The sequence below is a fragment of the Bufo bufo genome, chromosome 4, assembly GCF_905171765.1.
Source record: "Bufo bufo chromosome 4, aBufBuf1.1, whole genome shotgun sequence".
Lineage (NCBI taxonomy): Eukaryota > Metazoa > Chordata > Amphibia > Anura > Bufonidae > Bufo > Bufo bufo.
In genome coordinates, this window is record NC_053392.1 from 550,766,611 (window position 1) to 550,838,699 (window position 72,089).

The window sequence follows — 72,089 nt, forward strand, 5'->3', positions numbered from 1 at the left end:
CAGTCCCGGCATATGTGCAGTGATCGCTTGAAGCCGAAGAGTATAAACATTTGCTTACTGCAGATGTCAGGATTGTGGAAGCGCAAGGAAATATTCTGCTCCAAGGGTCTTGGGTCTTAGCCAAGGGGTAAGACTTAACATTCTTTGTCTCCTATTGCAAACAGAGCAGAATGGGGGTTTTTCATCCAGCCAGTTGTCTTCCATCCAGACATAAGATTTTGAAAAGCAGAAGGGAGAAATAGCTGATCTCTATAAACATATTTTTTAGGTGGACCTGCTGACATGCTGACATTTTTTATGTTTTTGTGAATTTTCGATTTAATATTGCTTCACGTTGAGAGTTATCATTAGTAAAAGGTAAATCTGACATTTGATACTGGAAATTATCTGGCTACCCTTAGGATCAGGATGAAGATTTCATCCCGCAAAGCATACTTGGCTTTAAACACCAAATGGGTTTTGTTTTGCTTATTTTTGGGCTAAACAACTAAATCTGAGAATGAGTAGTATTTTATTTCTAATTATATAACTTTTAATAATCCGTGCTTAATATTCAGATGCACAAATACTACACATGTCTGCTTTAATTGCACAAATATCTTTATGGAAAATAAAATGGAACATAAAGTTTGCAAAAATAAAGTTAATATAAATGTGCTAACACTGCTCATAATTTGTCTTTTCAACACTCAGAGATGTGTGAATTCTTTACTAGTGTTTCACATACCAACTGCAAATAGCAAAACCAGAAATGTTAGCCTCAAGGATATTAAGTTGTCACTAAAAGCTGTTCTCTTTACCACTGCACCATTAATAAGGAATCATTGGTATTTGGAGGTGCAGGATATGGGCTATCTATTTTTCAGAGGCAATAGTCCATGCGCTATTAACATACTTGTCGTCAGCAATCATACATGAAAAAGCGATAGCATATTTAAAGACGCTTGGCACTGTGGGTTCAAGCTAAGAAATTAGCTGTGCAAATTATCTCCCAAGACTTCATGACCAAAAGCTCAACTTTTGTCTACAAACAGTAAATCTCTAATTAAAACCCTAGCAATGAGGGTGAGCTATGGGTTTGGAATAAAAGCAGTGCCTAGATACTGTCTACTCTCAGCTAGCTTCTCAGATTTATGTCTAAGAGATGAGTGAGAATATCCCAGAAGAAATAAATTAAAAACACACACAGAAATAAATCTTCTAAGTAATTTAAAATGGCAGCTAATGTTTCCAGGTATAAACAAAAAAGGAAAAAAAAGATTGAGGAGTCATATTAACTTTGCCCTATTAATTATGATTCACTGAATGTTTTTTGGTGGAACAGATTTGACTTGTTTTAAATTAAGAGCACCTAAAAGATGGACAGATCATGCTGGTGCTTTAAAGATGTTTGTACATGCAAATTTGTGGAAAAGAAATGGATCTACAGACTGGGAAAGAAACAACAGACGGATTCACATCTGCTAGTCTAAAAAGGTTTCTAGCTGACTGACTTGCTGCCTACAGAACATTTTGTACTTGGTTTTGTTAATATTGTGTTAATATTAGTATTACACTTTCTTTGGTGTTAGAGTTTCATCGGTAAAGCATGTATTTTAATTCAGCATTTTGAATAAATCAAAAAGATACTTCATTAAAGCCTTTTTTTAAGTGAATAGTTATTATTTCTCTGTTACAGAACATGTCTGCGTTGTAAGGCTAGTGACCTTTTGGATCTAATATTTTGATCTAACATTATGTGAAGATAAAATTCTTAAAGGAACACTAAACAAAAAAATTCAGAATTTTTTTTGATTTTGATTTTTTTTTTTATACATATTGGATCTTTACAGGGGTTATCTGAAGCCAGGACCCCTTTTCATATGGTCGGGCAGATTGAGTGGTTAAACAAAAAAACTCAACTTTTCTCGGTGCTACAGTTTCCAGCTCTGAGCTCCCTTTTCCTCCCCTTCCTATACTTGCTGGATTGGAAGAGTGATATGCCATCTACACATGCATCATGGATGCTGGTCTATTAATGACCTCAGCAGTTGAAGTAGTCATATCTGCATACATTACCACTCAGGACATTGGTTGGTTGGCAGTGGTGACATGTGTGTAAACAGCATGTAACATTTTTGGACCAGAGGGGATAGGAGTGGAGGAAAAGGGAGATTGGTGCTGGAACTGAAGTGCAGGTGGCAAGTCAGTCTTTTTTAACCTCTGCAGTGTATCTAACCTTATGAAAAAGGGTTGGTCCTAAAGATTCCCTTTAAATAGCCTCCATAAATATGAAGTCAAAATAAATATAGATAAAATTCTACTGGATGCAGCTGCTAATAATGCTGGATTCCTTCATGTAGCATTAATATAAATTGTAGCCATGCTACAAGAAAAAACAAGGAAAAAGGCAGTTCAGGTCAGCACCTTCATATTTGTATCCCGATCACTAGCTGATTCCCAAGGAGATACGTACGGTTAAAATCCATTTTGGCCCCAGTTACAAAAATACAATATAAAAATGAATCCAACATAATTCTCCATAAAGCGTCTTCTTTATTATTCCATATTAAAAGTAATTGTCATGGTGCAAAAAAGTTATAAACTTAACAATTTTGCTCTATGATGATGTCTTGTTAAACATAGGGAATAATAAAGAAGAAGGAGTTTTATGGAGAAGTGTGCTGGATTAATTAATTTTTTTATTGTAACAATACAAGAAGTAGTTAAAATCATTAGGCTACTGATCAAGCCCATTGTATAGCATACTCTTACATAACAATAAATTATGAATGGAAACCTTAATAAATATAATCCTGTTGATTTTCAAGTTAGTTTGTCAATTCTTCAATTGTTCTGTATAAAACAATATATTTCAAAATGTATGAAGGAGCCCTTCATTTATTCTTTTACAAACAATTTTTTAGTTATACATTTAAAATGTTATTTAGTTTAGGGTTTTTGATTCCAAATTGGAGACACAATTTTGTTTTGCATGTTCAGTGCATCCTCAAAAGTGCATTAAAAAGTGAACTAGAGAAGAATATGTAGAAAGTATAGATATTACTGTATGTATCTATACAACCCACTTAAAAAACAGTGGCTACATAAATTGGCAGCCATAAACTTCCTTAGATTAACATGTTTCATTAATACTGTAATTTTTCTTATATACCATTGATCATGTTAAACTGATGTTTTCTTATAAAAGCAAGAAATCTACTGTTATGTTTTATATTTTGGGCCTTCCGTCTCTACCTTATGTTATATTGAATCAATTTTGAATGATTTATAATTCAGAGTTAACATTTTTCTACTTTATGATTTATTTCCAAGAACAATTTTATTATAGGTGTCCAAAAATACCAAATGTATTACACACACCAACATATAGTTTCCTACTTCTGGTTTTAAACTGCCCTATTAGATAATTCCAGAGCATTCAAATAGTGAACCAATGAACACATCTATTTGATTTGGTTAGAAATGATCCCATCTGTTTCCAGACAAGCAAATTCACAAAACATGACTTTTAAGGGGAAACCGAGGACACGGTTGAGAACTCCTGCCCTAAATTAGCCTTGAAAAACAATTTACGTCTGTAGAGAAGAGAGAATAAAACTATTAGACTATTATCTAGACCAGGGATCAGCAACCTTCGGCACTCCAGCTGCCGTAAAACTACAACTCCCAGCATGCAAACATGCTCGGCTGTTCTTCTAACTCCTATTATGGTGAATGGAGCATTCTCGGAGTTGTAGTTTCAGAACACCTGGAGTGCCGGAAGCTGCTGATCCCTAATTTAGACAATAAAGTTAATTTTTTATCTGTAAATTCACAAAATATAAGAATCTTTGCTTTCAAACCAATAGGTCCTTTGCAGTCAAAATAGTTGTATAAAGTAATTACAGGCCAGCTCTTGCAATCTTCACTCTGCAATGACCAAAAGAGTCAGAACTATGATGGAAGGCATGCCCCATTGAATTTTCCTTTCAGTTGTATGTTTGTGTAATATGAAGGATGTCCGAAATGTTTTCAATTCAATTGCAGACATGAATTTTAATATTTTTTAGCCAAACTTGAACTATTTCATCTGGTCTAAGTTCATTGAGTAAAAAGATTAGCCACTTAGCAATATTCATTGTAATTGAATGGCTCTACAGGGATTGTGGGGGAGCAGAAGTTTTCCCACATGACCGCCCATGAAAGGTGGCTGTGATTAGCAGTACTCTTCACCCTGCTACAATGGCCCAGATAACCCCTTCTATCTCTTGAAATATCACAATTGTGATTTTGGCATCACATGGCAGAAGAGCTTGCTTTAGTAAGTTAGTAACTCATTCTCAGACCCAGTGATAGCAGTTAATGGGTTTGGCCAACTTTCATATAAGGTATAGGGGTACATTAAAATAGCAATGTTATAGTTTTGTGAAAACAGCATCGCACAATTTTTTAGGGGACAAATCTTATTTATTTTTACATGGCCTTCAGTATAAATAAACTTCACATATGACTATTACAATACAACAACCCCCAAGAAATAAAAACGTACTAAAATGCAGGTAATGAACAAATAACAAGTGTAACATGAAGGCAGTTTGTTCTTATATACAGTTGGCAATTATAATTTAAGGTGACAATAGCCTTCTAATGTTTTCTAAATTAAATTATAGATTGCAACAAGATAAGAACTTCCAAATATTTCCAAAAGTAAAACAAATTTGTGTTAGAGTGAAACATATGGAAACCCAGTTTATTTTAGTCTCAGGTTTCTTAGGATAAATTCTGAGATAAGATTTGGAAAATCCTAACCAGATTCACCAAGCGTTAGCATTAGAATTAGTTCTGATGTGATTGCACACAGGTGTCAGAAACTGTAATTATCTTTCTCCAACTGTTTTATACTGATTGACAACATGACAATGATAAATAACAAAGAGCATTTCTCCATTTAATTAAATCAAAGTTTTAAAAACAGAAAATTCAAATAATCTTAAGTGACTTGTGATATGTTTTTGCATTATAACTTAGACAATTGTACAGCTGTGCACAGTGGTTGTATAGCTCCTTTTTTACAAGACTGGCCTCAGAGTTTCCTTGTGCAACCAAACAAGCTCCAATGCTTCTTGGGGAGAATGCATTCATACATGTGGACTCCTAAAGAGCATTTTAATTTTTTTCATGCCAAATTAGATGAATGAAGAAACCTCTGTATTGTCTGCATATGAAAGCTGAGGCATAATGAAGTACAGTACACTTGTGGCCATGTGCATTATTTTTGAATAAGGACTCATATGGAGATATAACATGACCAACGCCATGTGCATGATTCTTTAATAAGGGTTTTAATGAACGTTACTTTCTTCAATAACAGATTTCCAGCAGACTATGTCAAGCCAATTAACAAAAAATAGGTTTGCACTTCAAAGCAATCTGCTATGTAAAACATTTTTTACATTGAACATGAGATTTTTAGCAAACATTTTGATCAAACAGCTTAATCCCACTTGTACTTTGTAGGGTTTTCATTCACATGAGCAAGGCATATCAAGAGTACCCCTACCATTAGACTAAAGGTGTATCAACACTGCACAATTCCTTGGCTGATCAGGAAAAAAGTTAGTTCCCGATAATCTGTCTGTGAAAAGGTCCCAACAATCACCTGATGAATTAGCAAAATGCTTGTTTATCTGGTGAATTCATCCTTTAAGTGGACACCTAAATCATAATTTCTGGGCAGCGGATTGTGCTTTTTAACAGTACTCTACTGCCCAGAATCAATGAATTTGTATGAGGATGAGCAAGCCATCTCTCCGTCCCCCTACAGTGGAGGCGATTTCTGCATGTATGGTACATTAAATGCAGATCTTTACCTCCACTGAAGAGCAGGCAGTTATTGGGAAGAAATGGTCCCTTCCCATTAATTGTCAGCTTGGTTGGCGTGTGTAAAAGCTTCTATGGCACTGATCCTCACCAACCAAGATCTCCACAAAGACAGTAAACATCAAAATAAATAGATGTGAAAGCTAACTACCTCTGTGGCCTCAGTCTCCACACTGATAGCAGCATGTCCACACTAATGTTTTTTGATGAAGGATATTTCTCTGAAAACAACCAATCATGGCAGATCAGTTGACTCTGGGTAGGTGTTACAGTCATTCTGGATAGTGATGAGCGGCAGGGCATTATTAGAATTTGTGATATTTCACAAATATTGTGTAGAATATTCGTCATATATTCGTGAATTTGCGAATTTTAGATTATATTCTTGATTGCGAAAATTGGCAATGTATTATTCGTGTAATGCCCGCAAAATACCGGTGTGGGGTAGGCAACTTTTCAATTGGTTGCTAGGGATGTTGCTAAGCTGTGACAAAGCCTTCTCTTTGGCCCACAAGCTAGAAGAAGGGACGGATGATCACCTGATATGTACTGTGATAAATAAAAAACGAATATTTGTCATTACGAATATATAGCACTATATTCTAAATATTCTGAAAATAAATTTGCTTTTTGAATATTCACGCTCAACACTAATCCTGGACCCCAAGTCTGAAATAAATCTATGGCTAAAAAAAACAACTTTGAACCCGACCTTTCATAAGACCTTTCATTTTTTAATATTTTGTACAGTAAATTGGAAGCGTGAACAAAAATGCATGTCCATGGATTATTAAAAGCATTTCCTATTTTATCACATCTCCTTACATAAAATTGAGCTACATGTTGTGATAAATATAGTTTTCAATGTTTTTTGAACCAACTTTTAAATGGGTTATGGAAATACAGAAGTATTCAAAATTCTTTAAAGTTCTTTTGGGATGTAGCCAGATAGTTAATATTGTATTACATTTTATAGTTGTCACTTAATCAAGCTATTTAATATTATAGTACATTTTAAACCTGTCACTTAATCACATTTTCTTGACCCTTTTATGTGAATTAAAGATCACTGAAGATAAAAAATGGCACGCTTGAGTTTAAGTAGATTCAGTATGTCCAGTCTGACAGTTGCTTCTGAGACATTAAAAGAATATTGTGTGATTAATGTGACCCCCACAAGTAAAATGGTGTAATGTTCCATTTCTCCAGCCATTAGAGGAAACAGTTTGAGAAAGAGATGAGAAAGTTACCTACCGCATTTGATGTTCTTGCATATGTCTAAGGACAGGGCATGTTGTGTCACAGAAAGTAAAAAAAGAATATGTTTAAGTTAGTGGCCGTCTTTCAAATGTGTCTAAATTATACAGCATATATATATCGGAAAAACGAGCGGCACTCCGTAGGATATAGAAAAGTGAACCTTTAATCACCCAGAGGTGCAACGTTTCGGCTCTGCTCTTGAGCCTTTTTCAAGCATAAATACAACTCCAAATCTCAGCAATATATACAGGTGAATCAATTAACATGTGAGTCATGTGATCACATCCCTCCCAGTGGGTGTGAACAAACTGTGACTGAATTACACTAAAGCAATGTAAATACATACTGTTGACATATAATGATAAAGTGCAAATAAAAATACAATCGGAAGAGACATGAGTCATCCATGCCATACATATTATAATTCCAGTGAATGAAAAATTATCGATCGAAAACATAAGAATCAATCGATCTGTGTGTTTAAACATGTCATAACTAGCAGAGGGGGAAGCAAGAAGGAGGGGTGATACAACAAACATACCGAAAGCACAGGAAAAATCGTGTCCCGCCGTATGCCCGGCGTTGTTTACTGTCCATTGCGCAGGCATATATATATATAAATACCGGAAAAATATATATATATAACAATGACAAAAATTACACAGCCTCACTCATTTATATAAAAAAAAGAGAAGTTTTTTGTATGTGTTACATTTGTACAATATAGTTTTTTTTAGTCGCTTGAGGGGTTCTCTGGTCCATAAAATAAATAAAACATGCTCAACTCTTTGTGTTTTTTTTTTTTTTTTACAAACCTATAAACAATAACTTTTTGTTCAAAGCATTCCTGGAAATAAAGTTGCTAAACCGGGTGTTTTGATGTTGGAACAGATAATGATACACTTTCAATGAAATGTAACATAAGAAAATAATCCATTGTTTAGATTCCGTTTTTATGTTAAACTTATTTTTTACAACCTTTTTGGTGGTGTTTAGATATAAGAAAATCAATTCTAAACAAATCAGATTTGTTATGGATTTCATAACAATTTGTCTGCCAAACAAATCCAAAGTTTTTTTAAATTAATTTCAGACAAATTGTGTAAAAACGGCACCCAGCACCATGTTATTGTAAAAATTGGAAAAGGAAGGATGAAGAAGATGAAGGATCACATGACACTGGGAATAAGAGGGGAGGAGGGCTTGCTTTGATTAGCTCATAGGCTGACAGCCTGATCAGTCAATTCTGGAGCAGTATTCAGCCAGGTCCTTCTGCTGAGAATGAGTCAGATGCCATTCTGTATTCATTTGTGGGTGTGATAGGATGTGTTTGGGCTGTGTCTGTCAAAAACAATTGCAGAATACAAGCCAATTACTAGGGGTACTATATGGATACTATATGGGCACTATAGGGAGAAAATATAGAGATATAATTGAGTAGATTTTAAAGTTTTATCAGGGACAGCTTAAAGGGGTTCTGTAGCTTTTTCTTACTAATAAACAGCCGATCAGCTGTTTAAGAAGGCAACGGTGCTGGTAGTAGTGTCGTGGCCTTCTCACTGTTTACCGTTGGCCCAGTGACATCATTACTAGCATCACTGGCCTGGGCGCGGCTATGACCTGTTCACTTTTATGGGGCTTAGCCTCGCCCAGACCAGTGACACTAGCAGTGATGTCACTGGGCCTGCAGGAAACAGTTAGAAGGTCACGGTGCTACTGCCAGCAGTGCTGCCTTCTCAAACAGCTGATTGTCGAGGGTCCCGGGTGTTGGACCCCTGCCGATCAGATGCTGATGATCTATCCAGAGGATAGATCATCAGTAAGAAAAGGCTACAGAACCTCTTTAACATAGAGAGTGAAGGACTGTTCCCTGTCCCAGTTGTTTCATACAGCTTGCTGGCAAGTTCTGCATTATAAAATCCTGCCAAATCTGTATGAACAACCAGACAGATTATTATTATTTTTTTAAAGTTTCTACAGTTCATAGGCTTTATTGATTGTAATTGTGCATTTCAGTGCCTTTTACCTGTATTATTGACATTGTATATATAACTACAAGATACTGTACAGTGTTATAGCAAAAGCATTTTCTTGCAATAATTTCCTTAGTTTACCCCTGTTAATGAGTGAGTTGTATAATATTACTGCAAGATATCATTCAGTTTTATAGCAAAAGCAATACTGCAAAAATGCCATTATTATACCCATGTTATTGAATGCATTATAAATTACTGCAAGATATCATACAATGTTACAGGAAATATTAATAATATTTATTTATATAGTATCACCATATTCTGCAGTGCTTTACAAATTCATAAGGTTCATGTGCAAAACAAAAGTAACTGGCTAATATACAACTGAAACACTAGGTGTCAGGGCCCGGCTTGAAAGAGCTTACAATCTATGAGGAATTGTAAATTGATGCATTATTGTTTTCTATACCACTGAGGAAGGAACTGTGCAGTTCCAAAACGCGTCTGGTTGGCAGACACACTGAATGGGCAGTGTAGATAGAGACATACCAGTACCAAGACAAAGAAAAGACTTCAACTAACTGTTGGCGTCCGAACCGGTCAAGTACGCATGCACTAGGAGATGCGCAACAAGAAACAGCATAACTGATGTAACATCTGAGGAGACAAGCCGCAGAGAAAGCGCAAAGACTGGTCGTGACCGTGAGTAACATGTTGGGGAAATGTATGACTAACAAAGTACGTGTACACGTAGCATCAACTAACCGCAGACTGTTGTAGCGATTTGTCTATGAATTTTAATACATTCTAATAAGCTAAAGAAAGTGTGTCATAAGCATACTATTGATTAAGATCATTGAAAAACATAGACAACAGAATATAAAATCAATGGTACTATAAACCCCAGAACAAAGAAACTATAAGGAAGCTGCTATTTTGTATTTTTGATTTTACATGCGAGAGCTCCGCATTTAAAGAGACCGTATATAAAATTAACTTTTACTTATAGGTATTTTTATGTCAATGTGAAGTGTTTGTATTTGATTTTATAATTTGTTTTAGTAAAAATAAATGCAAATTACTGTGAGCCAGCCATTTTTTTTTATATTTGGGTCTATATTTGCACTGAAGGGTGGGCAGTGGGCTGGATTCCAGAACAACTGGTGAGCATCCCCTAATTTGTAGAATTGTATGACATTTCCCTTATTATGCCTGTGTTAACTGGCAGGGATAGATATGCAAATATTATGGTCATCTCAGGAACTGTTAATTCTGCTGATACTGTGGATGGAGGATCGAAATGTGCCAGATCTAGGTCAAGGTTGGCTGCTGCTAGCTCTGTGTATTTCCCATATGGAGGGAAAGCCGTGGGCTTTTAAACACAAACATAGGTACCGGGGCTCTGTAGCAGCAAATGAGTATCACTGGATCCTGTGGGAAAATAGAACTTTAGGGATGAGCAAACCTGAACTTCACTTCACTGAACTTCACTGAACTTCACTGAACTTCACTGAACTTCACTGAACTTCACTGAACTTCACTGAACTTCACTGAACTTCACTGAACTTCACTGAACTTCGAGTTCGTGTTAGGCTGGGTTAGTGAAACAGAATATAACGGAATTCATAGATGGAATGCAAAACGAAAGCCTTTAAGAGGCATTCCGTTTTGATAGAAGTCTATGGCCAAGCATAACGGATCCACTTGGTTTCCGTTATGCAGGACTTTCTTTTCCGCCCTGCATAACAGAAACCAGACGGATCCGTAGCCATAGACTTCTATTATGACGGATTAAAACAGAATGCTTCTTAAAGGCTTTCGTTTTGCATTCCGTCTACGAATTCCATTATATTATGTTTTCCTAACCTATCAGAACACCAAACTCGGTGAAGTTCGGGTTCGTACATCCCTACTTGCCAACATTCCCAATCAGAACAAATCACCTCCTTCTTCCATTGTTCTTTGTGGCAGCCAGGCCACATCCACAAGCAGAAAACTCTTCTTGTCATTGTCCTCATCAATTACCTGTTCTCACTCTCAGACTACTACTCTTCTGCTGTCATCAATAATGGAATTTTTCTCTAAAATATAATTCTTCTATATACTATCAGCCACAGTTTTTGCCATGTCCCATCAGATGGATTTTTGGCCAGATATCTGTAGTGCAGGGGTAGGCAACCTCCGGCACTCCAGGTGTTTTGAAACTACAACTCCTAGCATGCACACTTGCTCTGCTCTTCTCATAACTCCCATAGAAAAAAATGGAGCATGCTGGAAATTGTAGTTTCACAACAGCTAAAGTGCCGAAGGTTGCTGACCCCTGCTGTAGTTTCACACCCTCACCAAAAATATATTCTTTTAAAAAATTTAATCTGCTGCAGTTTTTGCCATATCCCATCTGTCAGACTTTTGGGCAGGAGTCCATAGTGGCTCAAAATTAGTCACAAATCATAACTCCATCAACAATTATGTTTAAATAATAATCAATTTTATTAGTACTTATGGAGTTACAAAAAATTCTGGCCTTACATAATTAAGAACATTTAAAAATCCTTATCAGACTTCAGGTGTATGGCATTTACAATTCATACATATAAAGTGCAAGTGCAGAAATACATATGAGGTAGTATAATCAGTGCATGCTATCCTGTCCACAGTATATGGTCACAGAGTCAGACTTCCGACCCTGGCTTTCCACGGACATTATAAAGCACACTGCCATACATAAATATCATATAGTTGGCAAAAAACCTAGCATACTGACACAAGTATCTGCCACAGCACCGTCAGACTGTGGGGCACACTGATTATACTACCTCATATGTATTTCTGCACTTGCACTTTATATGTATGAATTGTAAATGCCATACACCTGAAGTCTGATAAGGATTTTAAAATGTTCTTAATTATGTGAGGCCAGAATTTTTTGTAACTCCATAAGTACTAATAAAATTGATGATTATTTAAACATAATTGTTGATGGAGTTATGATTTGTGACAAATTTTGATCTATATATCAAAGTATTGGTTTCGCTAATGGTGATATTGTATCACTGACATAGTAAGTTAAAGGGAAACAATTGTTGGTTGTCCATAGTGGCTCAGTTCCGCTCCCTCATCAAAATATAATATTTTTCAAAAATTGTATTATTCTGGACCTTTGCCATGGAAGATGTTTGCAAAAAATGTCTCATCATTATGAAAATGTGGTGCAGTTCTGCACCTCCACCAAAACTTTAATTCTGCTGTGTTACGACACCCTCCCCTTCCAGAGCTACAGGCACAGCTACTTACAGAACACCAAACTCCCAAACTGGAAACCATATGAATGCTGCATACAGCCGAATAGGAAACATATGAAAGGTTTACACTCCTAGCAGTCGAACTGGCAGCATACAATAAATCCCCCCCAAGAACGAAACCAAGCTCTGTGTTGAAGGTAAAGCAGTGGACAGCCAGAGCTGTGTGTTTATTGTTCTTATATACACATTCTTACACATTAGTACCACCCACAGGGTTTTGTAAAACAACCAGTAAACATGTACAATACACTCAGACACTCCCACACAAAATCCTCCCCTCTGCCTGTGTGTCACAGTCATTACCGCTGGCTGTGACCTTCTGTCTATGCTCTTGCTGCAGCTCCGTTCCTCTGTATTATTTGTGGTTCTGTATGGGTTAACTCCCCTGTATTCCTATTAGGAGTTAATCCTCTGTCTGCTCCATGGGTGTGGTCTCTCTGCTGCATCCATGGAACCTGTATATAAGCTTGAGGTTTCCTCAGTTCTGGGTCAGCTCTCCTGGTGTGTGTTGTCTTGTCCTGCTCTGCTCCTGGTTTGTACTCTTTCTCCCATGCTGCTGACCCATGGGATCCGTGTCTGTCTGTGCTCTGTGGGTTTCCCTACTTGTTCATTTGCGTCCTCTTTCCCATCCATTTTGATGTCTTCCTTCCTGTCTTTCTGTTATCTGTTCTGTCAGTTATGTTTTAGTTACTTTGTGTTTATTCTGATGTCTGTGTTCAGCAAGCCTTTGCAGCAGAGTGGCATGACAAGGCCATGCAGTTTACTACTGGTGGAGCAAGTCCTTCTCTGCTCATTGCCACTCCTGCTCCCTTGCGTGAACTCCTGCTTGTATTATTATTTGCCCTGTTTTGTATTTGCCTGTATGTTATGTTTGCCTATGTGCCGTCGGTACCTTCTGGTACCTGTTGTCCATTCGCTCCTGCTGTCACTGTCTTGTTCACACTCCAGAGTGGACCCTGGCAACTTCCTGCTGCAAAGTCTAACTCTACCATCTAGGGCTCTAGTGAATACCAGGAGTTGCTTAGTCACGCCCCTCTGGAGTATTACTAGACAGTGGCGCAGTGGGGGTTTTCTCCCACTTTGCTGATGGTACATAGAGCTCTTGTTTTGTCTGTGCTGCCTTCCCTGTTTCTGTTTGTGCAATAAACTCTTATGTGTCTGTACCTGATTTCCGTTTATTGCTTGACGACGCGGTGGTCTCTCCTGGGACCACCAACTCGTGACACTGTGATACAATTACCTTACACAATGGGTTAATGTAATTATCACAGGCAGGACAATACACAGTTTTACACAATGTCTTCTGTCCTAGAGACAATTGGGAAGTAATTTATATCCAAGGGCAGAGGCAAAACTTCATTAGCCACATGGTAGCAAAAGACAATAAAAGACAAAAGAATATTTAACTGTGCAGCTATTGCATAAAACATAGACATTTAACATATCCAAAAATGGCACGAATTAGACCAGGGGTTCAAAAGTTAGTAAAAGTCCTTTGTGACCAAAGGAAGCATGGCTTTTCTGCCCAAAACCAGTTTTTACAGAGTTAGGCCTCTTTCACACGACAGTATGTCTTTTTCAGTGTTTTCCGTTGTTCCGTTTTTTGTTTCCGTTGTGTTTCCGTTTCCGTTCCGTTTTTCCGTTCCATTTTTCCGTATGGCAAATACAGTATACAGTAATTTCATAGAAAAAAATGGGCTGGGCATAACATTTTCAATAGATGGATCCGCAAAAAACGGAATGGATACGGAAGACATACGGATGCACTTCCGTATGCATTCCGTTTTTTTGCGGACCCATAGACTTTAATGGAGCCACGGAACGTGATTTGCGGCCAAATATAGGACATGTTCTATGTTAAAACGGAACGGAAAAACGGAAATACGGAAACGGAATGCATACGGAGTACATTCCGTTTTTTTTGCGGAACCATTGAAATCAATGGTTCCGTATACGGACCGCAAAAAACGGCCCGCAAAACAAAAAAAAAAAACGGCCGTGTGAAAGAGGCCTTAGGCTGTGTGAGATAATTGGCTTAACTGGGTGTGGTAAGCCAACTAGGTACAGAAAATACCTCTATTCAGAACAACAGCAAAACTACACAAAAATACATAACTCCTATCAAACTGAACAGAACCCCCACATTCAACTTATCCCCAGATGGCTTGGATCTGAGCGCTCAATATATCCGAACAGCACTCAGATGCCACAAACACAGTCAAATCACCGTGGGGTTTAAGTTTAGCATGGGCTGATGAGAGGGCCCATAATCCTGGGGCAAGAGGCTGGCAACCAGGCTTCTCCAGCACCCAGTGGCGAGGTTGGTTTCGCCACATGCTGTATGTAATTCATACTTCTTCCAGCTGTACTTAAAAAAAAAAAAAAAAAAACATTTTATTGTTTTCTAAATGACTGTGAACTTTTCCCAGCATATACTCTGTTCTCTGACCTCATGGTGAAAGTCCTATGGAGGAGGAAGTGGAGGATGAGGAGCTACCACTGGAAGAGGACAAAAAGTAGTAAAAGTCATTTGTACAGGAGGACGAGGCTGATGATGATGATGACCACAACATTGTCTATGATGAGCAGTTATCTCATTGGTGGAACGCCAGAAAGAACTGGATTCTCAGGTATACTGGCGGGCTGTCTGCTTGCGTGCTCATGTACTGACAGTCGTATGATTTGCATGAAGAAATCTGATTACTGGATACCCATGCTTTTAGACACTAGCTATCAAACCATAATTTGGAAATGTTTTCCTGTTGCTAAAATGGAGGCCAAATTGCTTTATTAACAGGAAAAACTGTGTACGCAGCTTGCCAGAGCTTTCAGCGAGCAGACACCAGCTGTCCATGTATATGACCTATAGGCCCCTCTCCACACACCTCTGAATCACCCACCTCCCACTGTCTCTGATATCACAAGCAGAAGAAGCTTCAGCAGCAGCCAGCTCAGTATCATCAACATGTTGGAGCAGTTTTTCCATGTGCCACGCCAGGGTGATGCAAATTATCAAACGGAGATGTACAGTACTACCTGAACAAATAGGCTTAGTCATATCTGGACTGTGGCATTTCTCCTATGCATACCTTGTTCCCTTATCCCATGGACTTCTGGACAGGTAGATTAGAACAGTGGTCAGAACTGACCCAGTTTGCAGTCTCTGTACTGTCATTTCCAGCCTCCAGTGTCATCTAAGAGAAGGTTTTCAGTGTGGCAGGTTGCGTTATCACATCCAAACTGACAAAGGTGTCCTATCCCAGTATTCAAAACATCACTTTTGTCAAAATAAATAAGGCATGCATCTGTAAGGGTTTTTACTCACCTCCGGGCTGAGGCTGATGACCATATCTGTCATTGCTGTCAGTGCCCCATCATGCCAATGCCACTGCCTTATAGTGTTGAGCACGAATATTCGAAAAGCAAATTTTTATCTCGAATATCGCCACTTCGAGACTTTGTGAATATTTTGAATATAGTGCTATATATTCATTATATCGAATATTCGTCATTTTTTCAATCTGAACACATGATTCCTCCTTGCTTCTTGCTTGTGGGCCAATGAGTCATTGGCCCACAAGCAACTTAAGCAGGGAGGAATCATGAGTTCAGATGGAAAAAAATTGCGAATATTCTAAAAAACTAATATATAGCACTATATTCAATATAGTGCTATATATTCGTATTTTAGACAAGTCGTCATTTTTTTCCATCTGAAGTCAACACTGAAAACTGTTCACTTCAGATGGAAAAAAATGACGACTATTCTAAAATACGAATATATAGCACTATATTGAATAGTTTTTTAGAATATGCATAATTTTTTTCCATCTGAAGTTATGATTCCTCCCTGCTTAAGTTTTTAACATACTCCTGTATTGATCGCGTAATATTTGCATATTACGCAATCATTACCTTACCGATTTTCGAGTAAAAAAAAGAATGTAGAATATAACAAATATTGGAATTCGCAAATATTCGATAAATATTCTACAAAATATTCACAAAATATCACAAATTCAAATATGACCCCTGCCGCTCATCACTACTGCCTTAGTGCCCCTTTCACAGTTATTATGCCCCCTTAATGTCCCTTTACAGTAGTTCTCCCCCTTAGTGCCCCCTTACATTTGTTAAATTTTGTGTACTGTAGTATTAAAGGGAATGTCTCATCAGAAAAAGGCCTATTGATTAAATCACATTTTTAGGTTTAACATTTTTAGACAATTTTTGATGATGCTTTTTTATTTTTCATGTCAATATCTAAATTTAAACAAAAAAAAAATCCTGCGATTTCCTTACTGGTCACTGAGCCTCATAATAGGCTTCTTGCTCTGTACAGATCAGTTTATTGCAGTTTTCTGCTTATCGCCATTCCAATCCTGCCTGTAATAATATCACCTCTGTGTATTGATAAAACAGGATCCATCATTCACAGTAGGCGATTATCAAAGCTTATATATTCTTTCCTTGTACAATGACCTCTGCACAGCATGCCTAGAAAACTCTCCCATAGAAGTCAATAGGGTCCCCTCCAGTCCATGGCCCATGTGGCTGTTGTAAAGCAATTTTCTTAATGCTTTATAAATGCTGTTAAGAACAGCTTAGGCGAGATGGCCTCCAACATAATCATGTTCAGGAAACAAAATAAATTAATAAATCTGTAACCAGAAAATAAATACAGATTAGAAAAAAATGTGCTACTATCTGAATTTAACTGGAAGCTAAAACCTTTGATGACACATATCTAGAGATGAGCGAACCCGAACTGTATAGTTCGGGTTCGTACCGAATTTTGGGGTGTTCGTGACACGGACCCGAACCCGAACATTTTCGTAAAAGTCCGGGTTCGGTGTTCGTCGCTTTCTTGGCGCTTTTTGGAAGGCTGCAAAGCAGCCAATCAACAAGCGTCATACTACTTGCCCCAAGAGGACATCACAGCCATGCCTACTATTGGCATGGCTGTGATTGGCCAGTGCAGCATGTGACCCAGCCTCTATTTAAGCTGGAGTCACATAGCGCCGCACGTCACTCTGCTCTGATCAGTGTAGGGAGAGGATGCAGCTGCTGCTGTTAGGGCGAGATTAGGCAGGGATTTACTTACTGAAGTGATCGATGTACAGCTGTGTATCATACAACCTCTGCAATTCAATTGCTCACTGTTTTAAGGCTGCCCAGAGCGTTTTTCAGTCACTTTTTTCTGGGGTGATCGGCGGCCATTTTGTGTCTTGTGATGCGCCAGCACAAGCTGCCACCAAGTCCATTTTTAACCATCAATAGTGTTTGTTTTTTTTTGCTATATCCTACAGCAGGGGCTTGGCTGTGCTTGCTATTTTATTGAGGGGTAAAATACAATTGCCAAAATAGCAGTACCCTAAATCTGGTGTTTCAGCTGTGGCTAGCCAATTGTAATACTGTCTGCTGTCTGCCAAAGCACAGTTTTTGTTCTGGGTTGAATACAATTCCCAACTTAGCAATTCCCTAAATAATTGTTTTCTGCTGTATCAGGCCAAGTTTAAATCTATCCATAAAAGGGTATATTAGATTGAAGGTGCGGATAGGGTCATTCTCAATAACTTCAAATGCTTCCATGCATCACCAAGTCTAATTCTGTCCGTAAACGTATACCTGTCATCCAGCGCCTAAATACTAGGCCTACAATTTATATTCAGCTAAATCTGTGGTTACTGCTGTGGCTGGTCAATTCATTTAGTGTCTGCCAAAGAACAGTTTTTGTTCTGGGTTGAATACAATTCCCAACTTAGCAATTCCCTAAATAATTGTTTTCTGCTGTATCAGGCCAACTTTAAATCTATCCATAAAGGGGTATATTAGATTGAAGGTGCGGATAGGGTCATTCTCAATAACTTCCAACGCTAGCGTGCATCACCAAGTCTAATTCTGTCCGTAACTTATACCTGTCATCCACCGCCAAAATACTAGGCCTCCAATTTATACTCAGCTAAATCTGTGGTTACTGCTCTGCCTGGCAAATTTATTTAGTGTCTGCCAAAGCACAGTTTTTGTTCTGGGTTGAATACAATTCCCAACTTAGCAATTCCATAAATATTTATTTTCTGCTGTATCAGGCCAAGTTTAAATCTATCCATAAAAGGGTATATTAGATTGAAGGTGTGGTTAGGGTCATTCTCAATAGCTTCAAACGCTACCGTGCATCTCCAAGTCTAATTATGTCCGTAAACGTATACCTGTCATCCACCGCCTAAATAATAGGCCTACAATTCATATTCAGCTAAATCTGTGGTTACTGCTGTGCCTGGCAAAGTTATTTAGTGTCTGCCAAAGCACAGTTTTTGTTCTGGGTTGAATGCAATTCCCAACTTAGCAATTCCCTAAATAATTGTTTTCTGCTGTATCAGGCCAAGTTTAAATCTAGAATTTACAGCGATATTTGGTGGGGCCCAATGCCGTTCTAAGGATGGTAAGGCCTGAGCAGGTACAGGCATTAGTCAATTGGGTGGCTGACAGTGGATCCAGCACGTTCACATTATCCCCCACCCAGTCTTCTGCAGAAAGCGCACAGATGGCGTCTGAAAACCAAGCCCATCAGTCTGTCACATCACCCCCATGCATATCAGGGAAACTGTCTGAGCCTCAACTTATGCAGCAGTCTCTTATGCTGTTTGAAACCTCTGCTGGCAGGGTTTCCCAAGGGCATCCACCTAGCCCTTCCCCAGCGGTGGAAGACATAGAATGCACTAACGCACAACCACTTATGTTTCCTGATGATGAGGACATGGGAATACCACCTCAGCACATCTCTGATGACGAAACACAGGTGCCAACTGCTGCGTCTTTCTGCAGTGTGCAGACTAAACAGGAGGTCAGGGAGGAAGACTGGGTGGAAGACGATGCAGGGGACGATGAGGTACTAGACCCCACATGGAATGAAGGTCGTGCCACTGACTTTCAGAGTTCGGACGAAGAGGCATTGGTGAGACCGAGCCAACAGCGTAGCAAAAGAGGGAGCAGTGGGCAAAAGCAGAACACCCGCCGCCAAGGGAGTCCGCCTGCTACTGGCCACCGCCATCTGGGACCGAGCACCCCAAAGGCAGCTTCAAGGAGTTCCCTGGCGTGGCAGTTCTTTAAACAATGTGCTGACGACAAGACCCGAGTGGTTTGCACGCTGTGCCATCAGAGCCTGAAGCGAGGCATTAACGTTCTGAACCTTAGCACAACCTGCATGACCAGGCACCTGCATGCAAAGCATGAACTGCAGTGGAGTAAACACCTTAAAAATAAGGAACTCATTCAGGCTCCCCGTGCTACCTCTTCTGCTGCTGCCGCCTCGGCCTCTTCCTCCGCCTCTGGAGGAACGTTGGCACCTGCCGCAAAGCAAACAGAGGATGTACCACCAACACCACCACCTCCGTCACCAAGCATCTCAACCATGCCACACGGCAGCGTTCAGCTCTCCATCTCACAAACATTTGAGAGAAAGCGTAAATTCCCACCTAGCCACCCTCGATCCCTGGCCCTGAATGCCAGCATTTCTAAACTACTGGCCTATGAAATGCTGTCATTCAGGCTGGTGGACACAGACAGCTTCAAACAGCTCATGTCGCTTGCTGTCCCACAGTATGTTGTTCCCAGCCAGCACTACTTCTCCAAGAGAGCCGTGCCTTCCCTGCACAACCAAGTATCCGATAAAATCAAGTGTGCACTGCGCAACGCCATCTGTGGCAAGGTCCACCTAACCACAGATACGTGGACCAGTAAGCACGGCCAGGGACGCTATATCTCCCTAACTGCACACTGGGTAATTGTAGTGGCGGCTGGGCCTCAGGCGGAGAGCTGTTTAGCGCACGTCCTTCCGCCGCCAAGGATCGCAGGGCAACATTCTTTGCCTCCTGTTGCCTCCTCCTCCTACTCAGCTTCCTCCTCCTCTTCTTCCACCTGCTCATCCAGTCAGCCACACACCTTCACCACCAACTTCAGCACAGCCCGGGGTAAACGTCAGCAGGCCATTCTGAAACTCATATGTTTGAGGGACAGGCCCCACACCGCACAGGAGTTGTGGCGGGGTATAGAACAACAGACCGACGAGTGGTTGCTGCCGGTGAGCCTCAAGCCCGGCCTGGTGGTGTGCGATAATGGGCGAAATCTCGTTGCAGCTCTGGGACTAGCCGGTTTGACGCACATCCCTTGCCTGGCGCATGTGCTGAATTTGGTGGTGCAGAAGTTCATTCACAACTACCCCTACATGTCAGAGCTGCTGCATAAAGTGCGGGCCGTCTGTGCGCGCTTCCGGCGTTCACATCCTGCCGCTGCTCGCCTGTCTGCGCTACAGCGTAACTTCGGCCTTCCCGCTCACCACCTCATATGCGACGTGCCCACGAGGTGGAACTCCACCTTGCACATGCTGGACAGACTGTGCAAGCAGCAGCAGGCCATAGTGGAGTTTCAGCTGCAGCACGCACGGGTCAGTCGCACTGCGGAACAGCACCACTTCACCACCAATGACTGGGCCTCCATGCGAGACCTGTGTGCCCTGTTGCGCTGTTTCGAGTACTCCACCAACATGGCCAGTGGCGATGACGCCGTTATCAGCGTTACAATACCACTTCTATGTCTCCTTGAGAAAACACTTAGTGCGATGATGGAAGAGGAGGTGGCCCAGGAGGAGGAGGAGGAGGAGGAAGAGGGGTCATTTTTAGCACTTTCAGGCCAGTCTCTTCGAAGTGACTCAGAGGGAGGTTTTTTGCAACAACAGAGGCCAGGTACAAATGTGGCCAGCCAGGGCCCACTACTGGAGGACGAGGAGGACGAGGATGAGGAGGAGGTGGAGGAGGATGAGGATGAAGCATGTTCACAGCGGGGTGGCACCCAACGCAGCTCGGGCCCATCACTGGTGCGTGGCTGGGGGGAAACGCAGGACGATGACGATACGCCTCCCACAGAGGACAGCTTGTCCTTACCTCTGGGCAGCCTGGCACACATGAGCGACTACATGCTGCAGTGCCTGCGCAACGACAGCAGAGTTGCCCACATTTTAACGTGTGCGGACTACTGGGTTGCCACCCTGCTGGATCCCCGATACAAAGACAATGTGCCCACCTTACTTCCTGCACTGGAGCGTGATAGGAAGATGCGCGAGTACAAGTGCACATTGGTAGACGCGCTACTGAGAGCATTCTCAAATATCACAGGGCAACAAGTGGAAGCCCAAGGCGAAGGCAGAAGAGGGGCAAGAGGTCGCCAACGCAGCTGTGTCACGGCCAGCTCCTCTGAGGGCAGGGTTAGCATGGCAGAGATGTGGAAAAGTTTTGTCACCACGCCACAGCTAACTGCACCACCACCTGATACGGAACGTGTTAGCAGGAGGCAACATTTCACTAACATGGTGGAACAGTACCTGTGCACACCCCTCCACGCACTGACTGATGGTTCGGCCCCATTCAACTTCTGGGTCTCCAAATTGTCCACGTGGCCAGAGCTAGCCTTTTATGCCTTGGAGGTGCTGGCCTGCCCAGCGGCCAGCGTTTTGTCTGAACATGTATTCAGCACGGCAGGGGGCGTCATTACAGACAAACGCAGCCGCCTGTCTACAGCCAATGTGGACAAGCTGACGTTCATAAAAATGAACCAAGCATGGATCCCACAGGACCTGTCCATCCCTTGTGCAGATTAGAAATTTATAACTACCTCCCCTTAACCATATATTATTGTACTCCAGGGCACTTCCTCATTCAATCCTTTTTTTATTTTCATTTTACCATTATATTGCGGGGCAACCCAAAGTTGAATGAACCTCTCCTCTGTCTGGGTGCCGGGGCCTAAAAATATCTGACAATGGCCTGTTCCAGTGTTGGGTAGCATGAAGCCTGATTCTCTGCTATGACATGAAGACTGAATCTCTGCTATGGGACCTCTCTCCTCTGTCTGGGTGCTGGGGCCTAAAAATATCTGACAGTGGCCTGTTCCAGTGTTGGGTGACATGAAGCATGATTCTCTGCTATGGGACCTCTCTCCTCTGTCTGGGTGCCGGGGCCTAAAAATATCTGACAATGGCCTGTTCCAGTGTTGGGTGACATGAAGCCTGATTCTCTGCTATGACTTGAAGCCTGATTCTCTGCTATGCCATGAAGCCTGATTCTCTGCTATGGGACCTCTCTCCTCTGTCTGGATGCCGGGGCCTAAATATCTGACAATGGCCTGTTCCAGTGGTGGGTGACGTGAAGCCTGATTCTCTGCTATGACATGAAGCCTGATTCTCTGCTATGACTTGAAGCCTGATTCTCTGCTATGACATGAAGCCTGATTCTCTGCTATGGGACCTCTCTCCTCTGTCTGGGTGCCGGGGCCTAAATATCTGACAATGGCCTGTTCCAGTGGTGTGTGACGTGAAGCCTGATTCTCTGCTATGACATGAAGCTTGATTCTCTGCTATGGGACCTCTCTCCTCTGTCTGGGTGCCGGGGCCTAAATATCTGACAATGGCCTGCTCCAGTGGTGGGTGACGTGAAGCCTGATTCTCTGCTATGACATGAAGCCTGATTCTCTGCCATGAGACCTCTCTCCAATTGATATTGATTAATTTTAATTTATTTTATTTTTATTTTAATTCATTTCCCTATCCACATTTGTTTGCAGGGGATTTACCTACATTTTGCTGCCTTTTGCAGCCCTCTAGCCCTTTCCTGGGCTATTTTACAGCCTTTTTAGTGCCGAAAAGTTCGGGTCCCCATTGACTTCAATGGGGTTCGGGTTCGGGGAGAAGTTCAGGTCGAGTTCGGATCCCGAACCCGAACATTTCCGGGAAGCTCGGCCGAACTTCTCGAACCCGAACATCCAGGTGTTCGCTCAACTCTACACATATCCTTTAATAAAATTGCAAAAATATTGTAATACTTAAATACCCTTTTTTTCCTAAAAACAGAACATATCCCATTCTCCCCAGTAGACACAATGCAGTGAAGGCATCACGACTGCTGGGCTGAGAAAGCGCACTGTCCGGAAAATAATCCTTGACCTGTTCACTCTTCTTTTCAGCCAACTAGGTGCCATGATGTCGGTACATTATGCCTGCTATGGAGAGCGCAGAATGGCAGGGCCAGATTATGCCTGGTGGAGGCCCCTATACAAAATAAATCTGTTGGGGGCCTCTTTAATTGAATTTTTTTAATGTAGCTGGGGGGATGAGGGTGTTACTCTTTGTCCAATTTGGTGGCCAGCCCATAGTGTGGTGTAACTGCTACAATCAGTCAATCCATAGTATGGTGTAACCGCTCCAGTCAATCAGACTATAGTCTGCTATAAATGTAGAGCTCAATCAGTCCATGGCCTCGTGTAAGTGCTGAGGTCAGTCAGGATTCTGCAAGGTGAGCATTGAGCACAACGTTAAAGGGGAACTGAAAGTGACATAGGTAACAGAGGCAGTGCAGAGGACTGACATTATTTGTCAGGGTCTTTGTGGGTGAGAGGGATACATGAGGTGGTGGAGCTGGATGAGAGGTGTTGTGGGGATAAAGGGTCTTTACGGGGGAGCAGAAGAAACAGGAAGAAGCAATGGAAAACACAGCCTGCAAGAGGCAAGAGTGTGATAGGGTAAAGGAGAGACAGTGGGTAGCAAGGGCACTTAAGAAGAGTTAATAAATCATTAATTCCACTGAATCTGCTGTCTGTAGAAAGACTAACACTGACCTCCGTCCCACATTCATTTACCAAAAGCAGATGCACATAAGAGGCCCTTCTAAAGACACTTCTGGTTGCAGAGAGGAATAGACTTCCCCTGCTCCTCCTCCATCTCTTCTTATTTCATGGCATCATGACATGCCGGACTCACTTCCTGTGTTCCTTCAGTGCCAGTAGGAGGCAGCATCACTGTACAATTCTGCCACTTACTAAACACAGTAATTATCTCTCCTCTAAAACAGGAGAAGTAATTACTGTTTTCAGAGCCAGTATGTGGCCCTCCTTAATACAGCCCATACAGAGCTGGAAGTGAGCAAACTGCACATACAGCAGCTGCTCACTCCTATTTCGCTATTAGTTCAGCAGCATCTGCAGGTTCAACCAGAAAATCAATCCATACCTGCAGATTTGGTAAAGGCTCTTACATACTCATGTAGTTGTGGAGGGCTGAGCCATAACAGATGACAAACATACATTACGGCCTGGGCTTCTGGGCTGCTATGACATTAGTTACATCCCTGCTCTACTGACAATGCCATTAACCCTACTGCCACTACCATTACTTCTACAAAGATGCCACTTCTACTACTACTTCAACATAGCTACACATATATCTACTTACTGCTTTTTCTTATTCATACTCTACTGCTACAGCAGGTGCTACTATTGTTGCCACTATTATTCCTACAGACCTCACCTTTTCCACATCTACACTGTACTGCTGCTGTTCCTAAATAAAAAAGATACTTTTTCCAGGCTTGTTCAACCTCAGAACAAGCTACTGTTTCATCTGAAATTAACACTTTTGTGTATAAATATGGGCAGGCATTTTGCCCCATTAACACATAATTTTTTGATGCTTGTGCAAAACAAACCACTGCTTCTTCTGATATTAATGTATGTGTATAAACTAGGGCAGGGATCTACCCTGTTAAGGCATCATTTTTGGACGCTTGGTCCCAACAACCCATTGTTTTCATTATAACACCATCTGCCCCATATAAGGAACAGTATTTGAAAAATTTTGAATATGAAAAAGAATAACACATGCAATGTTGCTGTCAGAGCTTAAATGTGAGGGTGGAGCAAAAATTTACAAAAAAAGGGAAAAAAAATCATTAGAGCTATATATACAATTTTTTTGGGCCAATTAGAGTATGTTTGATTCGTGTGAAATCAATCCGAACACAAATACTCTAAATACACTAATCTTTTGAAAAATTTGATGAACATGAAACAAATTTCAAGAAGTTCGCTCATCTGTGGATTATTTTTTAGCTTTGGAAATTGCTACAAATAAGACATATTTTTGTACCAAGGTGGTTTCTTTCTACGTGTCCAATTATTTCTCGCCCTCACGTGAAATTAAACTTTTCAATAGGGTGAACTAGATAGCAGATGGTGATATTTTCTCTCTTGTGTTAATGAATCTATTACCATCCCTACTCATGTGCACGCTATATTAAAATGTTTCTCCATGTTGACTTTGAGCATCAAAGAAATAACAGATAATTGAGAGAAATGGAATCTTGCCTCTAAAAATACATTTTAATTTTGCCAATTGTCTCCAGGTGTCAGGAATGGCTTCAAAAGACTAAAGATGTCCAATAAGAGGCCCATTCATACTTGAAGTTTATTGTAAACAAAAGTTGAGATGTAATAAAGTTTTATTTGCTAGAAAAATATTTTTATAGAAGCAGAACTAAAGCATAATGTGCAAACTATACTCTCAATGACCTACATTTATACATGGAATAATTGGTTGGTTTCGTTGTCCTTTATGTCAAGGGAATACACAACGTATTTGAATAAATCATGATGACTGTCACCTAAATCACATGACTGACACAAAGTACCAAGACAGCTAAAGAAAATTGACTAATTCAGTGCAGAGACCTAAAATCATGGATTTGTTTTTGCAAATTGTCCTATTAAAAGCAAAATATTTTTAATATTGAAAACAGCAAAATAATTAAAACTGGTTCTCCCAGTGTACCTCTGTTTGAAAGGAGTGGCAGTCATGCATGCACACTTCCACTCCATTTTACTCTATTGGACTATGGAGGGGCAAAGTACAAGGGCATCGAGTATCTTCATCAGTCCCATAAAGCTATATGGAGTAGCAGTGCGCATGTGCGATCAGTTCTCCAATCAAACGGGGGAACACAAGGATTCTGTTATCATGATAAAAGAGCCGCAGAGGTCGAACCCCCTCCAATCGAATACTTATCCCCAATCCTGTGTAGAGGGCATAAATGCATTGTATGTCATGGGACAACCCTTTAAATGGAATGTGTCACCTACAGTGGGGGAAATAATTATTTGACCCCTCACTGATTTTGTAAGTTTGTCCAATGACAAAGAAATGAAAAGTCTCAGAACAGTATCATTTCAATGGTAGGTTTATTGTAACAGTGGCAGATAGCACATCAAAAGGAAAATCGAAAAAATAACTTTAAATAAAAGATAGCAACTGATTTGCATTTCATTGAGTGAAATAAGTATTTGAACCCCTACCAACCATTAAGAGTTCTGGCTCCCACAGAGTGGTTAGACACTTCTACTCAATTAGTCACCCTCATTAAGGACACCTGTCTTAACTAGTCACCTGTATAAAAGACACCTGTCCACAGAATCAATCAATCAAGCAGACTCCAAACTCTCCAACATGGGAAAGACCCAAGAGCTGTCCAAGGATGTCAGAGACAAAATTGTAGACCTGCACAAGGCTGGAATGGGCTACAAAACCATTAGCAAGAAGCTGGGAGAGAAGGTGACAACTGTTGGTGCGATTGTTCGAAAATGGAAGGAGCACAAAATGACCATCAATCGACCTCGCTCTGGGGCTCCACGCAAGATCTCACCTCGTGGGGTGTCAATGGTTCTGAGAAAGGTGAAAAAGCATCCTAGAACTACACGGGAGGAGTTAGTTAATGACCTCAAATTAGCAGGGACCACAGTCACCAAGAAAACCATTGGAAACACATTACACCGCAATGGATTAAAATCCTGCAGGGCTCGCAAGGTCCCCCTGCTCAGGAAGGCACATGTGCAGGCCCGTCTGAAGTTTGCCAATGAACACCTGAATGATTCAGAGAGTGACTGGGAGAAGGTGCTGTGGTCTGATGAGACCAAAATAGAGCTCTTTGGCATTAACTCAACTCGCTGTGTTTGGAGGAAGAAAAATGCTGCCTATGACCCCCAAAACACCGTCCCCACCGTCAAGCATGGGGGTGGAAACATTTTGCTTTGGGGGTGTTTTTCTGCTAAGGGCACAGGACAACTTATTCGCATAAACGGGAAAATGGACGGAGCCATGTATCGTGAAATCCTGAGCGACAACCTCCTTCCCTCTGCCAGGAAACTGAAAATGGGTCGTGGATGGGTGTTCCAGCACGACAATGACCCAAAACATACAGCAAAGGCAACAAAGGAGTGGCTCAAGAAGAAGCACATTAAGGTCATGGAGTGGCCTAGTCAGTCTCCGGACCTTAATCCAATCGAAAACCTATGGAGGGAGCTCAAGCTCAGAGTTGCACAGAGACAGCCTCGAAACCTTAGGGATTTAGAGATGATCTGCAAAGAGGAGTGGACCAACATTCCTCCTAAAATGTGCGCAAACTTGGTCATCAATTACAAGAAACGTTTGACCTCTGTGCTTGCAAACAAGGGTTTTTCCACCAAGTATTAAGTCTTTTTTTGTTAGAGGGTTCAAATACTTATTTCACTCAATGAAATGCAAATCAGTTGCTATCTTTTATTTAAAGTTATTTTTTCGATTTTCCTTTTGATGTGCTATCTGCCACTGTTACAATAAACCTACCATTGAAATGATACTGTTCTGAGACTTTTCATTTCTTTGTCATTGGACAAACTTACAAAATCAGTGAGGGGTCAAATAATTATTTCCCCCACTGTATATATTTTTTTTGTTTAAACCAAATAGTGAAACACATACAGTACCTTTTTTCTAATAATTTTTTTATTTTATTTCATATGATTATGGGGTAGACATCTTGTTCAAGCTACTTTTAAAAACATTTAGACTGTTCTGTGACCTGTGCAGAGGTCATTGTACAGGGATGGGGAATAACCATCACCTACTGTGAATAGTGGATCTATTGTTATATACTGTATTTATATTTATTGTAATTCTGCTTAAAGGGTTTCTATCACTTCGTTTCACCTATTTAGCTTTCAGACACTAGCGATCCGCTAGTGTCTGCTTTATCTAACCATCCTAATATAAGAGCTTATTGTCCTGCCGTTTAGCTAAAAAAATAACTTATATAGATATGCAAATGAGCCTCTAGGTGCTATGGGGGCGTGATTAGCACCTAGAGGCTCCGTCTACCTTAACAAACTGCCGCCGCCCAGCGCGTCCCTCCAGCCCGCCCATCTCCTCCGGAATGCGATGCTCCTCGTATTCGGCGCATGCGCAGTGAATGTCTGATCGCTTCCCTGCTCAGACATCTCCACTGCGCCTGCGCCGATGACGTCATAGTGCTCCGAGGAACAGGCGCAGTGGAGATGTCTGAGCAGGAAAGCATCAGACATTCACTGCGCATGCGCAGAACAGAGACGCGCACGGAGAGGATCGCTTCAGCTGGAGATGGGCGGGCTGGAGGGACGCGCTGGGCGGCGGCAGTTTGTTAAGGTAGACGGAGCCTCTAGGTGCTAATCACGCCCCCATAGCACCTAGAGGCTCATTTGCATATCTATATAAGTTATTTTTTTAGCTAAACGGCAGGACAATAAGCTCTTATATTAGGATGGTTAGATAGAGCAGACACTAGCGGATCGCTAGTGTCTGAAAGCTAAATAGGTGAAACAAAGTGATAGAAACCCTTTAATGACTGCTGAAAAGTGAATTTTACAGAACAGGAATTTTCAGGCTATTATTAAGCTTAGTGACAACTGCAGGATTGTATAAATATACTGTAGATAGTGGCATAGAAAATTAGAAATAGCACCAATAATTCCTAAAAATATTTTTTTTTTCTAGTGTCCCACATGCGGCATAAGTGCCATAATAATTTTATTCTGTGGTTGTACTAACCACAGAATAAAATTATTATGGCACTTATGCCGCATGTGGAACACTAGAAAAAAAAAAATTTTTTAGGAATTACCGGTATTGGTGCTATTTCTAATACAGTGCTATTTCTTTTGTATACAGTATATACAAAAGTTTGTAGAAAAGAACCTATAGATTTGGAATTGTTCTTAATGTACTATTAAGAACAATTCCAAATCTATAGGTTCTTTTCTACAAACTTTTTCTTGATTTTTTTTTATTCGCTTTAAAAAACCCATTACATTTTATTTTTCCCTCAAAAAAGCTGTATAGGGGCTTGTTTTTTGTAGGACAAGCAACTCATTAGTGGTATTGGGGGGTACACATAACTTTCTAATTGTTTTTATTGCATTTCTTGAGAGATAGAATGAAAAAAAAAACTGCAACTTTGTCTTTTTTTAAAATTACTTTTCTTTTTGTTATATTTCTTCATAAATAATTTGAAGGTAAAAAAAAGGGTGATTTTTTTGTTTTTACTTGAATTTATCTTATTCATTTTTCAAAATTTTTCTTCCATGTTCCCTTAGGGGACTTGTAGTGGCAATCTTTTGATTGCTCATACAATACACATTGGAATACTTCAGTATTCAGAATATTTCAGTTGCTGTAATGTAATAACTGACATAATGCTTATTCAAACCAGGGGACCTTCTCTGTCTAATCACTTAGATGCCACGGTCGGCACTAAATAAGGGCAGCTAAGGGTTTAAACTGCTATAATCTGAGTTAACTCTCATCCTAGCAGTGACAACAGGCTGCTAGCTATTAGATACAGAAGGCACACACAAATGATGGCATGAGGGCAGCTCCTGAGCCAGCACCATCATAGTACTGTACATGCTCAGCACTGTGAGCTAACTACTGCTGCGGTAGAGGGATTACTAAACAAAAACAAACTTTTTATTCGTATGAATGTTTATTTCACTACAGTTGGAATATTATGTTACGGCATTGTCTTTCTTGCCACTTGCCAGTGATACAATGTTATTATCAGAAATGCTCATTTTTTCAACAAAAATACTTTGACGACAATTCCAGGACATTTTATATGTCAACCAAAGTTTTAACATACTGTGTGTTGACTGGAAGTGTTTAATAATAGCATTAATTTCACATTTCAGATCTCGCCATCTATATTAATCCAGTGACAAGTTTCAATTCATTTTAATTAAATTATAAGACAAATGTGTTTGGATTGGAACCGATTAAACATAATCTTATGCATATGTCTTTAGGATCAATAATTAGATTAATGAGGTAATATTTAACATGCAGATGACAAAGTAAAATCTTTGCTGTTTTTCTTTTCCTATATTTTCTCTCCAACTTTGATACATATTAGAATTAAAATAATTGAATCTAAAATCTGAAATATGGTAGCTATTATATAAACTATGGGGGTCATTTATTATACTAAAATTTGCCTATATTAGGCGTATTTCAGGCGCAGATTACTGCACAATGTTTTTTTTACAAAAAAATTTGTGTAATTTTTCCATTTTATTACATTTGTAACATGCATTTTTTTCTATTCTTCATGTTCAATAGAGAAGCCTATGGGAAAAATGTAAGAAAATAACTTCATACATAGAGTAAGCTGTATTTTAAAAAGAATACCAGGGACACAAACAATGCCACCAATTATGCCACAAACATGCATTGTTTGTAGTTTCATATTTTCCTATATAATTTAAAGAGGTCATGTCACTTTCTAAAATTGGTGGCCTATCCTTTTAACTTTTTGAAGGGGGTGCATTGGCGGTGCAAGTTTCATAGTCTATTACATTTTTTACATGGAGTTTCAGGTTGGTTTGTACTTAGAACACCATACTTCTTGTGGCAGTTGTTCTTAGTATTGCAGCCTTGTCTCATTCACTAGAAAGGGGACAAATCTGCAAGCATTATAGCCCCTTCAAAAAGCTGATTGGCAGGGCTGTCAAGGATAGACCATCAATATTACAAGGTTGGATAACTCCTTTAATAAAACATATGGCTGCAAAAAAAAACACCAAAAAAGTGGACCATTATGTTACGATTGTGGACTAAAAAAAACATAGGACATAATTTTTGACTTTTTAAGCTTTCTGACAATTTTCTGTCAAGAAAAGAGGCATGGCTTAGTCGAGGAATGGGGCAATGCATGGTCCGCTGGATTTACAATAACTTATACCAGAAACTGGCAGAAGTTATAAATGAAGTTTATGCAAGCCCCTAGCTTGTGTAGACATACCATGTTCTGTTATGACGTTCAGTGGAACTGTTTTGAACCAAATGAATGCTGAATATATGACATAAGGACAACCTTTTGGCATATGTCTTCCCACTAAGTCTATGGGCATATCGGCCTATATGTTGGTAGATGTTTGCAGTGTATATGCCTGCAGCATACCATAGCTATGGTGAAAATTTAGCCTACAAGTAAAGATTGTTTTTTACTGAATAGGGGTCTGGAAATTTTATGCAAGTAGCTGATGCTTGCTATTGCACTCATCTTAAACATTAAAGAAATGTGAACTGTAGACCAAAACCTGCTAAATCGCTGCTTTATATCTATATAGTAGCAATGGGTAAAACAGTAAAACTCTGCAAATATTTTAGAAAACGTCCATGTGCATTCTTTACAAGATAATGAATCAATTCAAATGTATTTTTTTTTCTGCTGCTCATCTTGCTCAGATTCTGTACCTTGGACTATTTGTTTGTAGATATCCAATGTGCTGCTGTTAGCACTGGATGCCTTACAAAAGAAATCATCTTAGCAAAAAAAAAAAAAAAAAGTTATTAAGAAAATACAAGTACATTTTACTTAAACTACTCTTTGAGGAAATTAGACAGTGGTTCAGAATAGATATTAGCAAAATAGGATTTTAAAGGTTTATTTTTCTTTATCCAAATTTCAGGATAAATTTGATTTGCCTAAAAGCCGAATTTTCCCGTGCTTCATGTCAGCAAATTTATTTAACCTGAAATAGTATAAAAAAAAGAAAAAATTCAAACTTACCTCCTCCATTTGCTCGCGAGGGGCCACCAGCTTCCATCTTGCTTGAAGATCTTGGCCGAAATCCCGTATGGGTCGAGATTACATCATCATGCCGGCTGGCGTGATGACATCATACGCAACTACACCAGCCGGCGTGATGACTTAATCTCGCGCCGCACAGGATTTCGGCCAAGATCTTCAAGCAAGATGGCGGCGGCCGGGCCATCGCGAGCAAATGGAGGCGGTAAGTTTAATTTCATTTTTATTTTTATCGTTAATTTTACACTCAGATGCCACGATCATGTATGAACGCAGCATCTAAAGGGGTACAATGATGGGGATGGCGCTATCGCAGCTCCCTGTCATTGCACCCACTACTTTTGCGATTCCTGACAAAGTAATTAGTCACGAAACTAATTTTTTTGTGAAATTTGGCAAATCAGCCGAGTCGAACTAGTCATAACCATGGAAACAAGAAGTGTATAATGTGATGGAAAAATGAATGTAGTCAGCAAAGGAAGCAATATGGACAATCACAATACATTAGTAAGTGCCTTTTATTAACTTCCTCTATATAATAAATGCTATTTTCTGAAGTGAGACTATAAGGAAAGTGGACTTGCAATTTTTTGATCATTTTGTACTATACACTATAATGTTCCTGCCACAGGCTCCTAGCTGCCATGATAAATACCTGAAACCCAATGATTGTATTTATAGGTAGTGCTGAGTGAAGTGAAGCATCCTAAGTGGAATTCAGTCCAAAGCTTAGGAAAGATTTAATTCTAAATGAACCCATATTTCCTCTCGATTCTTGGAAAAAAAAAAAAACTCATCCACTTGCTCGCGCAGAGGCAGTCCACTCCTTTCTTGATTGAAAAAGACCTGTCACTACATGATCACTCTGGGAGCATGCGGTGATGTCATCACAGGGGTCCTTCGGCAAGTGTTTTTCAATCAAGAAAGGAGCAGACTGCCTCTGTGCAAGCAAGTGAATGAGGTGAGTGATTTTTTTTTTTTAAACCCAAAAGGTCATATTGCACTAGGGTATTATCATTTTTAGCAGCCGTTAGACAGGTGCACTTCTGGAGTTTTAAAATTGCGAGTGAGTATTATTTTTTAAACAGGTACCACACTGTGCAAGGTCTGTTAAAAAAAAGTACCTAAAGCTGGAAAACAGTTTTAAGGGGTTAAAATTAGAAATAAAATAAGGAAAATCTTTAAAGCATAGCATATACAATGTCCTAGAATATTCTTCCAAATTCTGGAAGTTCGCTGTTCATTCATCTAAATGGCCATCATGTAGTATTACATGGCCACCATACAATACTGTATTTCGCCTGCAGTATCTGGGCTGCCTGGCTAGTAGTTATTTCTCGTAGGCTGCTTGCTGGGACTGCCGCCAGCATTCTGAAAGTCATTGTCTCTGTTAAGGCAACCTGAGTTGGATATCTTTAATATTTTGTAATATATTCTTTTTTGGAAATTCTATTTTCAGAAGGAAAAAAAAAAAAGAAAGTTAACTGTATTGGTTTCTGCAAGACCCGGTTTCCCAATGATATCACTAAACTACAATAGCAGAGAAGGGTAAGTGTTGTCATCGGGATACAAACACATAAACCTTTCTCATAGGAAGTGAGCAGGTAGCCACTAGGTAGCCAGAGGAATGATATACATTGAATAAAAAACTAATTTTAAAACACACCATAAATGTTTTAATATAAATGAGCAGTTGGACCATACTGTTCTAAACCTACATATAGCAAATTAATATAGTTTTACAGCTGTAATCATCTACCTTCTCCCACAACACAACATGAGGTTTAGTCTCTGGAGGATATTGGCTTACAACTCAACATTAACATTTCTTTAATAAAGCGATCACTGTCCAAGACTCATCTTTTATGGATCCCAAACTAAATTGGATTATTACAGTTGAAGAAAGGGGCAACTTTGAAGTCAACTGCCAATAAACATAATCTACAGAATGCAAATACGTAATGTGGTATTGTTGCCTTCATCACATATAATAACCTTCTCCGTTGCACATTTTATCTAATCAGCCAACATTTTATGTACTTGGGAATTTAACAAGAATAACAATGTGGTGACAATTAAGTTCTTTCTCTCTCTCTCATAAAAACACTGTCTTCTGTTTGGTCTTCATTCAGGTCAAGACATTTCACTAATTTGCTAGTCATTAAAAAGATATTTTTATACCCAGCTTGTAACAGTATACTCTACCGTGATTATGATGGGTCCCAACAGAATTCCAGACTTGAAAATGAGGGCTAAGAAGCTGATCTGCAATTATGATACTTTAAATAATTCCACAAAAGTAGGACCACTGTTAAATAATTTATAGTCTTTGATCTTGTCACAAATCTATTCAAATCCTTACATCGCTCAAGTTAAATGTTTTCAAACAGAAATGTGATAGGACTCGTTTGCCGCGTTTACACAGAAAAACACACTGTAGGTATCGGCTTCTCAGATACTTTAGCAGTTCACGTGGCGAGAGAGACATAGCATGTTCCACTTAATTTGAGATCAAGCAGAAATTACAGAAATTTTATGAATATCCCTTCTTTATATTGTATTTCTATTGTTTTAATTAATTGTCTGTTATATAGAATGGTATAGGGTTGTATGATAATGATAAAGAGAACAGACAAAATGTATCAATCATATATTTATAAACTACCTATATTTTTCAGACCATAATAGCCCCTTCCCCAGGTTTAGGAGGAAGAAAATTAAAAAATATATATATTTTCTACTAATTTTAAACTTTCCTGTAAGTTTAATGAAGAGTTTGGGTCAATAATATAGGGCAGTAGTGGCAAACCTATGGCACTAGGTGGCCCTCTCTACGGGCACCCGCACCATGAAAAAAGTCTATAGTGTACCATTATGCCTTCGAGTTTTTCTGCCATTTATCAGCACAGAGCGCACTATGAATGGCACAGGCAGCGCACTAAATGTAGGTAGGCTGTTACAGCTAAATGATTAAGTACATGGAAGATATACTTTATTGGTATTCAGGTTAAATTGCCGTGTTGCCACTTTGAGATAAATAAGTGGGTTTTGGGTTGCAGTTTGGGAACTCGGTCTCTAAAAGTTTCACCATCACTGGTATAGGACAAGGATCAGTAACCTTCAGTACTCCAGGTGTTCAGAAACTACAATTCCCAAAATGCTTCATTCACTTTCATGGGAGTTACAAGAAAAGCTGAACAAGTGGGAATGCTGGGAGTTGTAGTTTAACAGCAGCTGGTGTGAAAAAAGGTTGGCGACCCCTGGTCTAGGGTAGAGGAGATTAATAGCTTACAGTAAACTCTTGTTAATCCTAGTGTGACATCTTTTAACCATTGAAAAAAACAGCAATGGCACGTTTCCACATAATAGGAGAATAACATCACTATAAAGATCACACATTATAGGGTTTTATATATATATATATATATATATATATATATACACACAGAGTGTGTGTGTATGTGTGTACAAACCGAATTCCAAAAAAGTTGGGACACTAAACAAATTGTGAATAAAAACTGAATGCAATGATGTGGAGATGGCAAATGTCAATATTTTATTTGTAATAGAATGTAGATGACAGATCAAACGTTTAATCCGAGTAAATGTATCATTTTAAAGAAAAAATACGTTGATTCCAATTTTCACGGTGTAAACAAATCCCCAAAAAGTTGGGACAAGTAGCAATAAGAGGCTGGAAAAAGTAAATTTGAGCATAACAAAGAGCTGGAAGACCAATTTACACTAATTAGGTCAATTGGCAACAGGAGTGGGTATAAAAAGAGCTTCTCAGAGTGGCAGTGTCTCTCAGAAGCCAAGATGGGTAGAGGATCACCAATTCCCACAATGTTGCACAGAAAGATAGTGGAGCAATATCAGAAAGGTGTTACCCAGCGAAAAATTGCAAAAACTTTGCATCTATCATCATCAACTGTGCATAACATCATCCGAAGATTCTGAGAATCTGGAACAATCTCTGTGCGTAAGGGTCAAGGCCGTAAAACCATACTGGATGCCCGCGATCTCCGGGCCCTTAAACGACACTGCACCACAAACAGGAATGCTACTGTAAAGGAAATCACAGAATGGGCTCAGGAATACTTCCAGAAACCATTGTCAGTGAACACAATCCACCGTGCCATCCGACGTTGCCAGATGAAACTCTACAGTGCAAAGAAGAAGCCATTTCTAAGCAAGATCCACAAGCTCAGGCGTTTTCACTGGGCCAAGGATCATTTAAAATGGAGTGTGGCAAAATGGAAGACTGTTCTGTGGTCAGACCAGTCATGATTTGAAGTTCTATTTGGAAATCTGGGACGCCATGTCATCCGGACCAAAGAGGACAAGGACAACCCAAGTTGTTATCAACGCTCAGTTCAGAAGCCTGCATCTCTGATGGTATGGGGTTGCATGAGTGCGTGTGGCATGGGCAGCTTGCATGTCTGGAAAGGCACCATCAATACAGAAAAATATATTCAGGTTCTAGAACAACATATGCTCCCATCCAGACGTCATCTCTTTCAGGGAAGACCCTGCATTTTTCAACAAGATAATGCCAGACCACATTCTGCATCAATCACAACATCATGGCTGCGTAGGAGAAGGATCCAGGTACTGAATTGGCCAGTCTGCAGTCCAGATCTTTCACCTATAGAGAACATTTGGCGCATCATAAAGAGGAAGGTGCAACAAAGAAGGCCCAAGACGATTGAACAGTTAGAGGCCTGTATTAGACAAGAATGGGAGAGCATTCCAATTTCTAAACTTGAGAAACTGGTCTCCTCGGTCCCCAGACGTCTGTTGAGTGTTGTAAGAAAAAGGGGAGATGCCACACAGTGGTGAAAATGGCCTTGTCCCAACTTTTTGGGGATTTGTTGACACCATGAAATTCTGATTCAACATATTTTTCTCTTAAAATGGTACATTTTCTCAGTTTAAACTTTTGTTCCGTGATTTATGTTCTATTCTGAATAAAATATTAGAAGTTGGCACCTCCACATCATTGCATTCAGTTTTTATTCACGATTTGTATAGTGTCCCAACTTTTTTGGAATCCGGTTTGTATATATATATATATATATATATATATATACAGTGGGATGCGAAAGTTTGGGCAACCTTGTTAATCGTCATGATTTTCCTGTATAAATCGTTGGTTGTTACGATAAAAAAATGTCAGTTAAATATATCATATAGGAGACACACACAGTGATATTTGAGAAGTGAAATGAAGTTTATTGGATTTACAGAAAGTGTGCTATAATTAGTTAAACAAAATTAGGCAGGTGCATAAAAGAAATGAAATCAATATTTAGTGGATCCTCCTTTTGCAGAAATTACAGCCTCTAAACGCTTCCTGTAGGTTCCAATGAGAGTCTGGATTCTGGTTGAAGGTATTTTGGACCATTCCTCTTTACAAAACATCTTTTGTTCAATCAGGTTTGATGGCTTTCGAGCATGGACAGCTCTCTTTAAGTCACACCACAGATTTTCAGTTATATTCAGGTCTGGGGACTGAGATGGCCATTCCGGAACGTTGTACTTGTTCCTCTGCATAAATGCCTTAGTGGATTTTGAGCAGTGTTTAGGGTCGTTGTCTTGTTGAAAGATCTAGCCCCGACGCAGCTTTAGCTTTGTCACTGATTCCTGGACATTGGTCTCCAGAATCTGCTGATACTGAGTGGAATCCATGCTTCCCTTAACTTTGACAAGATTCCCAGTCCCTGCACTGGCCACACAGCACCACAGCATGATGGAACCACCACCATATTTTACTGTAGGTAGCAGATGTTTTTCTTGGAATGCTGTGTTCTTTTTCCTCCATGCATAACGCCCCTTGTTATGGCCAAATAACTCAATTTTAGTTTCATCAGTCCACAGCACCTTATTCCAAAGTGAAGCTGGCTTGTCCAAATGTGCTTTAGCCCACCTCAAGCGGCACTTTTTGTGCTGTGGGCGGAGAAAAGGCTTCCTTTGCATCACTCTCGCATACAGCATCTCCTTGTGTAAAGTGCGCCGACTGGTTGAACGATGCACAGTGACTCCATCTGCAACAAGATGATGTTGTAGGTCTTTGGTGCTGGTCTGTGGGTTGACTCTGACTGTTCTCACCATTCGTCGCTTCTGTCTATCCGAGATTGTTCTTGGTCTGCCACTTCGAGCCTTAACTTGAACTGAGCCTGTGGTCTTCCATTTCCTCATTATGTTCCTAACTGTGGAAACAGACAGCTGAAATCTCTGAGACAGCTTTCTGTATCCTTCCCCTAAACCATGATGGTGAACAATCTTTGTCTTCAGGTCATTTGAGAGTTGTTTTGAGACCCCTATGTTGCTACTCTTCAGAGAAAATTAAAAGAGGAGGGAAACTTACAATTGACCCCCTTAAATACTCTTTCTAATAATTGGATTCACCTGTGTATGTAGGTCAGGGGTCACTGAGCTAACCAAGCCAATTTGAGTTCCAAAAATTAGTTCTAAAAATTTTGGAATCATAAAATGACAACAGTGCCCAAATTTATGCACCTGCCTAATTTTGTTTAAACAATTATAGCACACTTTCTGTAAATCCAATAAACTTCATTTCACTTCTCAAATATCATTGTGTGTGTCTCCTATATGATATATTTAACTGACATTTTTTATCGTAACAACCAACGATTTATACAGGAAAATCATGACGATTAACAAGGTTGCCCAAACTTTCGCATCCCACTGTATATATATATATATATCTATCTATCGGGGATTCGGTTTGGTAGGCAGTCCTTAACCAGTATTCAGTCTTTATTCACACTTGACTGGTTAGCAAAACATAAACAAAAATCACCTTAGTTTTAAGTCTGGGTGTTCAGTACACACCTTGCCATGGGTACCGCTTATAGAGTTCAAGTTCTGGTGTATGTTTACACCTTGCAGCAGAACCGTGTATTGAGTCCTGGATATTTTTGACATGTCCTCTCAAACATGCACCCAGCCAGAAGCACCTAACACAGCAACAACCCTTGCCCACACTTTTAGCTGTCTTTTTTGACAGTTAAGTGCCAGCGCAAAGCCCGGACCGGCATGTGAGATTGGGTTCAGTGCTTGACCTCACCTTGCTGCAATGAGTATGAGCAGCACATGCTGGGAGAAACATACTTCACATCTACCAGCAGACCCTTCACTGTGTCACTATATATACAGTGAGGAATGGAGTTGAGCGGACACCTGGATGTTAGGGTTCGGCCGAAAAAAGTTCGAGTTCGGGGCCCGAACTTGACCCAAACTTGACCCTGAACCCGAACCCCATTGAAGTCAATGGGGACCCGAACTTTTGAGCACTAAAATGGCTGTAAAAATGTCATGGAAAAGGCTAGAGGGCTGCAAATGGCATCAAAATGTGGTTAAGAGCATGGCAAGTGCTCTGCAAACAAATGTGGCTAGGGAAGTGACTTTAAATAACATAAAATAGGTAAAAATTAAAAATAATAATCTTGATCTAGGAGGACGAGGTCCATATGGAGTAGGAGCTTGAGGAGGCGGTGGATGTGGCAGTGTAGGTGGAAACGGCGATGGAGGAGGAGGAGGTAGCCTACACTGCTTTTTGGTTTTAAATTTATTTTTATTTTTTTAAATTAGGGTACATCCCAAAACATTGGGAAATATAACCTGTGATAAGCCCCTCCAGTCGTGCTAAACACACGTTCAGACAATACACTGGCTGCAGGGCAGGCCAGCACCTCCAAGGGGTAAAGGGCAAGCTCAAGCCATGTGCCCAATTTGGAGACCCAGAAGTTGCAGGGGCTGACCCCTGTCAGTCAGTTCGTGTAGGCGTGTGCAAACTTACTGCCCCACCATGTCGCACATCCCCGTGATGTTCACGATCCAATTTAATATCTGCTCTATCAACTTTCGATGTTCTTTTCTGCGCCTACCATGGTGATCACGGGTGGGGGGGAATCAGGGTTCCACGCCGGAGAGGGAGCATGAGAAAGAGAGACCACATCCAAGGGAGGATTCATTTTTTCAAATTTAAAATTATAGAGTTGAAATATGGGAGAAATTATTGAAGCATAAAAGTGTGACAACTTTTCAAAGTTTAAGCATTGAATGAAAGGATGTGGCGCGCATTAATTACTGAATAATATATTAAATTTTATTCCCTTTCACCTATGCATAGCAGGTGTTTATTCACGTCTAAAATTGTATAATGTCAACCCAAAAATGTAACAGAAAAATTATTGAAATTTAATAAGCTGTCAACTAGGTAGAGGAGGAGTATATTACACCCAAAAATTTGTGAATTTCACCAAAAAATGTAACTGACAATTTTTTTTTTTTAAAGCTGTCTACAGTGGTACATCACACCCAAAAATTTGTGAATTTCACCAGAATATATAACTGACAATTATTTTATTTTAATTTTTTACCGGTATACTAGGTATAGCAGTGGTACTATACACACCAAAATTGGTGAATTTCACCTGAAAATGTAAATGACTAATTTTTTGTTGTTTAACCTGTCTACTAGGTATAGCAGTGGTACTATACACCCAAAAATTGGGGAATTTCAACCAAAAATGTAAATGACAAAGTAGTGAAATTATATAAAATAAAATATGTAAAAAAATGGTGGAGTTCCATATGGAGTAAGAGTTTGAGGAGGCGGTGGACATAGCGGTGTAGGTGGAAGCGGCGGTGGACGAGGACGAGGTAGCTAACACAGGTTTTTGGTTTTAATTAAAAAAAATTTAAATTAGGGTACACTCTAAAAGAGTGTGAAATATCCAAAATGCAAGAATGAGCAATTGCGCTGCAGTATAACAATGGCTGGTTAGTGCCGGTATACATGTCTATTCTGCACAAGGTACCGACAAGTCCTGAGGGATGCATGCCTGGTTCATATTAATGAACGTGAGCTTGTCAACATTGGCTGTGGACAGGTGGCTGCGCTTGTCTGTGATGACGCCCCCTGCCGTGCTAAACACACGTTCAGATAATACACTGGCTGCAGGGCAGGCCAGCACCTCCAAGGCGTAAAGGGCAAGCTCAGGCCATGTGCCCAATTTGGAGACCCAGAAGTTGAAGGGGGCAGACCCGTCATTCAGTACGTGTAGGCGTGTGCACACATACTGCTCCACCATGTTCGTGAAATGCTGCCTCCTGCTAAGACGTTCCATATCAGCTGGTGGTGCTGGTTGTTGTGGCGTCCTGACAAAGCCTTTCCACATTTCGGTCATACTAACCCTGCCTTCTGAGGTGCTGGCGGTGCCCCAGCTGCGTTGGCGACCTGTTCCTCGTCCTCGTCCTTCGCCTTGTGCTTCCACTGTTCCCCCGCTGTCAGGTGGGAATGCCACCAGAAGCGCGTCTTCCAGCGTGTGCTTGTACTCGCGCATATTACAATCACGCTCCAGTGACGGAATTAAGGATGGTACGTTGTCCTTGTAACGGGGATCCAGCGGCGTGGCCACCCGGTAATCAGCACAAGTTAGAATGTGGGCAACTCGACGGTCGTTGTTGAGACACTGCCGCAAGTAATCGCTCATGTGTGCCAGGCTGCCCAGAGGCAATGAAAAGCTGTCCTCTGTGGGAGGTGTATCTTCTGTGTCCTCTGTATCCCCCCATCCACGCACCAGTGATGGCCATGAGCTGGTCTGCGTGCCACCCTGCTGTGAACATGGTTCCTCCTCCTCCATCTCCTCCTCCTCATCCTCCACCTCATTATCCTTCAGAACTGTGCCCTGTCTCGACAATTGTGTACCTTGGGTTTGTGGGTGCAGGAACCCACCCTCGGAACCACTTGGGAATGACTGGCCGGAAGCCCTACGAAATGATCCCTCTTCCTCCTCCTCCTCCTCCTGTGCCACATCCTCTTCCATCATCGCCAGGAGCGTTTTTTCAAGGAGGCATAGAAGTGGGATAGTAACGCTGAGAACTGCGTTATCAACACTGGCTATGTTGGTGGAGTACTCGAAACAGCGCAACAAGGAACACAGGTCTCGCATGGAGGCCCAGTCATTGGTGGTGAAGTGGTGCTGTTCCACCGAGCGACTCACCCGTGCGTGCTGCAGCTGAAACTCCACTATCGCATGCTGCTGCTCGCACAGTCTGGCCAGCATGTGCAAGGTGGGGTTTCAACTTGTAAGGAACATTGCATATGAGGCGGTGAGCGACAAGGCCGAAGTTACGCTGCAGCATTGACAGGCGAGCAGCAGCAGGGTGAGAACTTTATGCAGCAGCTCTGACATATCGGGGTAATTTTAAGGAATCTCTGCACCACCAAATTCAGCACATGCGCCAGGCAAGGGAAGTATGTCAAACCGGCTAGTCCAAGAGCTGCTACGAAATTTCACCCATTATCGCACACCACCAGGCCGGGCTTGAGGCTGACTGGCACAAAAAACTAATCGGTCTGTTGTTCAAGGCTCGTCCACAGCTCCTGCGCGGTGTGGGCTTTGTCCCCCAAACAGATAAGTTTTAAAACTGCCTGCTGTCGTTTACCCCTGGCTGTGCTGAAGTTGGTGGTGAAAGTGTTACACTGAATGGATGAGGAGCTGGTAGAGGATGAGGAAGCAGAGAATGAGGAGGAAGCAACAGGAGGCAAACTGAAGCGCCCCTCAATCCTCGGTGGTGGAAGGACATGCGCCAAACTGCTATCCTCCTCAGGCCCAGCCGCCACTGCATTTACACAGTGTGCTGTTAGGGAGATATAATGGCCCTGACCGTGCTTACTGGTCCACGTATCTGTAGTCAGGTGCATCTTGCCACAGATGGCGTTGCGCAGTGCACACCTGATTTTGTCCCCTACTTGGATGTGCGGGGAAGGGATGGCTCGCCTTGAAAAGTAGTGGCGGCTGGGCACGATGTACTGTGGGACAGCCACCGCCATAAGTCTTTAAAACTATCCGTCTCCACCAGACGGAATGACAGCATTTCAAAGGCCAGTAATTTAGAAATGCTGGCATTCAGGGCTAGGGATCGTGGGTGGGTAGGGGGGTACTTCCTCTTCCTCTCCAGCGTTTGGGAGATGGAGAGCTGAACGCTTCGGTGGGACATTGTGGAGATGCTTGGTGACCCAGGTGTTGGTGTTGCTGGCAGATCCTCTGTTTGCGGGGTGACAGGTGGCACTGTCACTCCAGAGGTGGATGAAGAGGTTAAGACTGCAGCAGAAGAGGAAGCAGGAGGAGCCAGAGACCTTTCTTGGTTTTTGAGGTGTCTACTCCACTGCAGCTCGTGCTTTGCACTTAAATGCCTGGTCATGCAGGTTGTGCTCAGGTTGAGAACGTTTATGACTCGCTTCAGGCTCTGATTGCACAGCGTGCAAACCACTCGTGTCTTGTCGTCAGCACATTGTCTAAAGAACTGCCATGCCAGGGAACTCCTTGGAGCTGGCTTTGGTGCTCGGTCCCTTGCTGCGGTGGGCAGTAGCAGGCGTACTGTCTAGAGGACAGCCGCTCCGCTTTTGCACCCTGCTCCCTCTTCTGCTGTGCTGGTGGCTCTGTGCGACCACCGCCTCTTCCTCTGAACTACATAGTCACTCGCATGACCTTGATTCCATGTGGGGTCGAGGACCTCATCGTCCTCCACATCATCTTGCACCCAGTCTTCACCCCTGCCTTCCTTGTCGGTCTGCACACTTTTGAAAGCCACAGCAATTGGCACCTGTGTTTCGTCATCATCCGCGACGTGCTGCGATGGTCCTCCCATGTACTCATCTTGAAAGATAAGTGGTTGGGCATCGGTGCACTCAATCTCTTCCACTTCTGGGGCAGGGCTAGGTGGATGGCCCTGGGAAACCCTGCTAACAGAGTCATCAAAAAGCAGAAGAGACTGCTGCATGACTTGGGGCTCAGACTGCTTGGGTGATTTACAAGGGGGAGAGGTGAAAGACTGATGGACATCGGCTGGAGGTGCCAACTGTGGTCTTTCAGCAGGAGACTGGGTGGGAGACAATGTGAAGGGTTGGTGGGACCCAGTGCCATGGGTGGCATTGTCAGATAGCAGAGTTGCTGTTTGACTCCTGGGTCCCGCCGCCTACTAGGGCAGTGCTGCTTTGTCACCCCATTGCGCTGCACCTGTTTGTCAGAGTAGGTTTCACTCAAAGAGGCGACCTTGGCGTGGTGAGTGGGCTTATGCCTTTTGATCAAAATGTACACTAATGCCTCTTGTACAGCATGCAGTAATGGGGGCTGTACACTTCAACATGGTGCTGAGAAGCGAGTTTGGTTAGATCAAAGCATAGCACTGTGGATGTGCGATCCAGTTCTGTTTTTCTCCCCCTGGCAGACAATGTGAAGGAACTGGATCCACTGTCAGCAACCCAATCTACTAACGCCTGTAGTTGTCAAGGCTACACCATGGACTGCAGGTTCTGTCGCCTACTCGCACCTGAGGAAGGGGTTTAACTTGTGCGTGTAGCTGGCACAGATCGACCACGTCCTCTCCCTGCAACAGGAGCTACACCAGCAGCACCACGACCTGGGCCACGTCCCTTATTTGACACTCTCCTCGTATTTATCAAATTTAGGATCTTGCACTAAATGGGTGTTTAATTAATAGTAGAATAGAACGACAGTATGTAAAGAGTGTATCTCACACGGCCTGAACCAGATTAGGCCTGAATTAAAGATTTCTTTGCCCAAAATGGCTGTATTTCAAATGCCTGAATCAAACCCCTGTATGTAGAGGGTGTATCTCACATGGCCTGAACCAGTGTAGGCCTGAATTAAAGATTTGTTTGCCCAAAATGGCTGTATTTCAAATGGCTGTATTTCAAATGCCTGAATCAAACCCCTGTATGTAGAGGGTGTATCTACACGGCCTGAATTAGTGTAGGCCTGAATTAAAGATTTCTTTGCCCAAAATGGCTGTATTTCAAATGGCTGTATTTCAAGTGCTTGAATCAAACCCCTGTATGTAGAGGGTGTATCTCACACGGCCTGAATCACTGTAGGCCTGAATAAAGATTTTTTTTGCCCAAAATGGCTGTATTTAAAAAAGCTGTATTTCAAATGCCTGAATCAAACCGTTGTATGTAGAGGGTGTATCTCACACAGCCTGAACCAGTGTAGGCCTGAATTAAAGATTTGTTTGCCCAAAATTGCTGTATTTCAAATGGCTATATTTCAAATGCCTGAATCAAACCCCTGTATGTAGAGGGTGTATATACACGGCCTGAATCAGTGTAGGCCTGAATTAAAGATTTATTTGCCCAAAATGGCTGTATTTCAAATGGCTGTATTTCAAATGCCTAAATCAAATTACTGTATGTAGAGGGTGTATCTCACACGGCCTGACTCAGTGTAGGCCTGAATTAAAGATTTTTTTGCCCAAAATGGCTGTATTTTAAATGGCTGTATTTCAAATGCCTGAATCAAACCCCTGTATGTAGAGGGTGTATCTACACGGCCTGAATTAGTGTAGGCCTGAATTAAAGATTTTTTTGCCCAAAATGGCTGTATTTCAAATGGCTGTATTTCAAGTGTATGAATCAAACCCCTGTATGTAGAGGGTGTATCTCACACGGCCTGAATCAGTGTAGGCTTGAATTAAAGATTTGTTTGCCCAAAATGGCTGTATTTCAAATGCCTGAATCAAACCCCTGTATGTAGAGGGTGTATCTCACATGGCCTGAACCAGTGTAGGCCTGAATTAAAGATTTGTTTGCCCAAAATGTCTGTATTTCAAATGGCTGTATTTCAAATGCCTGAATCAAACCCCTGTATGTAGAGGGTGTATATACACGGCCTGAATTAGTGTAGACCTGAATTAAAGATTTCTTTGCCCAAAATGGCTGTATTTCAAATGGCTGTATTTCAAATGCCTAAATCAAATTACTGTATGTAGAGGGTGTATCTCACACGGCCTGAATCAGTGTAGGCCTGAATTAAAGATTTCTTTGCCCAAAATGGCTGTATTTCAAATGGCTGTATTTCAAATGCCTGAATCAAACCCCTGTATGTAGAGGGTGTATCTACACGGCCTGAATTAGTGTAGGCCTGAATTAAAGATTTTTTTGCCCAAAATGGCTGTATTTCAAATGGCTGTATTTCAAGTGCATGAATCAAACCCCTGTATGTAGAGGGTGTATCTCACACGGCCTGACTCAGTGTAGGCCTGAATTAAAGATTTTTTTGCCCAAAATGGCTGTATTTTAAATGGCTGTATTTCAAATGCCTGAATCAAACCCCTGTATGTAGAGGGTGTATCTCACACGGCCTGAAGTGTAAGCCTAAATTCAGTGTAAGCCTAAATTCAATATTGGTGCACCAAATGGTGGTATTTCAAATCTCTGAATCTAACCCAAATGTATTAAGGGTCTATCTCACAATGACATATGCAGCAAAGGCTGCCAAATAAACTTTTTTGCCCAAACGGGTGTTTGTTTAGTAACTCAATATGGCAGCAGTATATAACCCAGGAATTTCTAACGTGCTAATGCTGCAAGGCCTGAAATATTGTGTATTTTGACCCCAAAAGGGTGTTTTATTAATGAAATAATATAAGCCCTGTATATGCAGGGTGTATCTCACACGGCCTGACCCACTGTAGGCTGAATTTAATATTATTGCACCAAATAGTGGTACTTCAAATCTCAGAATCTAACCCAAACAAATTTAGGGTGTATCTCACAATGACATCTGCATCAAAGGCTGCCAACGAATTTTTTTCCGCCCAAACGAGTGTTTGTTTAACAACTGAATTTGACAGCAGTATATAAGCCTGTAATTTCACACGTGCTGATGCTGCAAGGCCTGAAAATAGTGTTTTTTGGCAAAAAAGTGTGATTTTAAAACCCCAGAAAATGATGGGTGTATTTCTAGCTTAAATTGCACACTGACTAATGCAGATGTTGTAGATTGCCAAAAAAGTGATTTTTGGCAACAGAATATGATAGCTGTATATATATTAAACTTAAATTTAAATTTAACACTTGCAGATCAGGAAAATACAGCTTTTTGTCAAAAAAGTATGTTTTTAAAACCCCAGAAAAAGATGCGTGTATTTCTAGCTTAAATTGCACACTGACTAATCCAGATGTTGTTGTCACGGATGGTGTTGCAGAAAGCTGGAACTTATAAATAAACATCCGACTGGCTTGATCCAAAACTAAGGAGCATATGGGTGAGCCCTATAAAACCCCTAGAGCTCTCCCTGACTGCTATGCCCATGCAAAGATCTTTATGGTAGACGATTGCATGACCACGTACCTTATCCTATGTGACACCTGAAAACCCTATAATAGTGAGGGGACACGACCACCGCCTCCCTGCACTTAATACAGACGGAGTCAGGGTCACCTAGAATCAAGCCAGCAAGGAAACACAAATAAAGGAAAAAGATTAATCTTGAGGAATCAGCAGCAGCAGCCCCAGCAGTGAACACAATCCAGGAAGTAGTGTAAATAGGTGACAGCTGGGAGAAGGAAAGGAGATGATAAAGTGAAACCAAAACAAAGAACATCATGCAAGAGGTACAGAAGAACGTCTGCCAGACCTTCTCAGGGAGCTGGCGGTGACAGTAACCCTCCCTCTACAGGTGGACTCCGGACACTCAGAGCCCACCTTCTCAGGATGAGACCTATGGAAAGCCCTGATGAGACGAGTGGCCTTAATGTCCACCACTGGGACCCACATCCTCTCCTCAGGACCATAACCCTCCCAATGAACGAGGTACTGGAGAGAACAACGGATAATGCGAGAATCCACAATCCTAGAGACCTGAAATTCAAGATCACCATCAACAACAATCGGAGGAGGAGGCAAAGAGGAGGGTACAGTGGGTTGGACATAAGATTTTAATAGGGTTCTGTCAAAAACATTATGGATCTTCCAAGTCTGAGGAAGATCAAGACGGAAGGCAACGGGATTGATGACGGACAAGATCTTGTAAGGCCCAAAAAACTTAGGACCCAACTTCCAGGAAGGAACCTTCAGTTTGATATTCTTTGTAGACAACCACACCAGATCACCCACATTCAGGTCCGGACCAGGCACACGTCTCTTATCCGCCACACGCTTATTTCTCTCACTCATCCTCTTCAGATTACCCTGAATCTTTTGCCAAATAAATGACAAAGACGAGGAAGATCTCTCCTCATCAGGTAAACCAGAAGACCCCTCTCCAGAGAATGTCCCAAACTGCGGATGAAACCCATATGCACCAAAAAATGGTGAATTATCAGAGGACTCCTGGCGACGGTTATTTAAAGCAAACTCAGCAAGGGCCAAAAAAGAACACCAATCCTCCTGATTCTCTGCCACAAAACAGCGCAGATATGTCTCCAGATTCTGATTGATGTGTTTGGTCTGACCATTCGACTGTGGGTGAAAAGCAGAAGAGAACGACAACCGAACCCCCAAGCGAGAACAGAAGGCCTTCCAGAATCTGGAAACAAATTGCGTGCCCCTATCAGAAATGATGTCTGAAGGAATGCCATGCAATTTAACAATGTGATCAACAAATGCTTGCGACAGCGTCTTAGTATTGGGTAACCCAGGAAAGGTCCGTAATGAAGTCCATGAACAGATGCGTCCAAGGACGGGAAGGAATGGGTAACGGGAGGAGAGAACCCAATGGCCGTGAATGAGGGACCTTGGCACGAGCGCAGGTCTCGCAGGCTGCCACAAAACCCTCAACCGTATTACGAAGAGCTGGCCACCAGAATCTCCGAGCATTGAGATCCACTGTGGCTCAACTCCCCGGGTGCCCAGCAAGGACAGTATCGTGGTGCTCTTTAAAAACCTTGTGTCGTAAAGCGAGAGGCACAAACAACCTCCCAGGAGGACAAAGATCAGGAGCCTCTGCCTGGGCTGCCTGAACCTCTGCCTCCAAATCAGGATAAAGAGCAGAGACGACCACCCCTTCAGCCAAAATGGGACCCGGGTCTTCAAAGTTCCCCCCTCCCGGAAAACAATGTGACAGGGCATCCGCCTTCACATTTTTAACCACAGGGCGGAACGAAACAACAAAATTAAACCTAGAAAAGAACAAAGACCATCTGGCCTGTCTCGGGTTCAGATGCTTGGCCGATTCCAAGTAGGCCAGATTCTTATGGTCTGTAAACACGGTAATAGGGTGTCTGGCTCCCTCTAACCAATGGCGCCATTCCTCAAAAGCTAATTTGATGGCCAACAACTCCCTATCTCCCACATCGTAATTTCTCTCTGCAGAGGAGAGTTTCCTTGAGAAAAAGGCACACGGTCGCCATTTGGCAGGAGAGGGACCCTGAGATAAGACCGCACCCACACCCACCTCAGAAGCGTCCACCTTAACAATAAAAGGTTGAGACTAGGGATGAGCGAACCCGAACATTTTCGTAAAAGTCTGGGTTCGGGTTCGGTGTTCGGCGCATTCTTGGCGCTTTTTGAAAGGCTGCAAAGCAGCCAATCAACAAGCGTCATACTACTTGCCCCAAGAGGCCATCACAGCCTTGCCTACTATTGGCATGGCTGTGATTGGCCAGTGCAGCATGTGACCCAGCCTCTATATAAGCTTGGGTCACGTAGCGCTGCACGTCACTCTGCTGATACAAGTGTAGGGAGAGGTTGCTGCTGCGACGTTAGGGCGAGATTAGGCAGATTAATTCCTCCAAAAGACTTCATTCAGTGATCGATCTCCAGCTGTGGGTCATTGAAGTGCTGATATTGAATTGCTCACTTTTTTTAGCCTGCCCAGAGCGTTTTTATATCACTTTTTTCTGGGGTGATCGGCGGCCATTTTGTGGCTTGTGGTGCGCCAGCACAAGCTACCACCAAGTGCATTTAACCATCAATAGTGTGGTTATTTTTTGCTATATCCTACATCAGGTGCAGGCTGAGCCTGTGTCACCCAAGTGCATTTAACCATCAATAGTGTGGTTACTTTTTGCTATATCCTACATCAGGGTCAAGCTTTCATCAAGTGCATTTAACCATCAATAGTGTGGTTATTTTTTGGCCATATACTACATCAGGTGCAGGCTGATCCTGTGTCACCCAAGTGCATTTAACCATCAATAGTGTGGTTATTTTTTGGCCATATACTACATCAGGGGCAAGTTGAGCCTTTTCACCCAGCGCCTAAAAAATAGGCCTGACATTTCTATTCCTCCAAATCAGTACTGTTTTAGCTGGTCAATTTATTTTGACTGACCGTAAAAGCACAGTTTTTGTTCAGGGTTGAAAACAATTCCCAAATTTGCCATTCTCAAAATTAGTAGTTTCTGCTATATCAGGCCTACTTTAAATCTATCCCAAAAAGGGTATATTAACCAGATGTATATTTATACCACAAAGCAGTGATGTGCATGCGCTGTTTGGAATGGTTGAGAAGTTATTCTAACCGCTTAGATCTTTCAATTTAATCCAGCATGGCTAACATCCCTTTGCGCTCTCTGTTGTTTATGGAGGGTACAGTGGCTAGAAAGACATTGAAGACAGCTAGCTCCATAACTATATATTCAATAAAGATATGGTCAGAATCTAAATGGCTTACAACTTTAGCCCCGAACTATCTGACACTAATGCAAGCAAGAGATATATTATTTCAAGCTCCTACACAGTTTCTAGACACCCTACCAGTCAGAGCGAAATCTATTACAACGCCTATTTTAAACCTATGTAAAGAAGAGGATGTTCTTACATACGAAGATTTGCGTTCTCTTCCGGCACTGACTAATCTTTCCACTTTTCATCTGGCCTATTTACTCCAATAGATAAAAAAACACTTAACATCGTTCCCGATAGTAACAACTCACACTCCGTTTGAAAAACTAGCTTTACAAATAAAGGAACCAAAAGGAAAAATATCACAACTATATGAGATCCTACTTTCCAACCAGGGTTCAGAAACCCCTATATTTATTCAGCAATGGTCAGCAGAGCTGAAGATTCAATTATCCCCCTTAGAAGTAAAACATGCACTCAGAGCGTTTCTTGGGGTGTCCAGGTGCGTCAAGCTGCAAGAGAACAGCTATAAAGTTTTAACAAGATGGTATTACACACCTCAAAGACTTCATCGCATGTTTCCTGAGTGTAGCCCTATGTGCTGGAGATGTAACCTAGAAATAGGTACGCATACCCATATTTGGTGGGAGTGTAACAAGATAACTTCTTACTGGCAAGAGATCTGCAAACTTATATCTGACATTTGTAGCCTGAAATTACCTATCTCCCCGAAAATTGGCCTTTTAGGAGTTTTGGGAGAAATCAGGTGCCCAAAAAATAGACGTTTGCTATGTAACACATTATTAGCAGCAGCTAGACTTATGTTGGCAATAGCATGGAAACAACCAAACCCACCAACGATTCAAAATTGGATCCTCAAATGCGATCAATTATATCGTCTAGAACAAATTGCACACTGGGAGGCTCGCACCCCTATGCAGTTCGAAAATGTTTGGAATCCATGGAAAGCATTTAGGAATTTTTCTGGGATTTGAGTTTTTACTGTGAGAAAAATATTTTGCGATGGTGGGCCTCCTCCTTTTGAGCTGCTTTCATTTGAACGGGTCTCCCTCGGATGTGAACACTCACACTGATTGCTCCTGGTTGGAGTTAGTACGAGACTTTTCACTTTGCACCTGCCTTGATGGAGTTCCGTGCTTTACAAAGCTTCTTCTTCCCCCCCCCCCTCCCCCAACTCACCTCTTTCTTCCCTTGCTTTCCTTCCCCCCCCAAACCTATGTCTTCATTTCTTTTTGTATTATTGTATTTAGGGTCAGTCCATTTAAATATATAGTGGATACTCAGATACCTGATAGATTATGATGAACAGAGGCGTTTTCTTGGATGATATCATTTGGAAAACAATGTACATGTTATTCTTTGGTATATGCAACTATATTTCTATACGTGTATGCTGTATGCTCAGGTTATGTGTATACTTTCAAAAGCTTGAAATAATGCTGAGCTTTATGTTATTGTTTATTTCATGTTGGAAAACAATAAAAACAATTTTAAAACAAACAAAAAGGGTATATTAGATCCAAGGTGCTGATAGGGTCATTCTGAAAAACTTAACACACACGCTACAGTGCAGATACAAGTCTAATTCTGTGATTAAACGTATACCTATCACCCAGCGCCTAAAAATAGGCCTGACATTTATATTCCTCCAAATCAGTTCTGTTTTAGCTGGTCAAGTTATTTTTAGTGACCGTAAAAGCACAGTTTTTGTTCTGGGTTGAAAAACAATTCCCAAATTTGCCATTCTCAAAATTAGTAGTTTCTGCTATATCAGGCCTACTTTAAATCTATCCCAAAAAGGGTATATTAGATTCAAGGTGCTGATAGTGTCATTCTGAAAAACTTAACACACACGCTACAGTGCAGATACAAGTCTAATTCTGTGATTAAACGTATACCTGTCACACAGCGCCTAAAAAATAGGCCTGACATTTCTATTCCTCCAAATCAGTACTGTTTTAGCTGGTCAAGTTACTTTTAGTGACCGTAAAAGCACAGTTTTTGTTCTGGGTTGAAAAACAATTCCCAAATTTGCCATTCTCAAAATTAGTAGTTTCTGCTATATCAGGCCTAATTTAAATCTATCCCAAAAAGGGTATATTAGATTCAAGGTGCTGATAGTGTCATTCTGAAAACTTAACACACAGGCTACAGTGCAGATACAAGTCTAATTCTGTGATTAAACGTATACCTGTCACACAGCGCCTAAAAAATAGGCCTGACATTTATATTCCTCCAAATCAGTACTGTTTTAGCTGGTCAAATTATTTTTAGTGACCGTAAAAGCACAGTTTTTGTTCTAGGTTGAAAAACAATTCCCAAATTTGCCATTCTCAAAATTAGTAGTTTCTGCTATATCAGGCCTACTTTAAATCTATCCCAAAAAGGGTATATTAGATTCAAGGTGCTGATAGTGTCATTCTGAAAAACTTAACACACACGCTACAGTGCAGATACAAGTCTAATTCTGTCATTAAACGTATACCTGTCACCCAGCGCCTAAAAAATAGGCCTGACATTTCTGTTCCTCCAAATCAGTACTGTTTTAGCTGGTCAAGTTATTTTTAGTGACCGTAAAAGCACAGTTTTTGTTCTGGATTGAAAAACAATTTCCAAATTTGCCATTCTCAAAATTAGTGGTTTCTGTATCAGGCCTAATTTAAATCTCCCTAAAAGGGTATATTAGATTTAAGGTGCTGATAGGGTCATTCTGAAAAACTTGACACACACGCTACAGTGCAGATACAAGTCTAATTCTGTGATTAAACGTATACCTGTCACCCAGCGCCTAAAAAATAGGCCTCACATTTATATTCAGCTAAATCTGTCATTACTGGTGTGCCTGTATTAGTGTAATACGGTACCTAAATAGATAGCCAGACAGTGTTAGGTGTCTGTAAAAAAAGGCCTGAATTTTAATTCAATACATTGGCCCGAATAATATTTTTCTTATTGTGGTGAACGGTAACAATGAGGAAAACATCTAGTAAGGGACGCGGACGTGGACATGGTCTTGGTGGTGTTAGTGGACCCTCTGGTGCTGGGAGAGGACGTGGCCATTCTGCCACAGCCACACGTCCTAGTGTACCAACTACCTCAGGTCCCAGTAGCCGCCAGAATTTACAGGGATATTTGGTGGGGCCCAATGCCATTCTAAGGATGGTAAGGCCTGAGCAGGTACAGGCATTAGTCAATTGGGTGGCCGACAGTGCATCCAGCACGTTCACATTATCTCCCACCCAGTCTTCTGCAGAAAGCGCACAGATGGCGCATGAAAACCAAGCCCATCAGTCTGTCACATCACCCCCATGCATATCAGGGAAACTGTCTGAGCCTCAAGTTATGCAGCAGTCTCTTATGCTGTTTGAAGACTCTGCTGGCAGGGTTTCCCAAGGGCATCCACCTAGCCCTTCCCCAGGGGTGGAAGAGATAGAATGCACTAACGCACAACCACTTATGTTTCCTGATGATGAGGACATGGGAATACCCCCTCAGCACGTCTCTGATGATGACGAAACACAGGTGCCAACTGCTGCGTCTTTCTGCAGTGTGCAGACTGAACAGGAGGTCAGGGATCAAGACTGGGTGGAAGACGATGCAGGGGACGATGAGGTCCTAGACCCCACATGGAATGAAGGTCGTGCCACTGACTTTCACAGTTCGGAGGAAGAGGCAGTGGTGAGACCGAGCCAACAGCGTAGCAAAAAACAAAAAGGGAGCAGTGGGCAAAATCAGAACACCCGCCGCCAAGAGACTCCGCCTGCTACTGACCACCGCCATCTGGGACCAAGCACCCCAAAGGCAGCTTCAAGGAGTTCCCTGGCATGGCACTTCTTCAAACAATGTGCTGACGACAAGACCAGAGTGGTTTGCACGCTGTGCCATCAGAGCCTGAAGCGAGGCATTAACGTTCTGAACCTTAGCACAACCTGCATGACCAGGCACCTGCATGCAAAGCATGAACTGCAGTGGAGTAAACACCTTAAAAACAAGGAAGTCACTCAGGCTCCCCCTGCTACCTCTTCTGCTGCTGCCGCCTCGGCCTCTTCCTCCGCCTCTGGAGGAACGTTGGCACCTGCCGCCCAGCAAACATGGGATGTACCACCAACACCACCACCTGCGTCACCAAGCATCTCAACCATGTCACACGGCAGCGTTCAGCTCTCCATCTCACAAACATTTGAGAGAAAGCGTAAATTCCCGACTAGCCACCCTCGATCCCTGGCCCTGAATGCCAGCATTTCCAAACTACTGGCCTATGAAATGCTGTCATTTAGGCTGGTGGACACAGAGAGCTTCAGACAGCTCATGTCGCTTGCTGTCCCACAGTATGCTGTTCCCAGCCGCCACTACTTCTCCAAGAGAGCCGTGCCTTCCCTGCACAAACAAGTGTCCGATAAAATCAAGTGTGCACTGCGCAACACCATCTGTGGCAAGGTCCACCTAACCACAGATACGTGGACCAGTAAGCACGACCAGGGACGCTATATCTCCCTAACTGCACACTGGGTAAATGTAGTGGCGGCTGGGTCCTTCCGCCGCCAAGGATCGCAGGGCAACATTCTTTGCCTCCTGTCTCCTCCTCCTCCTACTCAGCTTCCTCCTCTTCTTCCACCTGCTCATCCAGTCAGCCACACACCTTCACCACCAACTTCAGCACAGCCCGGGGTAAACGTCAGCACGCCGTTCTGAAACTCATATGTTTGGGGGACAGGCCCCACACTGCACAGGAGTTGTGGCGGGGTATAGAACAACAGACCGACGAGTGGTTGCTGCCGGTGAGCCTCAAGCCCGGCCTGGTGGTGTGCGATAATGGGCGAAATCTCGTTGCAGCTCTGGGACTAGCCGGTTTGACGCACATCCCTTGCCTGGCGCATGTGCTGAATTTGGTGGTGCAGAAGTTCATTCGCAACTACCCCTACATGTCAGAGCTGCTGCATAAAGTGTGGGCCGTCTGTTCGCGCTTCCGGCGTTCACACCCTGCCGCTGCTCGCCTGTCTGCGCACCAGCGTAAATTCGGCCTTCCCGCTCACCGCCTCATATGCGACGTGCCCACCAGGTGGAACTCCACCTTGCACATGCTGGACAGACTGTGCGAGCAGCAGCAGGCCATAGTGGAGTTTCAGCTGCAGCACGCACGGGTCAGTCGCACTGTGGAACAGCACCACTTCACCACCAATGACTGGGCCTCCATCCGAGACCTGTGTGCCCTGTTGCGCTGTTTCGAGTACTCCACCAACATGGCCAGTGGCGATGACGCCGTTATCAGCGTTGCAATACCACTTCTATGTCTCCTTGAGAAAACACTTAGGGCGATGATGAAAGAGGAGGTGGCCCAGGAGGAAGAGGAGGAAGAGGGGTCATTTTTAGCACTTTCAGGCCAGTCTCTTCGAAGTGACTCAGAGGGAGGTTTTTTGCAACAGCAGAGGCCAGGTACAAATGTGGCCAGACAGGGCCCACTACTGAAGGACGAGGAGGACGAGGATGAGGAGGAGGTGGAGGAGGATGAGGATGAAGCATGTTCACAGCGGGGTGGCACCCAATGCAGCTCGGGCCCATCACTGGTGCGTGGCTGGGGGGAAACACAGGACGATGACGATACGCCTCCCACAGAGGACAGCTTGTCCTTACCTCTGGGCAGCCTGGCACACATAAGCGACTACATGCTGCAGTGCCTGCGCAACGACAGCAGAGTTGCCCACATTTTAACGTGTGCGGACTACTGGGTTGCCACCCTGCTGGATCCCCGGTACAAAGACAATGTGCCCACCTTACTTCCTACACTGGAGCGTGATGGGAAGATGCGCGAGTACAAGCGCACGTTGGTAGACGCACTACTAAGAGCATTCCCAAATGTCACAGGGGAACCAGTGGAAGCCCAAGGCGAAGGCAGAGGAGGAGCAAGAGGTCGCCAACGCAGCTGTGTCACGGCCAGCTCCTCTGAGGGCAGGGTTAGCATGGCAGAGATGTGGAAAAGTTTTGTCACCACGCCACAGCTAACTGCACCACCACCTGATACGGAACGTGTTAGCAGGAGGCAACATTTCACTAACATGGTGGAACAGTACCTGTGCACACCCCTCCACGTACTGACTGATGGTTCGGCCCCATTCACCTTCTGGGTCTCCAAATTGTCCACGTGGCCAGAGCTAGCCTTTTATGCCTTGGAGGTGCTGGCCTGCCCGGCGGCCAGCGTTTTGTCTGAACGTGTATTCAGCACGGCAGGGGGCGTCATTACAGACAAACGCAGCCGCCTGGCTACAGCCAATGTGGACAAGCTGACGTTCAATAAAAATGAACCAGGCATGGATCCCACAGGACCTGTCCATCCCTTGTGCAGATTAGACATTAACTACCTCCACTTAACCATATATTATTGTACTCCAGGGCACTTCCTCATTCAATCCAATTTTTATTTTCATTTTACCATTATATTGCGGGGCAACCCAAAGTTGAATGAACCTCTCCTCTGTCTGGGTGCAGGGGCCTAAATATGTGACAGTGGCCTGTTCCAGTGGTGGGTGAGGTGAAGCCTGATTCTCTGCTATAACATGAAGACTGATTCTGTGCTGACATGAAGCCAGATTCTCTGTTACGGGACCTCTCTCCTCTGCCTGGGTGCCTGGGTCTAAATATGTGACAGTGGCCTGTTCCAGTGGTGGGTGACGTGAAGCCTGATTCTCTGCTATGACATGAAGACTGATTCTGTGCTGACATGAAGCCAGATTCTCTGTTACGGGACCTCTCTCCTCTGTCTGGGTGCCAGGGCCTAAATGTGTAAAGGGTGGCCTGTTCCAGTGGTGGGTGACGTGAAGCCTGATTCTCTGCTATGACATGAAGACTGATTCTGTGCTGACATGAAGCCAGATTCTCTGTTACGGGACCTCTCTCCTCTGTCTGGGTGCCAGGGCCTAAATGTGTGACAGGGGCCTCTTCCAGTGGTGGGTGACGTGAAGCCTGATTCTCTGCTATGACATGAAGACTGATTCTGTGCTGACATGAAGCCAGATTCTCTGTTACGGGACCTCTCTCCTCTGTCTTGGTGCTAGGGCCTAAATGTGTGACAGTGGCCTGTTCCAGTGGTGGGTGACGTGAAGCCTGATTCTCTGCTATGACATGAAGACTGATTGTGTGCTGACATGAAGCCAGATTCTCTGTTACGGGACCTCTCTCCTCTGTCTGGATGCCAGGGCCTAAATGTGTGACAGTGGCCTCTTCCAGTGGTGGGTGACGTGAAGCCTGATTTTCTGCTATGACATGAAGACTGATTCTGTGCTGACATGAAGCCAGATTCTCTGTTACGGGACCTCTCTCCTCTGTCTGGGTGCCAGGGCCTAAATGTGTGACAGTGGCCTCTTCCAGTGGTGGGTGACGTGAAGCCTGATTCTCTGCTATGACATGAAGACTGATTCTGTGCTGACGTGAAGCCCGATTCTCTGCTATCGGACCTCTGTCCAATTGATATTGGTTAATTTTTATTTTAATTCATTTCCCTATCCACATTTGTTTGCATGGGATTTACCTACATGTTGCTGCCTTTTGCAGCCCTCTAGCTCTTTCCTGGGCTGTTTTACAGCCTTTTCAGTGCCGAAAAGTTCGGGTCCCCATTGACTTCAATGGCTTTCGGGTTCGGGACGAAGTTCGGGTCGGGTTCGGATCCCGAACCCGAACATTTCCGGTAAGTTCGGCCGAACTTCTCGAACCTGAACATCCAGGTGTTCGCTAAACTCTAGTTGAGACATCAACTTTTACCAAAATGGGAGTGGAAGAAAAACTCTCTTTGATTCTAGAAAAGGCTTTAAGCGTATCTACCGACCAGGAGTAAAAATCTACGCCCTTTTTAGTCATCTACCCCCTTTTTAGTCATATCACCAGAAGCGGAGAGAAGAAAACCAAGAAATTGAATCTCCGGAACCGTAAACACACATTTTTCCAGTTTAGCGTACAATTTATTCTCCCGCAGATTCAGCAGGACCTGACGTAGGTGGTCTCGATGAGTCTTGAAATCAGGAGAAAAAAATCAAAATGTCATTCAGATACACCAGTACAAATTTCCCCATTAAATGATAAAAAATGCTGTTTACAAAATGTTGGAAGACGGCCGGAGCATTCATCAAACCAAAGAGCATAACCAAATTCTCGAAATGACCCTCAGGGGTTTTGAAGGCCGTCTTCCATTCGTCCCCTTCCCTGACCCTCACTAGGTTGTATGCTCCTCTTAAATCCAACTTAGAAAAAACCTTAGCCCCAACAATCTGGTTAAACAGGTCCGGGATCAGAGGAAGCGGATATGGGTCACGAATCGTGATACGGTTCAGCTCCCTGAAATACAGACAAGGTCTTAAAGAAGCATATTTTTTTGTTAACAAAAAAAAAAACAGCGGCAACAGGTGACTTCGAGGGTCGGATGTGTCCCTTTCTCAGGCTCTCAGAGATATAAGTACGCATAGCGACTCTTTCAGGTTGGGAGAGATTGTATAAACGTGATTTTGGCAGCTTGGCGCCTGGGATGAGATTAATAGGGCAGTCGTACTCCCGGTGAGGGGGCAACTCCTGGACACCACTCTCGGAAAACACATCCGAAAATTCAGAGAGAAAAGATGGCACAGTCTTGGTAGAAACCTCTGAAATAGACGCCGTGAGACACTTCTCTCTGCAAAACTCACTCCAACCATTTATTTTCCTTGCTTGCCAATCAATGGTGGGGTTATGTTTAGTAAGCCAGGGTAGCCCCAACACTACAGGAGTAGGTAATCCGCTTAAGACGAAACATGACATATCCTCAACAGTCAAACGGATATTGTCAAACGGATATTGTGAACAATGCCCTTTAACGATCTTTGAGAAAGTGGAGCGGAATCGATAGCAAAACAGGTATATCCTTTTCCAAAGTGCATACCTGGAAACCATGCGTTATTGCAAATTGATTATCAATGAGATTGACAGCCGCTCCACTATCTCACAAACAATGTTCTTGCTATCTAGCGCCACCCTGGCAGGTAGGAGAAAACGGGAACTACAAGTAAACGGCAAACCTTAAATTTTCGCATCAACCTTGCCAATAGTAGAAAATGGAAAGTTTTTAGAGGGTTTCTTTCTTTTTGTTTTTCTTTTATTACCCTCAGAAACTCTATGAATCTCCTAGAGGAGCAAACATTAGCCAAATGATTTACACCCCCAGAACAGAAACAAACCCTCCTCTGAGAGCTGAATCCTCTACTATCAGAGGCAAGCAAACCCAGCTGCATGGCCTCCTCCTCAGAGGGGATTGAGAGAGACTGAGACCCCTGTGCACTGAATGAGACAGCCCCACTGTCCTTGGACTGAATATGACAGGAAGGACTAGTCTCCTCTCTCTCTCTAAGACGCCTGTCAATACGAACAGATAGAGACATGGCAGATTCTAACGAGGCTGGTCTCTCATGAAAACCAAATGCATCTTTCAATCTTTCCGAAACACCATGGCAAAATTGACTTTGGAGTGCAGCATCATTCCAACCAGTATCGGCTGCCCATCTCCGAAATTCAGAACAATATATCTCTGTGGACTGTTTACCCTGGCATAAAAGACGCAGTTTAGATTCAGCCAGAGCAATACGATCTGGGTCATCATATATCTGTTCCAGGGCTACAAAAAATTCATACACCGATCAGAGGGGCCGTGCCCCCACCGGCAGCGAAAAGTCCCAAGATGATGATGATCCCCACCCTCTGCTCCTCATCACCAGAGGAATGGGGAAGTAGGCGAAAATGGAGTTTGCAAGCCTCTCTAAAGCGAACAAAATTCTCACTACCCCCGGAGAACGTATCCGGAAGCGAGATCTTAGGCTCGGAACAAACTCCATGAACGCCAGCAGAACCGGTCACCCGAAACTGAGACACAGTTTTACGGAGATCTGCTACCTCCAGGGAAAGACCTTGCATGCTGTCAATCAAGGCTGAAACCGGATCCATGCTTAAGACGGTTATGGCGGTTTATAATGTCACGGATGGTGTTGCAGAAAGCTGGAACTTATAAATAAACATCCGACTGGCTTGATCCCAAACTAAGGAGCATATGGGTGAGCCCTATAAAACCCCTAGAGCTCTCCCTTACTGCTATGCCCATGCAAAGATCTTTATGGTAGACGATTGCATGCCAACGTACCTTATCCTATGTGACACCTGAAAACCCTATAACAGTGAGGGGACACGACCACCGGCTCCCTGCACTTAATACGGACGGAGTCAGGGTCACCTAGAATCAAGCCAGCAAGGAAACACAAATAAAGGAAAAAGACTTATCTTGAGGAATCAGCAGCAGCCCCAGCCGTGAACACAATCCAGGAAGTTGTGTAAATAGGTGACCGCTGGGAGAAGGAAAGGAGATGATAAAGTGAAACCAAAACAAAGAACATCATGCAAGAGGTACAGAAGAATATCTGCCAGACCTTCTCAGGGAGCTGGCGGTGACAGTTGTAGATTGCCAAAAAAGTGTTTTTTGTAATAGAATATGAAAGCTGTATATATTAAACTTGAATTTAACACTTTCAGATCAGGAAAATACAGTTATTTGGCAAAAATGTGTGTTTTTAAAAACCTTGAAAATGATGGGTGTATTTCTAGCTTAAATTGCACACTGACTAATCCAGATGTTGTAGATTGCCAAAAAGTGTTATTTTGGTAACAGAATATGAAAGCTGTATATATTAAACTTGAATTTAACACTTGCAGATCAGGAGAATACAGTTTTAGGGCAAAAAAGTGTGTTTTTAAAACCCCAGAAAATGATGGCTGTATTTCTAGCTTAAATTGCACACTGACTAATCCAGATGTTGTATATTGCCAAAAAAATGGTGATTTACAATGTCCCAAAAGCTCAGATGCAGTGCTGGTGCACTGAGCTTGCATAAAATGGCCGCCGCCGCCCACCTAACTGATGGATAAAAGTTGTTGTTTTTTAGTCAATGGGCTCAGAGCAGGGTAAAACGATTGTGCCCTGCACCCACACAACTATTTGTCTGTAGATCGCTGAGTTAGATTCTCTCCTATTCTCTCCCTGAAATCACCAGTCCAGCAGCATCCTTTCTCTACACTTGTAACAGCAGAGTGACGTGCAGCGCTATGTGACTCAAGCTTATATAGAGCTTGGGTCACATGCTGCTCTGGCCAATCACAGCCATGCCATTAGTAGGCATGGCTGTGATGGCTTCTAAGGTCAGACACTTAACCACTTGTTGATTGGCTGCTCTGCAGCCTTTCAAAAAGCGCCTAGAAAGCGCCGAACACCGTACCCAAACTTTTACTGAAATGTTCGGGTTCGGTCCCGGGGACCAAAAATCCTTTACTTTACAGTTCGGGTTCGCTCAACCCTAGTGAGGAACAGAAATATTTTAACAACCTGCGATTTTGCAAGTTTTCCCACTTAGAAATCATGGAAGAGTCCGAAATTTACTTTGTAGGTGCATTCCCATTCTGAGAGCAAGAATAAAAAAAAAATTCAGGAAATCACATTGTATGATTTTTGAAGAATTTATTTGTCTTGCACTGCTGAACATAAGTATTTGAACACCTGAGTAAAATCAGTGTTAATATTTGGTACAGAAGCCTTTGTTTGCAATTACAAAGGGCAAACGTTTCCTGTAGTTCTTGACCAGGTTTGCACACACTGCAACAGGGATTTTGGCCCACTCCTCCACACAGATCTGTGAGGTTTAGGGGCTGTCGCTGAGCAACACGTAGTTTCAGCTCCCTCCAAAGATGTTCTATTGGATTTAGGTCCAGAGACTGGCTAGGCCACTCCAGAACCTTGATATGCTTATTACGGAACCACTCCTTGGTTATCCTGGCTGTGTGCTTCTGGTCGTTGTCATGTTGGAAGACCCAGCCACGACCCATCTTCAATGCTCTAAGGGAAGGAGGTTGTTGCTCAAAATCTCACAATAAATGGCCCCATTCATCCTCTCCTTAATACAGTGCAGTCGTCCTGTCCCCTTTGCAGAAAAGCACCCCCAAAGCATGATGTTACCACCCTCATGCTTCATAGTAGGGATGGTATTCTTAGGATGCAACTCATCCTTCTTTTTCCTCCAAACACGACGAGTGAAGTTTGAACAAAAAAGTTCTACTTTGGTCTCATCTGACCACATGACTTTCTCCCATGCCTCCCCTGGATCATTTAGATGGTCATTGGTAGAGTTCAGCGGACACCTGGATGTTCGGGTTCGACGGTTTCGGCCAACCTTCACAAAAAAGTTCGAGTTCGGGACCCGAACTTTTACCTGAACTTGACCCTGAACCTGAACCCCATTGAAGTCAATGGGGACTCGAACTTTGGAGCACTAAAATGGCTCTAAAAAAGTAATGGAAAGGGATAGAGGGCTGCAAATTGCATCAAAATGGATAGAGATACGACTTAAAATACGCAAAAATAAAAAATAATAACCTTGATCTAGGAGGACGAGTTCCATATAGAGTAGGAGGTTGAGGAGGCGGTGGATGTGGCTGTGTAGACCGAAGCAGCGGTGGAGGAGGAGGAGGTAGCCAACACTGGTTTTCAGTTTTAATTTTTATTTTTGTATTTTTGAAGGGGGCAGACCCATCAGTCAGTTCGTGTAGGCATGTGCACATATACTGCTCCACCATGTCGCACGTCCCCGTGATGTGCACGATACAATTGGATATCTGCTCTATTAACTTTCGATGTTCTTTTCTGCACCTACCATGTTGATCACGGTTAGCGGCAAATCAGGGTTCCACGCCGGAGAGGGAGCCTGAGAAATGGAGACCACATCCAAGGGAGATCAATGTATGAAATAAAATGTGATCGAGCGGAAATGTGGGAAAAATTATTGAAGCCGAAGCTTCCAAGTAAATTACCCACTTCCGACTCGGGGAGGTAGTGACGATAAATAACAATACAGGACTCTTAAGATGCCCTGTTATTGGAATTAATAAAACATTATAGGGAATGTCACTAGGGAATTTTCGATTTGGAAACGTTAGACAGGAGAGGCCCTGCTGCCGCTTTCTTGATTCTAGATAACTTCTGCCTGATCGCACTTTCCTGTGATGTCCACAATCCATTTGGATATCTTCTCTATCAACTTTCAATGTTCTTTTCTGCGCCTACCATGTTGATCACGGTTAACGGCGAATCAGGGTTCCACGCCGAAGAGGGAGCGTGAGAAAGATACTAGATCCAAGGGAGGTCAATGGCTCCAATGTGATCGAGCAGAAATGTGGGACAAGTTGTTAAAGTTGAAGCATCGAATGAAAGGAGGGGGCGCGAGTCAATTAAAGACAAATTTTTAAAATTTAATTTCCTGTCACCTATGCAGAGCAGGGGTTTTTCATCGCCAAAAATGGGGTAATGTCACCCACCAATAGAATTTCGGGCCCTGTCACCTATGCAGAGCAGGGGTTTATTCATGGCAAAAATTGTAAAATGTCACCCAAGAATGTAACAGAAGAATTAGTGAAATCTATTTCCTTGTCCACTAGGTAGAGCAGGGGTATATCACAGCCAAAAATTTATGAATTTCACCCAAAAATGTGAAGGTCCATATGAAGTAGGAAGTTGACGAGGTGGTGGACGTAGCGGTATAGGTGGAAACGGCTGTGGAGGAGGACGAGGTAGGCAACACTGGTTTTTGGTTTTAATTTTTGATTTTTTAAAAATTAGGGTACACCCCAAAAGAGTGGGAAATATAAAAAATACAACAATGAGCAATTGCGCTGTAGTATAAAAATGGCTGGGTAAGGCTGGTATACATGTCTATTCTGCACAAGTCCTGTGGGATCCATGCCTGGTTCCGTTTAATGAACGTGAGCTTGTCCACATTGGTTGTGGACAGGCGGCTGCGCTTGGCTGTGATAACGCCCCCTGCCGTGCTAAACACACATTCAGATAATACACTGGCTGCAGGGCAGGCCAGCACCTCCAAGGCGTAAAGGGCAAGCTCAGGCCATGTGCCCAATTTGGAGACCCAGACGCTAAGGTGTCAAACACATACTGCTCCACCATATTAGTGAAATGCTGCCTCCTGCTAAGACGTTCCATATCAGCTGCTGGTGCTGGTTGTTTTGGCGTGCTGACAAAGCTTTTCCACATTTTGGCCATGCTAACCCTGCCTTCTGAGGTGCTGTTGGTGCCCCAGCTGTGTTGGCGACCTCTTCCTCCTCCTCTGCCTTCGCCTTGTGCTTCCACTGTGCCCCCGCTGTAAGGTGGGAATGCCACCAGCAGCGCGTCTACCAGCGTGCGGTTGTACTCGCGCATCTTACGATCACACTCCAGTGACGGAATTAAGGATGGTACCTTGTCCTTGTAACGGGGATCCAGCGGCGTGGCCACTCAGTAATCAGCACAAGTTAGAATGTGGGCAACTCAGCGGTCGTTGCGGAGACACTGCAGCATGTAATCGCTCATGTGTGCAGGTTGCCCAGAGGCAACGACAAGCTGTCCTCTGTGGGAGGTGTATCATCTGTGTCCTCTGTATCCCCCCAGCCACGCACCAGTGATGGCCATGAGCTGTGAACACGGTTCCTCCTCCTCCATCTCCTTTTGCTCATCCTCCACATCGTCATCCTCCAGAACTGTGCCCGGGCTGGACAATTGTGTACCTTGCGTTTGTAGGTGCAGGAACCCACCCTCGAAGCCACTTGTGAATGACTTGCCGGAAACCCTATGAAATTATCCCTCTTCCTTCTCCTCCTCTTGTGCCACATGCTCTTCCATCATCGCCAGAAGCATTTTTTCAATGAGCATAGAAGTGGGATAGTAATGCTGAGAAAGGCGTTATCGGCACTGGCCATGTTGGTGGAGCATTCGAAACAGCGCAATAAGGAACACAGATCTTGCATGGAGGCCCAGTCATTGGTGGTGAAGTGGTGCTGTTCCGCCGAGCGACTCACCCATGCGTGCTGCAGCAGAAACTCCACTATCGCCTGCTACTGCTCGCACAGTCTGGCCAGCATGTGCAAGGTGGAGTTTCACCTTGTGGGCATGTCGCATATGAGGCTGTGAGCGGAAAGGCCGAAGTTACGCTGCAGTTATGACAGGCAAGCCGCAGCAGGGTGAGAACGCCGAAAGCACGCACAGACAGCCCGCACTTTCTGCAGTAGCTCTGACATATCTGGGTAATTTTTAAGGAACCTCTGCACCACCAAATTCAGCACATGCGCCAGGCAAGGGATGTGCGTCAAATCGGCTAGTCCCAGAGCTGCTACGAGATTTCGCCTATTATCACACACCACCAGGCCGGGCTTGAGGCTCACTCGCACCAACCACTCATCGCTCTGTTGTTCCATGCCCATCCACAGCTCCTGCGTGGTATGGGGTTTGTCCCCAAACAGATAAGTTTTAAAACTGCCTGCTGTCGTTTACCCCTGGCTGTGCTGAAGTTGGTGGTGAAGGTGTTACGCTGCCCGGAAGAGGAGGCGGTAGAAGATGAGGAAGCGGAGTCGCCTCAGGCCCAGCCTCCACTTCATTTACCCAGTGTGCTGTTAGGGAGATATAACATCCCTGACCGTGCTTACTGGTCAACGTATCCATAGTTTTGTGGACCTTGCCACAGATGGCGTTGTGCAGTGCACACCTGATTTTCTCCCCCACTTGGTTGTGCAGGGAAGGGATGGCTCGCCTAGAAAAGTAGTGGCGGCTTGGCACGACATACTGTGGGACAGCCACCGCCATAAGGCTTTTAAAACTCTCCGTCTCCACCAGATGGAATGACTGTATTTCAAAGGCAGTAATTTTGAAATGCTGGCATTCAGGGCCAGGGATCACGGTTGGGTAGGGGGGTACTTCCTCTTCCGCTCCAGTGTTTTGGAGATGGAGAGCTGAACGCTTCTGTGGGACATTGTGGAGATTCTTGGTGACCCAGGTGGTGGTGTTGCTGGCACATCCTTTGTTTGCGGGGTGGAAGGTGGCACTGTTACTCCAGAGGTGGAGGAAGAGGCCGAGACTGCAGCAGAAGAGGAAGCAGAGGAGCCAGAGACCTTTCTTGGTTTTTGAGGTGTCTACTCCACTGCATCTCGTGCTTTGCACTTAGATGCCTGGTCGTGCCCAGGTTGAGAACGTTTATGCCTCGCTTCAGGCTCTGATTGCACAGCGTGCAAACCACTCGTGTCTTGTTGTCAGCACATTGTCTGAAGAACTGCCACGCCAGGGATCTCCTTGGAGCTGGCTTTGGTGTGCTCGTTCCCTTGCTGCGTTGGGCAGTAGCAGGCGTACTGTCTAGGGGACTGTCGCTCTCCTTTTGAACCCTGTTCCCTCTTCTGCTGTGCTGATGGCTCTGTGCGACCACTGCCTCTTCCTCCGAACTAGACAGGTCACTCGCATGACCTTGATTCCATGTGGGGTCGAGGACCTCATCGTCCTTCACATCATCTTCCACCATCTTCACCCCTGCCCTCCTTGTCGGCCTGCACACTGCAGAAAGCCACAGCAGTTGGCACCTGTGTTTGGTCATCATCCCAGACATGCTGCGGTGATCCTCCCATGTATTCATCTTATAACATAAGTGGTTGGGCTTCGGTGCACTCAATCTCTTCCACTTCTGGGGCAGGGCTATGTGGATGGCCCTGGGAAACCCTGCTAGCAGAGTCATCAAAAAGCAGAAGAGACTGCTTCATGACTTGGGGCTCAGACTGCTTTGCTGATTTGCAAGGGGGTGAGGTGAAAGACTGATGGACATTGGCTGCAGGTGCCAACTCTGATCTTTCAGCAGGAGACTGGTTGGGAGACAATGTGAAGGAACTGGAGGCACTGTCAGCATCCCAATCTACTATCGCCTGTACTTGTTCTGGCCTCACCATTCGATTTGTAGAGCCGCATTAGGCCCGACCAAATAACACTGAAGGTTCTGTCGCCTACTCGCACCTGAGGAAGGTGTTTCACTTGTGCGTGTAGCTGACACAGATCGACCACATCCTCTCCCTGCAACAGGACCTCCACCAGCAGCACCACGACCGGGGCCAGGTCCCTTATATGACACTCTCCTCATTCTCCGCAAATTTAGTATCTTACCCAAAATGTAACAGCAGTATCTAACTCGTGTATTTCACACTGACAGATGCAGCAAAGGCTGCAAATTAATTTTTTTGCCCAAAATGGGTGTTTTTTTAATAACAGAATATAACAGCAGTATCTAACACGTGTATATCACACTGACAGATGCAGCAAAGGCCGCAAATTTTGTATTTTGCCCAAAATGGGTGTTTTTTTAATAACAGAATATAACAGCAGTATCTAACGCATGTATTTTACACTGACAGATGCAGCAAAGGCTGCAAATTTAGTATTTTGCCCAAAATGGGTGTTTTTTTATGACAGAATATAACAGCAGTATCTACAGTGTTTATTTCACACTGAAAGATGCAGCAAAGGCTGCAAATTTAGTATTTTGCCCAAAATAAATGTTTTCTTAAACCCAGAAAATTATTTCAGTATTTCAAGCTTGTATTTCACACTAACAAATGCAGCATAGGCCTCAGATGTAGGGTATTGCCAAAAAAGGGTGCTTTTTAAAACCCAGAATATTATTGCAGTATTTCAAGCTTGTATTTCACACTGACAAATGCTGAAAAGGCCCCTGATGTAGGGAATTGCCAAGAATGGGTGTTTTTTTTAAACCCAGAATATTATTGCAGTATTTCAAGCTTGTATGTCACACTAACAAATGCTGCAAAGGCACCAGATGTAGGATATTGCCAAAAATGGGTGTTTTTTTTTAAACCAGATTATTATTGCAGTATTTCAAGCTTCTATTTCACACTAACAAATGCAGCATAGGCCCCAGATGTAGCGTATTGCAAAAAATGGGTGCTTTTTTAAACCCAGAAAATTATTGCAGTATTTCAAGCTTGTATTTCACAATGACAAATGCTGCAAAGGCCCCAGATGTAGGGTCTTGCAAAAAATGGATGATTTTTTTAAACCCAAAATATAATTGCAGTATTTCAAGCTTCTACTTGACTGTCATAAATGCACATATGCTGTGCTGGTGCACTGAACTCGTCCACCTAACTAACAGACGGATAAAAGTAATTTTTCTGTGTCACTGGGCTCAGAGCAGGGTAAAAAGATTGTGCACTGCACAGACAAAACAAAATCTTTGTAGATAGCACTTTTGATTAAAGATTATTTCCTATTCTCTCCTTCACATCAGCAGCATCCTATCCCTACACTAATCAGAGCAAAATGATGTGCAGCGCTACGTGACAAGCTTATATAGAGGCTGGGTCCCATTCTGCACTGGCCAATCACAAACATGCCATTAGTAGGCATGGCTGTGATGGCTTCTAAGTAGTGTTGAGCGAACAGTTCGAGCATAGTTCGGGTCTGTACCGAATTTTGGGGTGTTCGTGACACGGACCCGAACCCGAACTTTTTCGTAAAAGTTCGGGTTCGGGTTCGTCATTCGGCATGTATTTTGGCGCATTTTGAAAGGCTGCAAAGCAGCCAATCAACATGCATCATACTACTTGCCCTAAGATGCCTACTTTTGGCAAGGCTGTGATTGGCCAAGTGCAGCATGTGACTCAGCCTCTTATAAGCTTGTGCGCACGTCGGGACGTGCTCACTCCCGATGTGAATAGAACAGGGTTAGACGCAGCTGATGCTAGGGCGAGAATAGGCAGGGATAATTGAATAACTGGAAGCAAATTTCTCTCCTCCACCTGTGATTCATCTGAACAACTGCAGCTGAGCTGCTTTTTTGATAGGGATTGGCTATTTTTAGAGTGGCCAGAGTGATTTTTCCATCCACATGTACCCGGGCTGACCGCCGGCCGCCATTTTGCGACTTGTAGTGCTGCAGCAGAAGCTGCCACAGTGTGCATTCCAAAGCTCCAAACAAGTCAGACATCTACACCTGGGATTCAGACCAATAGCGATTTAGCAGCACAGTTCAAGGCTATTTTTTTTAAAGGTTGTGCAGACCATTTTGTGGCACATGTTACTGGGCTGATAGGCGGCGGCTATCTTGGGACTAGTGCTGCAGCACAATCTCTCCCAACGTCCATTAATCACTTGTAATAGTGGTCTGTGCCATAGAAATCCTACATCAGGGACTTGGGTGTGCTTGTGTCACCCCTACTAATACCAGTCCACCTGTAATCCATACAGTGAAAAGCCATAAAGTATTCCAGTGAGGGAATTTTTTTTTTATTTAAAAAAGGCCAAGTTAGTTTATCTGGCGTTCAATATACTAGATACAGTTAGGCCTGCGTTTCATACATCTGGAATTAGCAAACTAATGTGCTGGGGTTGGGAAAACATATATGTACCCATACTAGAATCTGTCAAAGAAAGCGGTACTCACATATAACAGTCATTCCATCTGTAATCCATACAGTCAAAAGACTGAAAGTATTCCAGTGAGGGAATTTTTTTTATTTAAAAAAGGCCAAGTTAGTTTATCTGGCGTTCAATATACTAGATACAGTTAGGCCTGCGTTTCATACATCTGGAATTAGCAAACTAATGTGCTGGGGTTGGGAAAACATATATGTACCCATACTAGAATCTGTCAAAGAAAGCGGTACTCACATATAACAGTCATTCCATCTGTAATCCATACAGTCAAAAGACTGAAAGTATTCCAGTGAGGGAATTTTTATTTTATTTAAAAAAGGCCAAGTTAGTTTATCTGGCGTTCAATATACTAGATACAGTTAGGCCTGCGTTTCATACATCTGGAATTAGCAAACTAATGTGCTGGGGTTGGGAAAACATATATGTACCCATACTAGAATCTGTCAAAGAAAGCGGTACTCACATATAACAGTCATTCCATCTGTAATCCATACAGTCAAAAGACTGAAAGTATTCCAGTGAGGGAATTTTTTTTATTTAAAAAAGGCCAAGTTAGTTTATCTGGCGTTCAATATACTAGATACAGTTAGGCCTGCGTTTCATACATCTGGAATTAGCAAACTAATTTGCTGGGGTTGGGAAAACATATATGTACCCATACTAGAATCTGTCAAAGAAAGCGGTACTCACATATAACAGTCATTCCATCTGTAATCCATACAGTCAAAAGACTGAAAGTATTCCAGTGAGGGAATTTTTTTTATTTAAAAATTGCCAAGTTAGTTTATCTGGCGTTCAATATACTAGATACAGTTAGGCCTGCGTTTCATACATCTGGAATTAGCAAACTAATTTGCTGGGGTTGGGAAAACATATATGTACCCATACTAGAATCTGTCAAAGAAAGCGGTACTCACATATAACAGTCATTCCATCTGTAATCCATACAGTCAAAAGACTGAAAGTATTCCAGTGAGGGGATTTTGCTTATAAAAAATAATATATTTCATTGTGGTGCGAGTTGAATCGCAACAATGAAGAAAAATACTATTAAGGGACGAGGACGCGGTCGTGGTGGTGTCCGTGGAGCCTCTGTTGCTGGTAGAGGACGTGGCCGTTCGGCCCCAGGCGCACACAGTAGGGAACGAACTCCCTCAACTAGCCGGCAGAATGTACCGCAATATCTCGTGGGGCACAATGCCGCTCTTAGGATGGTAAGGCCTGAGCAGGTACAGGCATTAATCGATTGGGTGGCCGACAGTGCTTCCAGCACGTTCACCACATGGTCTTCCACCCAGTCTTCTGCGGAAAGCGCACAGGTGGCACCTGAAAACCAAGCCCATCAGTCTGTCACATCACCCCCAAGCATATCAGGGAAACGGTCTGAGCCACAAGTTATGCAGCAGTCTCTTCTTCTGTTTGAAGACTCTGCTTCCAGGGTTTCCCAGGGGCGTCCACCTAGCCCTTCCCCAGTGGAGGAAGACATACCATGCACTGACGCACAACCACTTATGTCTCCAGATGAAGAGGACAAGGGAATACCACCACAGCAGAGTCACCGACTCTCTGATGATGACGAAACACAGGTGCCCACTGCCGCGTCTTTTTGCAGTGTGCAGACTGAACAGGAGGAGGTCAGGGAGGGAGACTGGGTGGAAGACGATGCAGAGGACGATGAGATCTTAGACCCCACATGGACTGAAGGTCGTGGCGATGACTTTCACAGTTCAGAGGAAGAGGTAGTGGTGAGACCGAGACAACAGCGAAGCCAAAGAGGGAGCAGGGGGCCAAAGCAGACGAGCCGCCGCCCCCAGAGTTCGCCTGCTACTGGACATCGCCAACAGGGACCCAGCCCCACAAAGGCAGCTTCAAAGAGTTCCCTGGCATGGCACTTCTTTAAACAATGTCCTACCGACAAGACCCGAGTGACTTGCACGCTCTGCCATCAGAGCCTGAGGCGAGGCATTAACGTTCTGAACCTCAGCACAACCTGCATGACCAGGCATCTACATGCAAAGCATGAACTGCAGTGGGGTACACACCTTAAAAACCAGGCACTCGCTGAGGCTCCCCCTGCTCCCTCTACCGCTGCTGCCTCGGCTTCCGCCTCGAGAGGAATGTTGCCACCTGCCGAGCAGCAAACAGAGGATGTGCCACCGACACCACCACCACCGCCACCGTCAACTAGCATCTCCACTATATCACACAGCAGCGTT